This window comes from Anguilla anguilla, chromosome 13, assembly GCF_013347855.1.
Source record: "Anguilla anguilla isolate fAngAng1 chromosome 13, fAngAng1.pri, whole genome shotgun sequence".
Classification (NCBI taxonomy): Eukaryota; Metazoa; Chordata; class Actinopteri; order Anguilliformes; family Anguillidae; genus Anguilla; species Anguilla anguilla.
This window is the reverse complement of record NC_049213.1, coordinates 2,514,414-2,585,623: the sequence shown is the minus strand read 5'-3', so window position 1 is coordinate 2,585,623 and position 71,210 is coordinate 2,514,414. Positions and strand designations below refer to the sequence as shown.

The window sequence follows — 71,210 nt, the reverse complement described above, 5'->3', positions numbered from 1 at the left end:
CATTTATTCAGGCAGCGGGGGTGGAGCTGGGGTGTCCTTTATGTGGAATAACCAGTTGGACATCCCGCTAATGCGCCCCTTCCCTCAGTAACATAATCTGAGTTTAATGTAATCATGAGCCAACTCGGCATTCTGAGCAGCCGTGGGAATATGAGAGAAACCTCACAGCAATCACAAGTCTGTCAAATAAATAACCATCAAAATCCAATTAGATTATTTTGAAAATCACACAATAAATCCCTGTTATTTTCCCATCGGGAAACCCATTGGTTTCCCATTAAAATCTCATGTTTCATGGGTGCCAGTTCACAAAGGAGTGGTGTTCCAATGACAGCATTCCCGCGGGATTCCTATTGAAAAATTATAATGGGAATCCCATGGGAATTTCTCTACAAGGGAAAGCAAAATAATGCGAATGTCTGCAAAAAATCAAATTCAAAGTTTCTGCGTGACACATTCACCGACAGATTCACCATCGTGTTTCATTCGGTGGTTTTACAGGAAGACCAGGATGGACTGAGGTGAACCACTGTTCAATGTTCAAACAACTGCCATTAAGTTTTTTAAAACAGCCAACGCAGGTTTTAAATGATTTTATTTTTGCTGTTTCGGACTGACAGGGAAGATTGCTACATGCTTAATTTCAAATCGGGGCTGAAATTAATTATGAAAGAATTATGAACAAAAGCCTGTCCCACATAAGAACAAGAATAAGAAAATTCCAGAGAACTAAAGCTCATTGGTTTGATGGATACCTGCTACGGTGCAGTGCTGTAGGGGCCATGAAGAGCAGAGATTGTCAGATTGAAGAAGCAAAGATCTGCTCCACAGTATTCCTCCACCCATTGAGCAGACATAGGGGCAATTCAAAGATGAGATTTTAACCCTTTTTATACTGAATCGGTAAATATACAGCAGAATAAATGAATGTATGTAAAATAATCTAAGGTGCGTAAGTCTCTCTGAACTTGCAATTCTTGTAAAATGCATAAAAAGTAAAACAGGTTATACTGTGGGGTAGAGTAAGTGCTGATGGTAGAACATATTGATTTAGGTGATACCTCATTTACTGAAATTAACTGAATGTGTGACTTCCCTACAGGCCAGACTTGCTATGCACAGTCTGGCCTGTAAAGCCACTGATTTATTACAGCTCACATGCTCCTAACACAAATGTGTACAAAATAAATTTTTAAAAAAGTGCTAAGGTGCAAAAATAAACACACAAATATTTTGGTCTCACTCACACCTTCCTCTGTGCTTTTGATGGCTCTTGAACATCGAGTCAAAACAGCTGCATGGGCACTGAGTCTGATTTTCAGATTAACATCAGTCCTTCTCATGACCCTCTAGGAGGTCCTGACCCACCAATAGGAACGGACTGAACTGTTCTGGACGGGGGTTTAGCCACATACACATCGGCTCTGTCCCTAACCGCATACTTCCATGCTCCGAGTAAGCATAGCGAGCACGCCTCCATTTTGGAGTGCGAGTCCAAACCGAAGTTCGGGATTGCGGAGCACGGAAGCTGGCGGCTTGGGACACGCCCTTTGAGTCACAGCAATCGTATTTCACACTACGGTCTGAGTGCAGGAGGGACAATCAAGATGGAGCAGAACAAGAGCGTGTGATTGGTGAGTCTGACAACGGGACTCCACCCTTTATTGTGACATAACAATACTGCCAGAGTACTAAGCAGAGAGATTTAAGGTGCCCCCTGCTGGACAAAGTAAATTCTTACTTAGATGATTTATTTTTCCCCCCCACCTCTCCACAGGCTCACAAAAGATTCTCTTATGATTACCCTCATTGCATTTAACTTTACCACAAAGTTTTCTCCATTTGACTTTGTACAGCGTATAGTCTTTCTACACATTTATCTATTCAATTTAGTTCACTGTTACAGCAGAACACTTTTGTGTTATTTAAACTTCATATACAAAGGTTTTATCCACCATGTAGCTTGTTACACTGAGTTTGTGCCTTTCTACATTGTCAGATAATAAATCAGACCAATCAAATGCAGGAATTACAGGAACTGCAAAACGAGAATGGAGTAAGCAGCTCATTTTAACTCACACTCAGTCTCTATACGTCCATACCTCAAACAGTGATCCACACGACGAAACCACAGCTAAAAATAACATACGCTACATACATAGTCTATATACAAATGCACTTTGGGCTGCAATTTCATTATGCTATACAAAGTATGCTATACAAAATATATACAAATTTTTGTATATATATTTCTATAATATAAATTTATATATCTCATATAATGATCAGCATTAAAAGTGGGTTATGGGGAAATACACACAAAGAGCAAATGGAAGATTTTATTCAAGGGCAAGTTCATAGCCACACAAAATGACACAGGCAGACTTAAGACACTGCATTAGCATCTGAATTCATAAAGCTTAAGTCATACTGAACTGTCTCAGCTGGATTCTGAACAAAATGGCCGCCTTTCTGACAGATGGAGCGATTTTCTGGGCTGATATTGGCTTGGGAGAGAGAGCGGGCGGTGAGGGGGACGTTTCGGGGGGGAACCCCGGGGCGTCGCTCACTGCTCTTCGGGGCCGTTCCCCTCCCCGCACTGGAAGCGGGCGAAGTCCAGGACGCGGGCCCCCTCCTCGGCCAGGAGCTGGGCGACGGTGCGCGTGGGGTCGGCCAGGAAGCTCTGCGGCAGCAGCCGCGTCTCCGCCTCCCCGCACGGCAGGTCGTCGGCGTTGCCCAGGGAGACGGGCGCCTCGCCCACCACGTGCTGGGCCAGCTGCCGGCCCAGGGCCCCCGCGTCGCCCCGCCCCCCCCGGAACACCACCAGGGCGCCGTACCGCCCCATGGCCATGCCCAGCGCCCCCCCCGCCGCCGCCGGCCCGTGGACGTAGGAGCCGATGTGCCAGTCGGCCGGGACCCCCAGCGTCAGCGCCCTCTTCAGGCTGATGTTCTCACCCAGCCGACCTGGGGGGGGGGGGGGGGGCAGATAAACACATGTTCATTAGGGACCGTTTCTCAACTTTAAAGATGTCGTTTGGATACTACAGAACGGTCATTTATTCTCCTGCAAAGGAAAAATGCCATGTGCACACAGGAGAATGTTCAGTGTTAAATCAACTCTCACAGAGTACATATGGTCCCTATTCATATGACACTGAGCCAAAATGAAGCAGCACTACTCTTGGTTGCAAACGACAACACACAGGATCATAAGTGTCCCACCACATCTGCCTATAAAATGGCGGGAAGTTGTTGTGCTGCTGGGTGCAATAACAGAGGAGAAGTCTGAGAAGAAATCCAGATAGGAGGAGAACGTGGTGAGGTCGTCAGTGGCCCTGACAAAATGGCGGTCAACAAAGTACAAACGTCTACACTCAAATCTGCATGAATTATCCTAATTATTCCATTTGTAATCATTCAATGTGCATGTAATCACTGTAATTACTGATATGGTCAATTTTTCATCAGCACCAATGAGACCAACTCCAGTAGGTTGGCTAGCTGAAGCTCTAGCTCATCATACGCTACAGGCTAATTTGCACTTAATTTCATTACAAAATGACAAAAACTGGGGTGACTGGTTCTGAAGAAAAGTTGCATTGTCCACCGTGAAAAAATAAAGTAAATAAGCAAGTACTGAGATAAGGTTGCAGTGTTTGGTAGACCAGGGTTAGCCACATAGCTAGCAAATTTGAGGCAACTCTGACAGTCAATCTGTAGCCGAGTTGTATTGTGCGGTTGTCTTAATTCGTTGTCTTAATGTTCCATTTCAGAGCGACAATGGATATGTCCCACTCTGGAGGGAAATGATGATGCCACATATCTCGCTTTGTAAAAAAATAACGCCATTTTGAACGTGATGAAATCGTGTCCAAAGTAAACAATCTACGAGGGACTTTGCGGTTTCTAAGGACGTGAATAACTCAGCTGGTGCTATATATGGGTCACACACGCCCAAGACGTGCAGTTAGTTTGCATGTCTTTGTTTTGTCTTCTTGCAAAGTGATCAAACTGCTTGTTGACTGTAAAAGATGAAAATGTTACGGGCTTGTGTGGAAGCTCATTAGAGTTTCCAGCGTTGTCGTCCATGCTGGAACGTTGTTTTGCCCGTCACCCCTCCGTAGTAGTCGACTATGAATCGGACTCGTATGTACTCTGTTTGAGTTGAATGAACACTGGACATTTTTTTGAGAGACAGATTTAATTATTCCGTATAGGGGAGCGGTTTGGACAGACTTCATACTGGACCGAAAGTGAAAAATGAAGTGTCAGAAACATGTAGGGGTGCCTGGCGGGGGCGCACACTCACCTATCGTCAGCGCGACCAGGTCCGTGAGACGAGCTCCCTCGCACACGCTCAGTGTGGAGAGGTCTTCTGCAGACAGGGAGTGCTGAGACACACAGGGAGACAGGAAGTCACGCTCACTGTAGACACGCGGATCACACACACCCTGAACCCTGAACTCCGAACCCCAAACCCCAGACCCCAGACCATGGACCCTGAACCCCGAACCCGAGACCCTGGACCCTGAAGCCCAAACCCCAAATCCCAAACCCTGGACCCCGGACCCCGGACACCAGATTCCAAACCCTGGACCCCGTATATGGCCTCTTCAGACACCTCCCACAGTGTGTGCTTTCCATTTATGGGTCTGTTGCCACCTGCCCCGTTTAGAGGAACAGTGAATTTATCAGACACTGAAGCCTGGGGCCACAGCCACACCCAACCCCACCCAGCCCCACTCAGCCACATTAAAAAGTGACAGGCGCGACAGGCGCGACAGGCGGGACAGGCGGGACAGACGCCTGCATTTCGCGGGATTCTCTGAGGCAGTGTGGTGGGCCTCACCTTTGCGTATCCTGATTGGCCCTCGGTCTTTCGGCGGTGGTGAGCCATGGCGGCGAACGCCACATCCCTCACCAGCTCCTGGAACCTCTCATTGCGCGCCACGAAGTCAGTCTCGCAGTTCACCTGCAACATTACACACAGGAACACACACACATGCACACACACACCCGCATGCACGCACACACACACACACACAGGTACACACACACACAGACATATATACGCACGCACACACGCACTGTTATAGTCCTGTTAAACAGCTAAATAATCACGGTCCACCATTATTTTGTACACCAGCATGACACATCTCCAGGTTGTTGCATCGGTTTACCTTGAATTAAGTAATTCCAATTTAATTAGCCATACCTGTTAATTATGCTAAATGTACTGATAAAATGTTCAGCCACGGAGTACGAAATGCCTGTTTTGTATTGTATTAATTAATTATATCGCCAAAATGCCCTTACGAGAATCCTAAAACAGTTAACCAGCTATAAATCACAGTGCAGTCAAAATGACAGCTGAATTGAACAGAAGTTAAAGTTCAGCCTAGTTTAGTAAAGCTTAGCCACTTCTCTTAGTTGGCCTTCTTTTCTAGTCAGCCACCGAAGCCTGGTTAGCTTACTGACATAAACACCTTACCTCCACCATTACTGCTGCCCCATCGCCCACCAGCTGACCAATCAGGCCCTCTCTGGCCCGTCGACCCTCCAATCGGGTCGCTTTACTCCAGCCCTCCTTCTGGGCCTGCTCGTGCAACCAACTCTCTGCCTGCAACACAACACACAAACACACACAACATAAACACCAGCTTTCTGCCTGCAACACAACACAAAAACACACACAACATAAACACCAGCTTTCTGCCTGCAACACAACACAAAAACACACACAACATAAACACCAGCTTTCTGCCTGCAACACAACACAAAAACACACACAACATAAGCACCAGCTCTCTGCCTGCAACACAACACACAAACACACACAACATAAACACCAGCTCTCTGCCTGCAACACAACACACACAACACACAACTCACACACACACACAACATAAACACCAGCTCTCTGCCTGCAACACAACACACAAACACACACACAACATAAACACCAGCTCTCTGCCTGCAACACAACACACAACTCACACACACACACAACATAAACACCAGCTCTCTGCCTGCAACACAACACACACACACACACACAACATAAACACCAGCTCTCTGCCTGCAACACAACACACACACACACACACAACATAAACACCAGCTCTCTGCCTGCAACACAACACACACACACACACACACACACACACACACACACAACATAAACACCAGCTCTCTGCCTGCAACACAACACACAAACACACAACATAAACACCAGCTCTCTGCCTGCAACACAACACACACACACACAACATAAACACCAGCTCTCTGCCTGCAACACAACACACAAACACACAACATAAACACCAGCTCTCTGCCTGCAACACAACACACACACACACAACATAAACACCAGCTCTCTGCCTGCAACACAACACACAAACACACACAACATAAACACCAGCTCTCTGCCTGCAACACAACACACAAACACACACAACATAAAAATGCCAGCAAACAAACACATACAACATAAACACACCAGCAAACACTCACACATACAAAGCAAGCCTATACATTTACACTCACAGGCTTCAATCGACCAGGCCGAGGTATGAGTTGAGCTTTAAATGTGTCCTTTCTGATTGGCTGATGTGTTTTCAGGTGGATATACACTCATGACTATGCTGGCTTAAGTTTATAAACGCTCTTTATGCAGTTGCAGCCCTAAACAGCTGAACTGACTGACTGCCTGACTCTCGACACTGGGTCTTACAGGGTCAGTCATACAGGTTCACTTCATCATTACAAGCGTTTAGGCCTACTGGCTCCAGGGTTGGTTGACACAAGAAAGAAAATGCACTTCAAGGTGCAGCCCTCCAAGCAATTCCATAACACTAGTGCCTTCAATTACCTGTCTCTCATTTTGGATCTTTCAGTAATGAGCTGACCTCAGTAACCTTGAAGGTCATGCAAGTCTTCAGCATCGTCTTAATAATAAGACACCACTGGCTCCACCATCAATTTTTACTACTGCAGGAAAATGACAGTAAAAAGGTGTGTATGTATGCGTGTTAGGCGAGTTTAAATACTGTGCCATCCCACATCTCGCATCAGTCCCACCTGCTTGATGTCATTATCAAACTTTTCCAGCGCTTTCTTGCAGTTGATGAAGGTGTAGCCGGTGCTCTTCCGCAGTTTCACAAGAAGTGCTTTCTCTGCAGCAAGAAGCGGACAGGTTGTATGGACCGACTGGACGCGTTGGGAGAAACAGACCTGAAACACACATAACATGAGATTTACGAATGACATGAAACTCATCATTTAAAAAATGAATTTACTTCTTGGATGTCATAAGACAGCGCCAACCCTTGTAACAAATATCAGCCTGTATTTTAAATACGAACTACCAAGCCAAACTTGCCCCTCTCAAGAGGAGAAAGCTATGTCGTACACGCAACATCTCAATGAAGAGTTAGCAATATCTCAACTGATCCAAATGTACTCGTTCTGTCCAAGTAAAACCAAATAGCTTCTCTTATTCACAGATACAGTCCGGTCGTTAGCAAGCTAGCTAGCTACCTTGACAGACACAAAGATAACCCAAAAACAGAATTACGGTATAATAAAATAGAAAGCGTGCAGTGCAGAGCTCTTCAGACAAAATTCACAACCATCACTACCTTGTTAAGATCTGTTCTTATCGACCTGAGTACAGAGTATAAAGCCATCACGACGTCCACGCTAAATTTCAACAAGCCGGCTTCCCCGTACACGGCCTTACACGCAAGCAAATGTCATTGAACCACGCTGTCTACGGCAAGCCTGTAGACTCAAACTACATCAAGGTCTCGTCTGCTTGGGCTGGCTTCGATAATGTTACCGCAACACTAGCTGTTTAAAAATACCGACAGGAAAATGAGGCATACTTGGTGATATTCTCATCGGAAGATTTACATTTTACTGCGTTAAATGTACGGATTAGCTACAACTTTATTGGCATTGGAGGACCTAACGAACTGTTGTCTTTTATTGACCTTGGCCGAATAGGTTTATTCACAATTCAATTGTGTACATCCGACTGTTAATGATAACTTATTTTGGCTGTATAGTCAACTGCTAAAGTAGCATGTTTACATTCTTGATTCAATAAAAATGATTTAACACACTAGGGTACAGTTCACTCTGGGGCACCCCGCAAACATACAGGAAGTGTTTTAGCTCATTCTCAACCAGTGTTGAAGTAAACAGACATTTGACAGCATTATGCCTCATATGATTATTTCTTTGGGTGAGAGAGAGAGAGAGTGAAAATGTGTGAGAGTGTGTGTTGAGGAAGTGAGGATAAAGAACAATGTTTATTTCTGAATCCAACAGTTCCAACAGTCAGTATCCTTGTACAATGTTCAGCACTCTGAATACTGAACACAAGTGGTATTGCATGTTAAAACCCCTCACTTAACGTGAAGAACACCATGCGTATCCATCCCTCCCGCGCTGAGGCAAACTCAGTGAACACAGCTATGGGTTGCTGATTGGCTTCTCCACTGTCTGGTGAAGCCATTCTTCTCAGCGCAGTGGTGCCCCCTACTGTCAGAAAATAAATACCATTCCAACTTTGGGTTAGCCTGTCATAGGACAAATACCCAACACAGTTCAATATAACAATTTCTGTTTGCATACTAGCACCTTTTACCAAAAGCAGCCCCAAGTGCTTCACACAAACAAAAGGACAAGTGCATAATAATGGTAATAATCATTAATGAAGTCAAAAGAATAATTATGAATTTGGGAGAAGAACTACAAACAATGTTTTAACAGCAAGAGATAATGTAGTGACTAAAATGAATGCAAACAACTGCTTTTATTGGCTAATAAGTGTTCCAGGCATATTTACCATTTTGTTACCCAATTTTTATGATACATTTTTAATTGTAGAAATTAAGTTGTTTTGATTAACCAATTTGTTTATGCCATACATATTGTTTCTTTTAATACAGAGAGAAAAGCTACCACATGTATAGTAAGTGCCTATTCAGTGAAATTAAAATTAAGTTTTTTTTTTTTTTTTTTTTTACCAAAATGAATGGGCATTAGTGCAATTTCTGCTTCTTTTTATTGCAATCAAAGTAAAAAATCATATGTACAAATTACAGTACAAAAACAAAGATGTTCTAGTAAATGGATACCAAAAACAAGGCTTAAAAATAGTGAAATAAAATGAACAAAAATCAGAGTATGCTAAGTAAGTGTAGCAGGGCAGATGGCTAACTGAAAATGGTTTGATGTGAAAGCTGAAATGCTTTTAGAAGTTTTACTTCCTGTTTCCTTTGAGGACCTATGATGATGCATTACATTACAGCATGCACTCTAATCCGGAGCGATTTGCACAACTTTTAACATTTTTACAGCTGGATATGTACTGAAGGACACTGCTGTCTCTCAAGGGGGCAACAGCAGAGTAATCCCCGGGAATGAATATTAAATCCAGTTCCCAAACCATCATACTTCAAACATAAAACGTCATACGTGGGATTCCCAACATCTTTCAACAGATTACAAACAGATGATACCTGTAATAACCTGCATTAATAATTTAAGAAAAAGCCTGATTTTATTTGGTAAAAAACCACTTCTTAATGTACCAAACTGTTTTCAAATGTTTTTTGAAGTATTCTAAAACATAGCAATCAGCAAGCAATTGACAACAATAAAACAGACACCAATAAAAAGAAAATCATCAAAAAATAAAACATAAACAACAGACTCTTACACACACGATATCCTTTGCATTGCAATCATTTTCTTGGCAGGACTTAAACCTGATAGTATAATGAGTTCTTGCTGCTTAGAAACACTGAGCCTTGAAAGTTTGTTTATATTCAATACATGCACTGATGCAGGCATTGTCACGTGAATAAGATCAGGCATTGTCACCTGAATAAGATCAGGTATTTTCACGTGAATAAGATCAGGTATTGTCACGTGAATAAGATCAGGTATTGTCACGTGAATGAAATTATAAAGTTTGGCAGGAACACTCTCCCAGAACTGAGCCACAGGTGGACATTCTCATATTATATGTAGAAAGGGCCAGAGGATCTCTGAGTTTCTGATGGATTTAGTCAGATTGTTCTGTCTCATGATGGCCTGTTTTAATAGCATTGACACTTATTTGATCCTCATGTTGAGAAACCACAGGAACAGACTTGCAAACGCAAATGCCGCACCTTGAGTCAACTGTAGACTTGTGAGCGTTATTTTGCCTGAACTAATGATGCAACACAGCTAGCCAAGAAACAGCTGAGCAGCCAATTGTCCAATTACTTTTGATCCCTTAAATGGGTGTATACGAACAGGGCTGTAATTCCTACAGGGATCACCAAATATGGATTTAAATACCCTCAAATTAAAGCCAACAGTCTGCACTTTACATATTCAGTGTTACAATTCAAATCCAATGTGATTGAGTGCAGAGCCTAAACAAAAATTATGTCACTGTGCAAAAACGGACTGCACTGTACGAAAATGCACAAATCAATAAAATAATTATTTCCATCTTTACCACATTTTCTTCAGATAGTGAGATGGAAAATACAGAACCAGGATACGTTAACTAATTTAGGAAACATTAGGAAACATTGCTTTCGAATAAAGATGAATCTCTGTGAGCTATGATAGCCAAATATTGTTTGCTGTAACTTTACATTACATTACATTTATTTGGCAGACGCTTTTATTCAAAGCAACGTACAATAAGTGCAAGTTCTCATTTTGTCTCATTTTGATATCTATACTTTTTAACGGCAGGCTTAGGTTTAGCAAGTTTTAATTAATGACATATCGATACTGACGTGTTTTTGTGGACATTTGTCTACATGACGCTGCTCGCGTGTAGTGGTACGTCATCAGCTGCAGAAACCAGAGTACAGCTGGTAGAAGACAGCATTGTGACATCACAAGGGTGAACATTCCGCCATTCATTTAAATTGGATTTGTTGGGGGGATTAAAAAAAAATACGATAAAAGCAAGCAAACTAATGATCATGCAAAACCGATAAACAATAGGAATGCTGCTCTAGAGTTCTGGATTTTATGACCTCACAATAGAATAACGTGACATCACAGCGGAGGTCATTCCAGGTGTTTCTCGGTATTATTTAAATTGAGGCAAATTGCAAAGGAACCGACCAGTGGTTTATGAATTGACTTATAATCTTTATCGTTCTTAAACCAACATGGATTAGCATGGATATTGTTTCCAAGACAAACATTGAAACCAAAATCCGTAAGGTAGGCTGTAATCCGTTATTTCTAGTGACCAATTTCCTTGCTTTTTAAATTTAGACGGTAGATATGTTTGCTGAACGATCAGAACAAAGCATAATGATTTTAAATATTTTAGTGATGTCTTAAAACCATTTACAATCGCTTGTCCGAGTGTGCTACTGCAGTTTAGGCTGTTAATGATAAATGGACCTATAAATTGCGACAGACCAGTTGTTATAGATTTATAAGAGACTCTTGAGTTTGAATTGAGGCGGTGAAATTTTAAATGCGTACTATTTATTTTTCTCCACAGGAATACTCCATAAGAGTGACCACTGTGCACTGTGCCTAAATGCATTACCAAACAAGCCCAATTAGCATATCTGGAATTCACTCCCAACTGCCCAACTAATCGCTATTGATATTTCGTGATGTAGTTCCATTATATTTTTCTCAAATTTTGATTATGATCTTCAGTCATAATCGTCAGTTTAATTACTGAATTCCCACATAACTGTTTTAAAGCTATCTATAACTGAATAGCTAATAACTGTTTTAAGCTATCTATAACTACATTGGTGTTTTTGTTATGTTTCTGTGTAAAACTGATGTAGTTGTTCTTTGCATTCGTGAAGTTCTTTTTTGTCCGTGAATCTCTCATGCTGTGTATGTGATGCCTGTCTTTAATTGCAAAAATACACGCTGCTTTGAACAAAAAAAAAAAACTAAAAAAAAACAAGAAAATAAATTAATAAAACTAATATTTTATTTTTCCACTGAAGGATTATGGTGTTTTACATGGCTCTGTGGAGTATGTAGCAACAACAATACTCTGCTGGAGTAGGACCAAATATGAAGAGCAGGTAAGAGAGATTATTCTTTGAGAGAGCAGTATTGCAGCCATTAGTATCATTATTAATGTTCATTAGAGCAATAAATTAAACAAATGGTTTTCTTTATTCTCATTTAAGATTAAATATTAAATACAATTAGTTGTATTTAATTATAATAATAATTAAATAATAATTATTGTAATTAAACAATTAACACAAATAATGAACAATTACAAAATGTTTCAGATGAGTTCAGCAGCACAGTCAGGCATTAACCACTTGCCTATTTCACACACTTTAGACATAAGTTTACACAATATCACATCTCGCATGAATCATGCACATATTTTACACACCATCACAACACAACATTTGTCTACTCACTCACTAGTCCTGGTTTGCTGAACTCACAGATGATAATATTTTGCAGAAAGGGATACTTCAGCACTTCCTGTCCTTCAAAGGAAAGGGCCAAGTCCCCACCTACATCACCTGTGGGGACATTAAAGACTGGATAATCTCGGATGGACAAAACATCCTTAGGGAGAGGTGTGGAAAGCTACCAGGTCCCAGTATTGCTGACAGGTGTAATTGTCAGAGCACCAATGCTTGATATCAGTGTGAATCATGAAGGTCATTAATACAGAAGAGATCTGATGTGTGCGCCTTGTTAAAATAAACACAGCAATAATTATTGACTTAGCTGATTTATGATCACGTCCAGAATTACTCCAGAAGTCAAGCCTTTATTGAAAATCAGTGTATATGCATAATAATGTATAGTGGTGTAAATGTGAAGTAGAGTGACACTGTTGTGTTGCTTGTGGGCAGATTTCAGACGGACAGCTGTGAGCAGCGAGATGGCCTCATTCACCTGGTAGGGACGGCTCAGGGCCACTATACTGCCTTTAGTTACTCATTCAGAATCAGCAGCCCCAGTATCTACTGCTGGCCTCTGGCTCAGACAGTCCTGCTGCACAGAAAACCCCCTAGTGATGTCAGCAGTGTAACATCCAGAGAGGAGAAAGATGCTATGGTTTGACTTTTTGCAACTGTCATGGTCTGACTTATAAAATATTATCACCATTCCATGAACTGTCAATAATGGGTCTGTCAGTGTTGTAATGTGTCTGATAGTAGATGTAATGGGCCTATCAGTAATGGGCAAGTTAGTGGGTAATGTGTCTGTCAGATGTAATGGGTCTGTCAGGACATGTCAGTAGATTTAATGGGCCTGTCAGTAGATGTAATGTGTCTATTAGGAAGCTGTAATGGGGTTTTCAGTGAACATAATGGGTCTTGTCAGTAGATGTTATGTGTGTGTCAGTATATTTAATAGGTCTGTCAGTGTGTAATGGGCCTGTCAGTTGATGTAATGGATCTGCCTGTGTGTAATGTGTAAGTACATACAGTATAACTGTCTGTCAGTAGATGTAATGTGTGTGCCAGTAGATGTAATGGGTCTGTCAGTAGTTGTAATGAGTCTATCAGTAGATGTAATGTGTGTCAGTAGATTTAATGGGTCTGTCAGTTCGTAATGTGCCTGTCAGGAGATGTACCATGTGTTGTCAGTAGATGTAATGTGTCTGTCAGTGATGTTTTCCTTGTGCTGTGCTCAGGTCTGGGAGGTGAACATGAGGCTAAAGCTGCAGGACATGGGCAGAGAACTGGGAATGAGTCCCAGCAGCTCAGAAGCACCTCCGATGAGCGCCCAAGAAACCCAGCGTGCCGCTCTCGCTGACCTGTACGTCTCTCTCTCTCCCTCATCAGAGTGTACCTGTCTCTTTAGAGGCTGGAAGAGCTTCAGACACTAATGAAGCTTTTTCTCTCTGCAGGGAGTCTGCAGCTCTGGAGAAAGCAGCAGCTGCAGAGAGGTACTCCAGGTGGTATTTTGATGCCCGCTTGGTCGCGCGTCGGGCATTGCGAGAGCTGGCAGAGGCTCTGGCACGCCCGCTCGCCTGCACCCCCCACACCCTGTCAGCGGTGGTGGGGGACACCGTCACCGGCCTGCTCGGCGCCGTCATGGAGCCAGCCAATCACAGAGCGTCGAGCAGGGCCTTCAGCGAGGTGGCGGTGGGCGTGGCCATTTGTGTGCACAAAGACCTGCGCGCAGCAGGATGGGCGGAGGAGCGAGCTTTCGGGGCGCAGTGCTGGAGGTGGGCCAGGCCCAGCATGATGGGGATGCTCCACAAGGCCCTGCTGGAGCAGACCGGCTCACCTGGGGCCCTGCAGGCCGCCCTGAGAGGGAACAGCGCCGCGGTCACCTCCGCCATCGCCACCGCCATCGCCAAGGCCCTTCTCACGGCTGCTGATACAGCCCTGAACGCCGGCCCTGCCACGCCCGAGGAAGAGGGGCAGACTCCTGCAGCATCAGATCCTGTGGACACTGCAATGCAAACTGAGACACCAGCAACATCTCTGGTGAAGACAGATGCACACAAGACTACACTGGAGGAAATTGACTCCCAAAAGACTCCACTGGAGGAAATGGACTCCCAAAAATCATCCCTGGAGGACTCACAAAAAACATCCTTGGAGGAAAAGACATCTCGGGAGGAAGTGGACTCCCAAAAGACATCTCAGGAGGAAGTGGACTCCCAAAAGACATCTCGGGAGGAAGTGGACTCCCAAAAAATATCCTGTGAGGAAATGGACTCCGAGAAGATATCCTGTGAGGAAATTGACTCCCAAAAAACTCCACTGGAGGAAAAGACATCTCGGGAGGAAGTGGACTCCCAAAAGACATCTCGGGAGGAAATGGACTCCCAAAAAATATCCTGTGAGGAAATGGACTCCCAGAAGATATCCTGTGAGGAAACTGACTCCCAAAAAACTCCACTGGAGGAAAAGACATCCCCGGAGGAAATGGACTACCAACAGACGTCCAGGGAGGAAATGGACTCCCAAAAGACATCCTGGGCGGAAATTGACACCCAAAAGACTCCACTGGAGGAAAAGACATCACAGGAGGAAAAGACATCTCGGGAGGAAGTGGACTCCCAAAAGACATCTCGGGAGGTAGTGGAATCCCAAAAGACATCCTGTGAGGAAATGGACTCACAGAAAACATTCCTGGAGGAAATGGACTCCCAAACGACATCCTGGGAGGAAATGGACTCCCAAAAGACTCCACTGGAGGAAAAGACATCCTGGGAGGAAATGGACACCCAACAGACGTCCTGGGAGGAAATTCACTCCCAAAAGACATCCCAGGAGGAAATGGACTCCGAAAAGACATCCTGGGAGGAAATGGACTCCCTAAAGTCATCACCGGAGGACTCGCAAAAAACATCCCTGGAGGAAAATACATCCCAGGCGGAAATGGACTCCCAAAAGACATCCTGGGAGGAAATTGACTCCCAAAAGACTTCCCGGGAGGAAATGGACTCCCAAAAGACATTATCCCTGGCTGAAAGTGAGGCGGCTATGACATCACCTCTGCAAACTGAGGTTGAAATGGCAGCGCTGGAGGAGATCACTATGACTGAAGAACCTCTGGCAGAGGAGAGAAAAAAGCGGGATGGAGTAAGTCCTGCATGATAAGCTCCTCCCACTCATTCAGCACCTTACTCAGCAAGTCTGACAATCTGTGATGTCATCAGGACTTGACTGGCAACTTGATTGACTTGATTGGTCATTTCATATTTCATGAAAAGTTGTTTCAATAGAATAATTTGTGTAAACAAGTGTGTTAGCATAGTTGAGATGTTCCAAAAAGGTGCTTAATGAGATGTCTGTGTGATTGCAGTTTGACATGCAGATCCCAGTTCCCCTGGAAACAGCAGCGGGGGATAAACTCCTGGGCCTTCCACACAGTGAGTCACTGATAATGTGCGCTGGGAGGACAATCCTGAAAATGCTCTTTTCCTTTTGCATCCAATAGCTAAATAATCACAATTAAAGAGCATCTCCCAGCACAGAGACACCTACAGAGGCTGTGCTGAACGGAGTCTCTCTCTCTCTCTCTCTCTCTCTCTCTCTCTCTCTCTCTCTCTCTCTCTCTCTCTCTCGTCTTTTATAGAGGCAAAGAAGCAGAAAAAAGGAATCAGGCGCTTCTTCGGTCACTTGTGGAAGGCCCTGAAACACAGCTGCTGCTGCTGCGTTTCTGTGGAGACCACCTGAGATTTTACATGTTTAAATGTCTGTCTGTGTGTCCGTCTGTCTTTTCTGTCTAGATATTGCCTACCTGCCTGTCCTGTGTCTGTCTGTCTTGTTTGTCTGTCTGTTTCTGTCTGTTTTGGATCTTCCCTTCAGCAAGAAGAATCAGCCAGCAAAATTCCTTCAGCGCAAAAAAAAAAATTAAAAAACCACAAAAAAAAAAAAAAAACAGAAAGATGGATTGCTACAAAAGTTTGAAAAAAGTGGGAGAGCTTTCCATTTCATGTTGCAGGTAAAGTTCTGGAAGTTAACATAACAGACATATTCTATCATATTGGGAGTAAAATACAGCCACACAAGCAGGCCTGTGTGCTGCTTTGTTGTACAGGAGACAGTGACGGGAGTGTTGGCATTTATGGCTTTTCCTTGTGTGTTCTCAGAAACCAAACATTTAAAAATATGTCTTTCAGGATTGCAACAGACACCTGTGGAATACTGGATGGATACTGGAAGGATACTGTGAAATAGAAGCCAGGACTCACACTTGGTCCTGGTGAGCATCCCTGCAGCACGACCGTGCCGCTCGCTGTTCATATTTAATAACACATCACTTTAATATCGGCCATTTCATTTCAGTTACCCTGGTGATGGTCATTAGCCTTTAATGCACCGCAGTTAACAGCGCTGGTTGACCAGGCAACGTTTGATAGTACTGCATCCAACCTATTGCGTTTACTGGCTATACATCAAGCGCTTGGGCCCGATACAACTGCATAGATACCAGATTAATGTGCTGATCATGAATTTCCCTCATGAAAGTGTGAGAGGGTTGGATTAGCTTTTGACTCGCTAGTTAGTTGCATAAGTGTCTGAAGAGGATGTCTTAATGGTACACAGATATTTGTCAGGTGAGTCTGTGCAGGTTAGCACCACCTGTCATGTGTGTCTGATTACAGAGAGGCTTCACAGAGGCCAGCAATGAAATTATGACATCACGACTGGCAGAAGATGAAACAGTATCAGTAGATATGAGCAAATCCAGAGTGGCAGACGTCACTTACCAGGATGAGAGGGTAAACAAGCAGCAGACTTTGTCAATAATCAAACTCCCATAACCTGCAGTGTCTCACAGCGGTTCTACATGTCATTTTATTTCTCATCACTGCACAAAGCCTGAAATATCATGAGCGTGTGAGCAATGCACAGGTTAGGCTGGGTCTCTGTGCATATGAAAGTTGGCCCTGCAGGCAGGCTGCTTGTGGCAGATGGGGGTGGTACAGGTCCTATAGTTCAGTGCCCAAACAGGCAGTCCACACCCACGCCACACTTCCCTTTAGCGGCTGATACAGTTTATATCCATGACCGCCAGGGCTCTGCTGGCACAGGTTAGTGTAGCATAAGTACAGAAGTAAATGCCCAGTGCGTAAGGACAAGGCCTTAATAACACCAGTGTTGTTCTGTCGCTCAGTACCTGGCAATCTGAAACATCTGTCACCAAAGCGCCGCTTCAAACCCTGGCTATTCACAGACCGCTATCCCAAGATTCAGTGCAGCTGAGGATGAGGATGCACAGGACAATCATAAAAATGTGAATTCTACATTTTTTCCCATCACAATGTTTCTTTTCCCTATAATGTACACACCCTACAGTTTTCTACACAGTGAAAAGTGAATTCTTATTTTCTGATGAAGTGTATCTGTCTTCTCACACAGCTCCTCAAGCTCTTCCTCTTGTTGGCCAAAATATGAAGTTAAAAGGTTTTCTGGATGGATCTGGAGCAGGTATGAGGAGAATATGAGTGCATGACCAGTAGCTTTGAATAAGAAACACATGAACGGAGAATCACACATCCATGTTGATTTATTGGGCACAGTGTGAGCAGTGTGTGTTGGTGTTGATTTATTAGGCACAGTGTGAGCAGTGTGTGTTGATTTATTGGGCACAGTATGAGCAGTGTGTGTTGATTTATTAGGCACAGTGTGAGCAGTGTGTGTTGATTTATTAGGCACAGTGTGAGCAGTGTGTGTTGATTTATTAGGCACAGTGTGAGCAGTGTGTGTTGGTGTTGATTTATTGGGCACAGTATGAGCAGTGTGTGTTGATTTATTAGGCACAGTGTGAGCAGTCTGTGTTGGTGTTGATTTATTGGGCACAGTGTGAGCAGTGTGTGTTGGTGTTGATTTATTGGGCACAGTGTGAGCAGTGTGTGTTGGTGTTGATTTATTGGGCACAGTATGAGCAGTGTGTGTTGTGCTGTTGTGTGTTGCAGTGATTAAGGATGAGAAGCTGCTGCCGTGGCCCCCAGGCTAGGAGGGACTCTTCCTGGGGGACCCTGGGGCCCCGTGGGCCAGCCTACAGCAGGGATCTACCCCTGCAGAGAGACACAATTTGTTTAAAATAGTTTAAATAAAGCGCTGTATGATTCTTCTTGAAATTTTGCCTTGTTTTTTTTTTTTGCTTATTCTCATTTAACAGAAATAACTGGTACATTTATTAACACAACAAAAATATGTTAAATGTCTAATTACATGAAACACATCCCCACTCTGCACAGAGACACACATCGCCACTCTGCACAGAGACACATCCCCACTCTGCACAGAGACACACATCCCCACTCTGCACAGAGACACACATCCCCACTCTGCACAGAGTCACACATCCCCACTCTGCACAGAGACACACATCCCCACTCTGCACAGAGTCACACATCCCCACTCTGCAGCCACATATCCCCACTCCTCACAGAGTCACACATCCCCACTCTGCAGAGAGACACACATCCCCACTCTGCACAGAGTCACACATCCCCACTCTGCACAGAGTCACATCCCCACTCTGCACAAAGTCACACATCCCCACTCAGCACAGAGACACACATCCCCACTCTGCACAGAGACACACATCCCCACTCTGCACAGAGACACACATCCCCACTCTGCACAGAGTCACATCCCCACTCTGCACAGAGACACACATCCCCACTCTGCACAGAGACACACATCCCCTCTCTGCACAGAGACACACATCCCCACTCTGCACAGAGAGACACATCCCCACTCTGCAGTCACACATCCCCACTCTGCACAGAGTCACACATCCCCACTCTGCAGCCACACATCCCCACTCTGCACAGAGACACACATCCCCACTCTGCACAGAGTCACACATCCCCACTCTGCAGCCACACATCCCCACTCTACACAGAGTCACACATCCCCACTCTGCAGCCACACATCCCCACTCTGCAGAGAGGCACACATCTCCACTCTGCACAGAGTCACATCCCCACTCTGCACAGAGACACACATCCCCACTCTGCAGCCACATATCCCCACTCCTCACAGAGTCACACATCCCCACTCTGCACAGCGACACACATCCCCACTCTGCACAGAGTCACACATCCTTACTCTGCACAGAGTCACATATCCCCACTCTGCACAAAGTCACACATCCCCACTCAGCACAGAGACACACATCCCCACTCTGCACAGAGACACACATCCCCACTCTGCACAGAGTCACATCCCCACTCTGCACAGAGACACACATCCCCACTCTGCACAGAGACACACATCCCCACTCTGCAGTCACACATCCCCACTCTGCACAGAGTCACACATCCCCACTCTGCAGCCACACATCCCCACTCTGCACAGAGTCACATCCCCACTCTGCACAGAGACACACATCCCCACTCTGCAGCCACACATCCCCACTCTGCACAGAGACACACATCCCCACTCTGCACAGAGTCACATCCCCACTCTGCACAGAGACACACATCGCCACTCTGCACAGAGACACATCCCCACTCTGCACAGAGACACACATCCCCACTCTGCACAGAGACACACATCCCCACTCTGCACAGAGTCACACATCCCCACTCTGCACAGAGTCACACATCCCCACTCTGCACAGAGCCACACATCCCCACTCTGCAGCCACATATCCCCACTCTGCACAGAGTCACACATCCCCGCTCTGCACAGAGACACACATCCCCACTCTGCACAGTCACACATCCCCACTCTGCACAGAGTCACACATCCCCACTCTGCACAGAGACACACATCCCCACTCTGCACAGAGACACACATCCCCACTCTGCACAGAGTCACATCCCCACTCTGCACAGAGACACACATCCCCTCTCTGCACAGAGACACACATCCCCACTCTGCACAGAGTCACATCCCCACTCTGCACAGAGACACACATCCCCATTCTGCACAGAGACACACATCCCCACTCTGCACAGAGTCACATCCCCACTCTGCACAGAGACACACATCCCCTCTCTGCACAGAGACACACATCCCCACTCTGCACAGAGACACACATCCCCACTCTGCACAGAGTCACATCCCCACTCTGCACAGAGACACACATCGCCACTCTGCACAGAGACACATCCCCACTCTGCACAGAGACACACATCCCCACTCTGCACAGAGACACACATCCCCACTCTGCACAGAGTCACACATCTCCACTCTGCACAGAGTCACACATCCTCACTCTGCACAGAGACACACATCCCCACTCTGCACAGAGTCACACATCCCCACTCTGCACAGAGTCACACATCCCCACTCTGCACAGAGACACACATCCCCACTCTGCACAGAGTCACACATCCCCACTCAGCACAGAGACACACTTCCCCACTCTGCACAGAGACACACATCCCCACTCTGCACAGAGTCACATCCCCACTCTGCACAGAGACACACGTCCCCACTCTGCACAGAGACACACATCCCCTCTCTGCACAGAGACACACATCCCCACTCTGCACAGAATCACATCCCCACTCTGCACAGAGAGACACATCCCCACTCTGCAGAGAGTCACACATCCCCACTCTGCAGTCACACATCCCCACTCTGCACAGAGTCACACATCCCCACTCTGCAGCCACACATCCCCACTCTGCACAGAGACACACATCCCCACTCTGCACAGAGTCACATCCCCCTCTGCACAGAGACACACATCCCCACTCTGCACAGAGACACACATCCCCACTCTGCACAGAGACACACATCCCCACTCTGCACAGAGACACACATCCCTACTCTGCAGCCACACATCCCCACTCTGCACAGAGACACACATCCCCACTCTGCACAGAGACACACGCACTGAAGCCTCTATTTTGCTTTTTTGAAGGCTCAGTGTGTCAGAAATATGGCCCTCAGGCTTCTGTGCAGAGAGGTGGCCAGATTGGAACGGGCCCTGATGGAAGATGTTGGGACATGAAGAGACTGAACTTGTTTGTGCTGTTTGTACCCTGATAAGGCATCATGTATGGGCATTGGGCGGGGAGAAGGTGGAGCTGTAGATGCCACAGTTACGGTAAAACAATGGTATATTTTTTATTTATATTACAATGATGACTCGTGTTGTGTGGTTTTGCTACGATCCGATGTTGTTACGGCCGGCTTGAAGGGCCGCAACAAACAAAGTCCAAATGTATCAAAAATGATCCAAAAACTGATCTAAAAAGATGTAACCCGTTAAAAATAGCAACGCTTTAAAAGAGTCCTGTAGCTTTAAGAAAGGAGGCTCCCTACCTAACTGTTAGGAGGACTTGTTTTGCAGCTCTAATTAGTTTTATTGGCTGTAACCAGAGACTGTAAAAGATAGGATTGTAGCCCCTACTGTAGCTCAGTCCTCCGCAGTAATCCGGAAGTGACGCAAGCTGTAGCTCATTGGTCCAGAACAAATATTGGCACTGTGCCCAAATTACGCAATAAATCATGAAATCGACCCATGGACAGTCATAAGACGAATAAAATACACCTATTATGACTATTTGTTCTTGTGAGAAAAAATTATGGACTTTGTATTTTGATCGCATTTGTACCGTAGCCTTACATGGAAAACGGATATGAAAACACCTATACTGGAGCCATCCGTAGTGGCGCTAGTGAGCAACCAGGAACTACAACACCAGGAAATGAGCTTCAAAAACGAAGTCTGGTTTTGGCCGCTTGTTCTCAACTCACCGCCTTGTTCTTTTAATAGCCTACACGGACAAAATGAATGGCAATAAACATGTAATCATACACATGACACACAATATTTGTAAACCGTTGTTGTACTGTACTTATAGCTAAGCAGACATGCGTAGACCTGGTATAAATTTGTACGTAAGGCTAAAGAGAATATTTTCTTTAATTTAAGGACAGAATGATTATAATAACCTTTATTTTAGTAGATGTGCTTTACCAGGCTCATTGCGGTTATTCTGATTCTGGGTCTGGGAAAAACACATTTCAATTTCCATTTCGCAATTTAGCATAGCGGAGAGAAAAGCACCCGACGCGCTGAGAAACCCTCGCTTTTAACTGTGGAACAGCGACCCCTGCTGGATACCTGACGGAAATGAGCATCCAGAGGATCCGAGAATGAAACGGGGCACGTCGTACATTACATTCAGCTCTTTTTACTTCAGTTCAGATTTGGGAGAATTTCTGGTTTTACTCATTGCAGTTGTCCTGTCCTAACTCAGTGCTCCCAATCTAAGATCACTCTTTGACTCGTATCACTTATATCCTTCCGCTTGGTTCCTGCAGCGCTTTCATGTTACACATGTACCACTTCCATATTACATGAACCATCCAGCCCTTATATTGTGTCATTATCCTGATGTTGTAGCTTGTTGTGCTCCTAACATTACTCTCTGACATAACCTATGCTTACTGTGTGAGCTGGACTTAACGTATTCATGGTAATGAATAACTGTTATATAATGAGTATTGTACCCTATCAGACCTGTGTTTTGTAGTTGTTCCAATGACCTTCGGTATGCACTTATGGTATGTCACTTTGAATAAAAGTGTCTGCCAAATAAATGTAATGCAATGTAATGCTCCTGCTAGGAACAGGTCCCAGACCTGACAAAATATCTAGAATCAAATAAAGAGGTATGAATGTGCTTGTAACGATGGATGGGGTTGTGGTAGTCTGGATGTAGTAGGAAGACCTGTGTCTTCAGTTTTTATCCATACTAAATGGCCAATTAATTTAATAAAAATTTCTGAATTCAAATTTGAATTGGAAATGGTGATAAATATATTATGTGAATGAAGGAATGAAATGGAACTAGAATGTAATACATTTCCCAATGCCTAATTAATTTTATCACTTCATACAAAGTTTACTTTTATAGCTAAGTTTAATAGCAATTGTTAAAAGTATATTATTAAAATTATTTTTTTATTGTGTGTGTGTGTGTTCACCTTGCTAACCCTACCTGGAAAACTATGCAAAGCAAAACAAGCAAAAATTCATTTGAGTAAAAGGCAAAAAACAAACAATTCCCTGTTATTTCAGAATAGACTGGCAGGGGCTCAGGTTATCCTATATTAAGTAATTGGATTGGCTGGGTGACTGTTGATCAAATTCCCTGTAGATTCAACCCCGCCCCTTGTGGTAGTGTGAGCGATAAGCGGACTATGCCTGCTATTCCATCTCTTCTCTGCATCTGTGTGACTACGACACCTTGTGACGGTACGGGTGCTGGGACCCAGGCGCAGAGTGGAAAAAAACACGAAACTCAAAAGGGAGAAAATTAACAAAGACTTTACTTACAACAGGTGAACAAACAGGGAACAGACAAGGCCACAATGGGCTAAAACACAAACTCAAAAAATAATCTAATGAAACACAAGTCAGGAACAAAATACAGGTAGGTACAAACGGTTTGTAACAAATAGAATTCAGGAACAAACACAATTCGGGGACAAACACAAGTCAGAACAAACGCAGGCAGGTAAATATGGTTTGCAAACAGAGATAGGAAACAAACACAATTCGGGGACAAACACAAGTCAGAACAAACGCAGGCAGGTAAATATGGTTTGCAAACAGAGATAGGAAACAAACACAATTCGGGGACAAACACAAGTCAGAACAAACGCAACTCGGGGACAAACACAAGTGAGAACAAACGCAGGCAGGTAAATATGGTTTGCAAACAGAGATAGGAAACAAACACAATTCGGGGACAAACACAAGTCAGAACAAACGCAACTCGGGGACAAACACAAGTGAGAACAAACGCAGGCAGGTAAATATGGTTTGCAAACAGAGATAGGAAACAAACACAATTCGGGGACAAACACAAGTCAGAACAAACGCAACTCGGGGACAAACACAAGTGAGAACAAACGCAGGCAGGTAAATATGGTTTGCAAACAGAGATAGGAAACAAACACAAGGAACCAGCACCCGAGTCAAGGGAACAGAGAACTTAAATAGACAGGGGTAACAAGACACAGGTGAACTCAAAAAACAATCAAACCAGAAGGAGGGGATAAGACACAGGTGGGAACAATGATGGGATAACGAGACAACCAATAATACAATTAACAGGGGGAGAACAGGACACAAAACAGAAGTGCCGCCATCTGGCGGCCCAACAGGGAAAACGCAGACAGGAACACCGGAACATGACACACCTGCCACCTGCACTGTATTACTTAGTTTCACCAATAATCTATATGCAGTTTGTTAACAACAGAGATTTACAGTACATGTGTGCCTTACTCTGGTAAGTGTGCTTGTCTACTTGAGAAGCACGTGCCATGTTTTTAAAGTGACTAACATCACTTTCATTCACAGGGAGGATACATTAGCTGACTGAATGCTCGTTGCTGCCTTTGTCCATTAGCTATGCTAACTGCTAAGCATCTGCCTGCCCATTTCCCCCATGGGCTTAATTTCAAAGACAAAATGTTGTGTTTGTTGTCACTTCCTGGACCTCTCAGAGTACTGGAGTATTGTCCCAGGCTGTACACCTCATCACAGTAATTTTGTTTTACAGTTAGGGCTGTGTTCCTTAGGGGATGTTAAAGGACAGCTTGGGTGCACGTCCCTGATCCCCTGGCAGCCCATCCCGAAATGAAACGGGGCGATGCGTTACCCACAGGATTCCTGAGAGATAAACAAGCTCTCTGAGGCAATGATCTCCATTCCTGGTCCTGGAGAGCCATGCATTCTGCTAGTTTTTGTTGTTACTCTCAGCACCTAATTGATCCATTAAAAAAGCAGTCGATTACACAGTTAACTCACCTCACCTGGTTTCTTGGGTCTGAACTGGGTGCTGATATTAAAGCAAAAACAAAAACCAGCAGATCCTGTGGCTCTCCAGGACCTGGAATGAAGGTCACCCTTGTAGATAAGACCCAATATAGAAATGAGGCTGAATAGCAGGATTCTTCCGCTTATTGTAGCTCACCCACACTAGCGTAAGGGGCCCAGGCCTACGGCCAATCTGATAGACAGTTGAATAACCAATCCAGTGATTTGACATGGGCTATCCCAACCCTCTTACAGTCCATCCTTCAGCCAGGTTATGTGAGTAACCCGTCTTTCTCCCATAACCCCCGCAGCCCTTAGCCGGGTACGTGTCTGCGGGTGCCCCGGGGGTGAGGTCATCAGCAGGCGCCGTGATGCGGTGCCTGTGCACGCGCTCAGTGCGTCGGCCGGGCGGCGTTGGGCCCGCTCTCCGCGCAGTGGCGGTGTGTTATGAGAGCGGCCGCCGGACAGCGTGAGAAACTCCGCAGGTGGCCCGGACAACTCCACACCGTACTGTGGGGCTGTCTCACAGCACAGGGGCGAACTTTTAATAATAAACCATTTAAAGATTAAATTAGCAAAGGTCGCGCTCGGAGTACTGACCAGAAGAGCTGTCAAAACAAGCAAACCGTTCAGTCCAAGGTTCAAAATAAAGATTTTTGTGCAATCTAAATCAAAGGTTTCAAAGTTCTTAAATCATCCAAAATTTTCCATTTATACAACTTTTAATCTGATTTCTATGCATCTTTTCAAATATCAAATACCTGATGTTGAAATGGTATTTTTAAACAATGCTTCTGTTTTTGTGTTTTCCATTATGAATTAATGACAACTACAGCCTGAAATGTTCAAATAATTCTTTATACTGAGGATTGATTATGTTCAGATATGTTCAATTGTATAATTTCCAGTAAATAATTGCACACTCCCCCTGCCCAGAGAGTGGCCTGACCTCTGTTTTAAGTTCAGTTTTAAAGAAAGAACATTCCCAAAGACTCCCCTTACCAGCGGCCTTATTTAAAACAACAATGCCATCATTACTCATTATTGTATTTTTTTTCCCCCAGCTGGGTTAAATGCACATTTTGAAAGTTAAGACCCTGCACTTCTCAATGTAACACAAGGATGTCTGGTTGATTTATTGTGCTTTCGGAAGCGTTTCTGGCTTTGCTGGGGGAGCTGTCTCTGTGATTAATGCCTTCGCAGCCTGCTGCATGACTCTGTAATCTGCTGTTGTTTCAGATATTTTCAGCAGCCCATTGCTGAGCAGGTGGCCATTTTCCCACTCCCTGCCCGGGCCTTCGTTATCTGTAAGACTGTACTGCTGAATCAGTGTAGTGGTCCCAGGAGTGCTGAGTCCCACCCATCCATGTGTGGAAATTACTCTGGCTCGTACCGTGAGCGTAACACACATTACGTTTCCCCCACTGATTCCAAAGTGCCTACGCAGTTTGCAGTAGGTATCATAACTCATCTGCCAAAAAATAAATAAAACAGTATCAGCAGTACTGTACCCTGTTGGTTTGATTATTTACATCAAACTCCAACAAATGGCATTGGAACCAAAGAACACAGATCAGCTGTTGCAGATCGTTCCAGTACACACTTTGCGTGATTTATGTGATTCAGCCAACAGGAAGTGCAAACCACACACTATGTGCTCACTGCTGTGGCCCCATTTGTTATGACACTGCTCCTATGAATCATTGCCCGTCACCTTATGTTTTAAAATAATGCTACTTCAGAGGTGATTGTTGGGCTTCATGGGCATATTTAGGATGATGTAAGTAGATTACTCTTCAAGATATTTGTTAGACAATCTGTTTGCTTGTTTCATCGTTTCTCTTGCCCCTTTGGTGACGTATATTTAATGCAGCCTGATGTTAGCTGCTTGAGCTGCTCCTGGTAAGAGTGAATTAAATGAGTGAATAATCAGATAATACTACAGGGTGCACGTGTGTAACTAACGCTGTGCATTTCATACCCTGAAGCAGCCAGGTGAGTGGACCCTAAATGAGGTAGGAGGGGCTTTTTTTGTGCTGCGTGGCTTGTGATTTGCCAGATCGGCCGACTATAAAACTGACGCCCTGCTGTGGGGTGCTCCTGTTCGGTACGGCCAGTTCACGATGAAGATTATCCTGCTCCTCTCCCTCGGTGTCACTCTGTTCTCTCTGGGACAGGGCAGTAAGTGCTATAGCTTCAGCTCTCTGTTAGCGTTAGCCCTAAACCCTCTGCAAATGCTACATTCTGGCTCATGTGGTTTGCCATTGCTGTCAGGCTAATGTTTGGTGCTCGTATTTCTAAGACATACATTTTTATTATAAACCATAGATAATTCATGAGGTGTTAAAGTCCTGTGTTACAGAGGAGAGTGTGTTGTTGACTGTGTCAGTTGCGCTGTGTGTAAAGTTTTCAGTGCGGTGTAATCATGAATACCTTGATGAGCTGTCCTGACCACAGCGCTGCTCTGCTCTACTCCCCTCTGTGCTGTGTGCAGACACCCTGGACTCCTGTCAGCGTCGCTGTGGATACGGGACGGATTCCGCGTACACCTGCCAGTGTAACTCCGCCTGCGAGCGCTTTGGAGACTGCTGCTCCGACTACTACACCCTCTGCAAAGGTTCGGTTCCTCTTTGCACGCCACATCTTTCTTTCACATCCCAGAACTACAGCAGCTCTCTCCTCTGTGCCTTCACCGCGTGACGGCAGACCCCTCCCTCTCAAACAGAACGCAGCTGATTGGGCTGTCTATAACCTGTGTGTCTACAGCATACATACCACAACTCTACTCATCCTCCTCCATGGCTTCAGATAAATACAAAACCTTAGTTTAAATATTACGTTACATTACAAGCATTTGGCAGACACTCTTATCCAGAGTGACATACAACACAGTGTATTACCAAGATCAGGGACAAGTGTGTCGAAAACCCTAGAGAGAAGTACCGTTCCAAGTGCAGGGAACAACCGCATAGTTTAACTTGGACCCTGCAGGTTAAACTGATTAACACTAACACAAGCAAGAACAGCAACGCAGTCTATGCAAAAATACAAGCAGTAGTTAAGACACGAGTGCATTAACTATGTCAACTACGAAACAGCTACCTAGTTACAACCCTAAGCTTACAGTCAATTTAGAGATTACAGGGAGGTAGGGAGGGATGGGGAGAGGTGCAGCCTGAAGAGGTGAGTCTTCAGTTGTCGCTTGAAGTGTGTCAGTGTCTCAGCTGTTCTGACCTCCACGGGGAGGTCATTCCACCATCGTGAGGCCAGAACAGACAGGAGGCGTAACCGGGAAGCGCAAGTGCGAAGAGGGGGAGGTGCCAGGCGTCCTGAGGTAGCGGAATGGAGGGGTCTGGCTGGCATTTAGGGTTTGAAGATCTTGTGGAGGTATACTGGAGCTGTTTGTCACTGGCTGTTTATAAATACAAAACCCTGGTCCTAGCCTGTGGGGAAACAAAAGGAACTATACATGTTATCCATGATGGATTGCCAGCCCCTACACTCCCGCCAGACCACTCTGCTCTGTAACCTGTGGTGGCCCTGCCATGTCTTCCTCAAATGGTTTCCTCTTTTTGGGCATGACTCCTCTACTCTGCTCCCTAGTGGTAGAATAAGCTCTCAATCTCCCCACTACTGTCTAACTAACACTAATGTCTCATACCTCAATGTCATAAGTTAATGTGATGATAATGTGATGTCATCACTGGAGAAGAGCAAGAGCTAAATGACAAAACATAAAGGAGACGTCTCTCTTTTTGTCTCTCTCCCTCCCTCCTTCTGTCCCTCCTTCTCTCTCTCTCTCTTTCTCTGCTACAGCCTGCAGTTGTGGCATCTGTTTTCTGTTTGTCACCTACTGCTTATTTCTACTCCTTTCTTTTCATCTCAGTTGAAATTTTACTGCTTTATTGGTATCACTTATTTAGCCAAACCATTGCAAATTGATTGCATATTTGTCATAATTAATTTGTTATATTGCATGTTTATCAATTTCAGATTCAAAATGTTTTATTGGCATGATATATTTTGATATACATATTGCCAAAGCATAATACTTGTAATAATAGCAACAATAAAATTAATGACGACAATAAATATAAAGACTAAAATATAACTGATATAAAATGCAAACTAGTACTAGTAGTAATAACAATAGTAATACTACTACTAATAATAATTATAATACTCTGAATAAATAATACATATATGTTATATAATTAAAAACATATATTTATTTAGCATTTCACCCTCTCATAAACTAGGGCACTGCTTCATGAAGCAGGATTACTGAGTAGCTGGATAACTGCATTGAGTAAAACCTGGAACCCTCCAAAATTTGGAACATGGACTGAAGTAAAAAGGCTTTACTCAGCACAGTTATCCAGCTAACTCCGTAATCCTGCTTCATGAAACACCCCCAGAGCTCCACAGAGACGTTAAAGCAGGTCTGTTGTGGAGGTAATCCGTGGCGTTAACTCTGTTTGGCAGGTTCCACTTCCTGTAAGGGAAGGTGTGGAGAGCGGTATGACTATCAGGACCAGTGCCACTGCAACTCCAAATGCAGCCAGTACAACAACTGCTGCAATGACTACAGCCAGCACTGTGGGGGTGAGCATCGTCTAGGCAACTACAGCCAGCTCCGGTCCAAACCCTAACAAATGACGAGACACGCAAAATTAACACCTAAAAGGCTTTCAGTGTTCTGAGCGAATGACCGAACTTGAGAATGTGTGGTGATGACCACCATATGTCTCTGAGATTTAAATTTTTACTCATTAAATTGTCATAGTGTTAGCTGCCCCCTTGGCTTTGTTTCAGGAATACATAATACTGCCCTCTAGTGGTTGATTTTGGTTATTCCTAACATGTTTCTAACATATTATATAAAGCATAACTAATATATGTTGCACTAAATAACATACTCCAGGTGTAAATCAGGGTCAAGGTCCAGAACTGGGATTTGGCAGGGCATAGAACTCCTGTGTGTGTGTGTCTGTGTGTATCTGTGTGTTTCCATGAGCGCTTGTATTTCAGCACACTCAACTCCAAACCATTGCAATTGCAAAGGGCACTTTCTTGCAAAGAGAATTCTCTTTGGATGTCACTTCCACCAAATGTCCAGCAGAGGTCACTAGAGTACAAGAAATAAATGGGTTTCCCAGAGCTCCTCAAAGCCTGGAGCTCTCAGTATGAGTCCTGGGGAAGGATCAGCTGTTACTCAGCATGAAATTAATTAAGAAAGCAGCTGATTATAAACATCACTCACCTCACCCGGCTTCTTCAGTGGAAGGCTCCTTATCTTTCAGACTTGCGGTATTTGGAATGCTTTTCAGTAAGGCTTTTGAAATAGCAGTGTGGCATCAGCTATGACAATAATCTGTGTTGCGTTCACATCATTTTTTCAGACTCACAATCTAACTAAATGCTTAAGAGAACTGATGGGTTTATTGCCTCTTTCCAGCAGTTTCATCAAGTGATGTGAAAGTATTTCCAGTCTCTGAAACTCCAAATGAGCAGAATACAGAACAGCTAGTTTTAAATGTACTAATACTTCACTCTAAAACTGAATGAATTAATTTCTTTAGACTTTGATTTTAGATGATTTTTGGACATATTCAGTTATATTATTAAGTCTTTTATTATCGCACTGGTTTAATACTTGTGAAGCGTATTATTGTGAAGTAAGTAAATGTAAATGTCTGCATGCCTGCCTGCCTGCTTGTCTGTCTGTCTATCTGTCTGTCTGCATGCCTGCCTGCCCGCCGGTCTGTCTGTCTGCCTGCTTTCCTGCCTGCCTGTCTGCCTGCTTGTCTGTCTGTCTGTCTGTCTGCATGTCTGTCTGCCTGCCTGCCTGCCTATCTGTTTGTCTGTCTGTATACCTGCCTGCCTGTCTGCCTACCTGTCTGTCTGTCTGTCTGTCTGTCTGTCTGTCTGTCTGCCTGTCTGTCTGTCTGTCTGTCTGTCTCTTCACCTCCACCCTGTTTGTTTTCTGGAGGTTCCTCTGGCGGAGCGGCCATCTCAGATTCAGAGCTGAAGACCCTGTCTGAGCTGCTCTACGCGCTGGACTCAAACAAGGCCTCACCCTTTGAGCTGGAGATCGACACTCAGGCCAGAGTGTCCGACTCTCAGACTAGCTCACGGAAGGACCTCTCCCCCCGCCCGTAAGGCTACTACTAACCACACAGCTCTCACCCAACCATAAAGATGCAAAAATCCATACAGCATACCCTCTACCCTTAGGGCTATGACTATACACACAGCCTTCCCTCTACCTGTAAGACTATAACTATCCACACAGCCTACCCTCTACCTATAAGACTACAGCAATCTATACAACCCACACTCTCTCGTAAGGCTGCAACTATTCTTACAGCTGACCCCCCCATGCACAAGGCTATGAATATGAATATAGCTCACCACCTGAACCATAAGGCACAAGGCTATGACTATCCACACAGTCCACCCAGTACCCACAAGGCTCTATCCACACAGTCCACCCAGTACCCACAAGGCTCTATCCACACAGTCCACCCAGTATCCATAAGGCTCTATCCACACAGTCCACCCAGTACCCATAACACTACGACTACCCACACAGTCTACTCCGTACCCATAAGGCTATCACTACACACACAGTCCACCCAGTACCCATAAGGCTCTATACACACAGTCCACCCAGTACCCAAAAGGCTACAACTATCCACATAGTCCACTCAGTACCCATAAAGCTATAACTATCCACACAGTTCACCCAGTACCCATAAGGCTCTATCCACACAGTCTGCCCAGTACCCATAAGGCTCTATCCACACAGTCTGCCCAGTACCCATGAGACTACAACTATCCACACAATCCACCTCATACCCATAAGGCTATGACTATCCACACAGTCCACCTAGTACCCATAAGACTACAACTATCCACACAGGCTGCCTCATGCCCATAAGACTATGATTATCCACACAGTCCACTCAGTACCCATAAGGCTACGACTATCCATACAGTCCACTCAGTACCCACAAAACAATGACTATCCACACAGTCCACCCAGTATCCATAAGGCTATGACTATCCACACAGCCCACCCCCCAACCATAAGGTTGTGGTACTATCCACACAGTTCTCCCTTGACCTGTAAGACTACGACTATCTATATCCACACAATCACGCACAGCAAGACCCCCTGTTCAGTCACTGTGGCAGAGTTTCTGTTGGATCATTTTTGTTTTCACCTTAAAATAACCAAACTGCATAGACTCAAGAATCCTAGTTCAGTGAGTCAATCTGCATCCACTGCTTTATTTGTTCCATTTAGTGCTGAGTGACAATGAAAACCAGCAGACTATGCAGCTCACCAGAGCCAGGGTTCGGGCCCTTGACCTTGTATGGTTTAAAAAAGTCCTTTGGGTTCAGCAGTCACTGGCTCAGGCTTGCTGATGTGGGTCCTTTCTGTCTGTCCAGCTTGTTCAGCTACCTGGATTCTTCCCTCTTCTCCAAACCCACATTTGCTGCATTCCTGGCTCTGCTGGACAACTACCAGAGATACACGGGACAGACGGAGAGGTTCAGCTCAGCCCAGCTGGCCGAGCAGGACACCTTCCTTCGGGAGGCTATATCCAACACCAAAATCGGTCAAGAGCTCTACGCCTTCTTCCACAGCAAAGGTACCTCGCTCCTCCCACTCCCTGCTGAGTCCCTCTCTTCAATATTCAGCCTTTTTTAATGCCCCCTTTTCACCTAACTTGGAATTCCCAGTGGTGTTCATCATCGTTGCTGAAACCTCTGTTGTACTGTATCTTCGGGAGAGCAGACAAGCAAGTGCTGTCTTCGGAAGCATGTGAAGTCAGCCACTGCTTCTTATCCCACCACAGCCTAACGTTAGGCTTGCACAAGTATGAGTCAGAGGAAGACCATTCATGTGCAAACAGGAAGTGTATAGGCACCCAACTGACCAGCAGGGGTCCCTGGTACGTGATGAGGCACTGTCATCCAAGTCAATTGTAACCCTCCCTTTTCTGGGAGATGCCACTTGTGCATTGCCTTGCAAGGCTGCCGCAGTTGACACTGACAAGGTCCGGATTCGGTACCAGACTGTAGGCATATCCATGCACTGTAAAAGTGGCTTAACAGGATAAGCCACCCAGCAGTCCTGAATATTCTCACCTCTAATTCAGTTTTAAAAACAACTATTTTAAAACCTGGTTTTACTATAATTCTCTGTGATTTCTGCTGTTATTTTCCCTAATTATTGTATCTCTGTTGTACTTTGTGTTTATATTGTAGGTTGTTTTAGATTAATTGTGTTCATGCATTTTTACTGTTCTTTTATTTTTCTGCTAGAGTACACTTTGAGCATCCAATTTGAAAAGACCTTGTAAACAAAGCTCATTATTATGAATATTCAGTCTGAATGAAGCTGATAAACCAGTATTCATCTATGTGTACGTATATTCTGGGTATTGTATTAGTAGAATGCAATGAGCGGGTGAGTGTAACATATTGCCCGTCGTGTTGGTGTGTGTCCGCAGGCTTCTACAGTTCAGAAGCAGAGTTCATATATGACCTGAAGATGATGTGGTTCGGCCTGTACTCCCGCAACAACAATGCGAAGGACTCCAGTGGTTTTGAGCATATCTTCGCAGGTCGGTCTTGACTGTCTACGTCTGCCTGCAAATGAATGTGTATGTTATGGTGATTAGCGAGCATCAGCCATACCATCCTGTACCCTTCTCATGTTAAACTGCTGAAGCTAAGCAAACATACCACCCTGTACGCTTCTCATGCCAAACTGCTGAAGCTAAGCAGCCATACCACCATGTACCCTTCTCGTGGCTAACTCTTAAAGCTAAGCAGCCATACCACCCTGAATCCATGTTCTATGTAAACTTGCAGAAGCTACGTTGCCATACCTCCACCCTCTCTCTCTCTCTTTCTCTCTCTTTCTGTAGGAGAGGTGAAGAACGGTAAAGTGTCTGGCTTTCACAGCTGGATTCAGTTTTACCGGTTGGAGAAGAAGGGTCTGATGAACTACTACAGCCACAGCTTTGATGGGCCCGTAAGTTCACACTGACACACACTCCACTGTGCTCCCATCTGTTCCCACATTCTTCTCCTCCTTCCTGATTATGGATACATAAAGACTGCATGGAAAGCACAAGTGTATTTTTTCTCAGTCCGAGTGTACTGATATGAAGTAAAATGCTACTGTCAGGTTGCTATAGAGTTGAATCTTAAGGCATCAAACATTTCATTGGTTACGCAATTTAATCGTAATTTACTTTGAGGATATGTACACAAGACACAGAGATGTCTAGTAAGCTCTGAGATGAATAGTGTTAGTAGAACTAGTTAAGGAGAACCTCTCTCTCTTGCTCCCTTTCTCTCACTGTCTCTCTCTCGCTCGCTCTGTCACTCTGCTGCCCTCTCTCTCTCTCTCTCTCTCTCTCTCTCTCTCTCCCCCCTCTCTCTCGCTTGCTCTCTCACTTTGTCACTCTCTCTCTATGTCTCTTGCATGTTCTCTCTCTCTCTCTCTCTCTCTCTCCCACTCTCTCTCTCTCAGTGGACTACGTTTCCTGATATTCTGGGCATGCAGTTTAACTGGGATGGCTACTTCAAGCAAGTGGGCTCTGCCATCATCGGCAGCAGCCCAGAGTTTGACTTTGCGCTGTACAGCCTCTGCTACATCGCCCGTCCCGGGAAACAGTGAGTGACCCCCTACCCAGCAGCCATATCAACCCAGCCATACCACCCAGCAACCATACCAACCCAGCCATACCACCCAGCAACCATACCAACCCAGCCACACCACCCAGCAACCATACCAACCCAGCCATACCACCCAGCAACCATGCCACCCCAGCCATACCACCCAGCAACCATACCAACCCAGCCATACCACCCAGCAACCATACCAATCCAGCCATACCACCCAGCAACCATACCAACCCAGCCATACCATCCAGTAGCCATACCACCCAGCAGCCATGCCAACCCAGCCATACCACCCAGCAACCATACCAACCCAGCCACACCACCCAGCAATCATACCAACCAGATAGAACCCTGCAGTTCTAAAGTCTTTATCATCTGCAGATAGAACCCTGTAGTTCTAAAGTCTGTACCACCTGCAGATAGAACCCTGTAGTTCTAAAGTCTGTATAACCTGCAGATAGAACCGTGTACTTATAAAGTCTGTACCACCTGCAGATAGAACCCTGTAGTTCTAAAGTCTGTATAACCTGCAGATAGATCCCTGTAGTTCTAAATTCTGTATCACCTGCAGATAGAACCCTGTAGTTCTAAAGTCTGTATCACCTGCAGATAGAACCCTGTAGTTCTAAATTCTGTATCACCTGCAGATAGAACCCTGTAGTTCTAAAGTCTGTATCACCTGCAGATAGAACCCTGTAGTTCTAAATTCTGTATCACCTGCAGATAGAACCCTGTAGTTCTAAAGTCTGTACCACCTGCAGATAGAACCCTGTAGTTCTAAAGTCTGTATAACCTGCAGATAGAACCCTGTAGTTCTAAATTCTGTATCACCTGCAGATAGAACCCTGTAGTTCTAAAGTCTGTATCACCTGCAGATAGAACCCTGTAGTTCTAAAGTCTGTATAACCTGCAGATAGAACCCTGTAGTTCTAAATTCTGTATAACCTGCAGATAGAACCCTGTAGTTCTAAATTCTGTATCACCTGCAGATAGAACCCTGTAGTTCTAAAGTCGGTACCACCCGTAGATAGAACCCTGTAGTTCTAAATTCTGTACCACCTGCAGATAGAACCCTGTAGTTCTAAAGTCTGTATCACCTGCAGATAGAACCCTGTAGTTCTAAAGTCGGTACCACCTGCAGATAGAACCCTGTAGTTCTAAATTCTGTATCACCTGCAGATAGAACCCTGTAGTTCTAAAGTCTGTATCACCTGCAGATAGAACCCTGTAGTTCTAAAGTCGGTACCACCTGCAGATAGAACCCTGTAGTTCTAAATTCTGTACCACCTGCAGATAGAACCCTGTAGTTCTAAATTCTGTATCACCTATAGACAGAACGCTGTCGTTCTAAAGTCGGTACCACCCGTAGATAGAACCCTGTAGTTCTGAAGCCTTTTTTTGTCTCTGTGCTTTCAGGTGCCACCTGAGCTTGGGGGGGAAGACTCTGGTCATCCAGACGTACACCTGGGATAACTCATATTACGGCGACGGAAAGAAATTCATCGCCTCCGGTTTCCCTGCCACTCCTCGAGCTCTGCTTTTACACCCTTCAATCCTCAGCTCCGAGGACAAGTAACTGTTCATCCCCAAAACTCACGCATCGCCGATTACCATGGCAACGCTTATTAAATGGTGCTGAACACTCGCCCAGCCAGTCGTCTTTTCTGTTCCGGAACGTTCCGTCAGCCCTCCTGCAAGGGCCCTCCTACACTACCCACAGTGCACAGCTGCTCCAGTTCAGCCATCCCTGTCACAACCGTACTCCTGTCAGAATAATGCTTGCTTTTGAAGCCATCTTTGCTTCTGATTCATCTGTCTTTGTCCAGAACAATATCTTAAAATTCACAGACATACTGCAACAAATACTCCCTTAAAACCAATGAATATCTAAAGGCATTTGAAAAACTTACGACATTTCTTTAACGTAATAAAATCGAGTTGTCATAAGAATATTCTACCTGCCTAGTTGGTGATGTACTTTGCTTAATTTAACTCACAAATTGACCAGGGTTTCATCATTTAAGAGGAACTTTAAATTCCAGTTGTGTTCAACAGATGCCAATTATTAACGGGTACATGTTAAACAAATACTAAAAGTCAGACTAACCACAAAAAATAAAAGCTCCATGTAAAACATAAATAACATACATTTTATTCCTGTCCATAGTCCATTGTTATGATATAGCTTTCATCATTGGTAATCGAGAATTAGATTTTCCTCTATTAATAAAGTTGACAAAACTGAAAGAAAATGTCATCACTATTTTCACAATATATTATACACAACAGCCAAATATTAAACCTCTTTGAATAACTGCTCAGCCCCAAACACACAGATTTTTATGCACAATCCATCATGTGCTCAGTGGACCTTAAAATCGGCACTAACATGTCTCCAGTTTCGGAACGATGGCGACACGCCCCCCCCCACAGAGAGGCCTGCCACACTCCCCCCGTCTGCGAGAAAGGGTTTAACTGTTCTGTGTTCAGCGTGGGTTTGCACTTGACAACGTTTCACAACATTTCACAACATTTCTTTGATTTGGACCCTGCTGTGTCCTTGCTATGGCTCACACCCCCGTGGAACCGTGCCCCCCCCCCCCCCCCCGAACCCACTCACCACCCCACCCTCACACCCCCCACCCACTCACCACCCCACCCTCACACCCTCCACCTGCACAACCCCCCCCCCCCACCACCACCACCCCCACACCCACAAACAAGCAACAAGAAACAAACCAGAAAAAAGGCCAAAACAAAGCCAAAACAGACAACCTATAAAAGACCAGATTTGTTCGGGGTGTGATTTGCCCATGTGAGTGGGCAAGTTATCATCGTCTGGGTTTATCTCTGGGTTTATAATTTATTCTCTCAGTCCCGAGGGGTAACAAAGTAGACACTTTATTCTTCTGAGCTGACAGAACCTGTTTCCTCTTCATGTGAATCACCTGAAGAAAATGTATTTTCTTGGATTTTTTTTCTTTGCATTACTCATTGTTACTCAAAAGTATTATTCATCAGCTAATTTACAGTATTACTAAAAAACTTGCATTGACTTGCGATGCACACGTATGTCCGAGTGAGCACACAGGCTTTAGAGGAGCTGTATTCTTAGCCTATTGTCATAAAGCGTCAAGGATGCACTTTTTTGTTTTGCCATTTTTTAAGAAAAATAATATCATATTTTTGTTCAAATAGAATTAATATAATTGATCAGGGGGGCGAGGGTGGTTTCTATTGTCCCTCAGGGTTTCTCACAGACTGATTAATCATATTATTGCTGCTCCCCCCAGCAACCTCCTCCAAATCGCCTTACCCCACCAAATCTTCACGCCACCTGATTTCTGTTTAATTATATTATATTTCTCCCTTCGCTGTGTCATGGTAATAAGCAGAGTCCTCACCACCTGCTCCAACATTAGCAAAGTCTAATATGGGCCCACGTGAGACTATAATTCTATTGGGCTGCATGCCCAGGGGCAGTCAGCCAATCAGCAGGCACCCCAGGAGGCTGAGAGAGGGGGCGGGGCTAAAACATGCACTGAAGTTCTATTGCCCCCCCCAGAATAGAGGGCTCCATCAAAAGGGCCAGTGCTGGTCTGATTGCTAGCTTCCTCCTGTGCTGTGGACTCAAGCCGCGCATTGAAATCCCAAAAAACCTGATGAAGAACTGAGAAACTCACTAGAAACACTAGAGCTCTCTCAGTTAGCTCTCTCAGTTAGCGTCTCAGTTAGCCGTCTCATTTAGCCGTCTCATTTAGCTGTCTGAGTAAGTAGTCTCAGTTAGCTATCTCAGTTAGCCATCTCAGTTAGCATCTCAGTTAGCTCTCTCAGTTAGCCGTCTCATTTAGCCGTCTCATTTAGCTGTCTGAGTAAGTAGTCTCAGTTAGCTATCTCAGTTAGCCATCTCAGTTAGCATCTCAGTTAGCTGTCTCAGTTAGCCATCTCAGTTAGCATCTCAGTTAGCTGTCTCAGTTAGCTGTGTCAGTTAGCTGTCTCAGTTAGCTGTGTCAGTTAGCGTCTCAGTTAGCTCTCTCAGTTAGCTCTCTCAGTTAGCCGTCTCAGTTAGCATCTCAGTTAGCCGTCTCAGTTAGCTGTGTCAGTTAGCTGTCTCAGTTAGCGTCTCAGTTAGCCATCTCAGTTAGCATCTCAGTTAGCCGTCTCAGTTAGCTGTGTCAGTTAGCGTCTCAGTTAGCTCTCTCAGTTAGCTGTCTCAGTTAGCCGTCTCAGTTAGCTCTCTCAGTTAGCGTCTCAGTTAGCCGTCTCAGTTAGCTGTCTCAGTTAGCCGTCTCAGTTAGCTGTGTCAGTTAGCTGTCTCAGTTAGCGTCTCAGTTAGCTCTCTCAGTTAGCTGTCTCAGTTAGCCGTCTCAGTTAGCTGTCTCAGTTAGCCGTCTCAGTTAGCGTCTCAGTTAGCTGTCTCAGTTAGCCGTCTCAGTTAGCTCTCTCAGTTAGCTGTCTCAGTTAGCCGTCTCAGTTAGCGTCTCAGTTAGCCGTCTCAGTTAGCTCTCTCAGTTAGCATCTCAGTTAGCTCTCTTAGTTAGCGTCTCAGTTAGCCGTCTCAGTTAGCGTCTCAGTTAGCCGTGTCAGTTAGCTGTGTCAGCTAGCTCTCTCAGTTAGCGTCTCAGTTAGCCGTCTGCTAACGTGTGTCTCGTGCTGCAGCAGCTCAGGGTCGTTTTTACACAAAAGATTTCATGCCTTAGAGTGTGGGTTGAGCCAAGCTTGAACATGCGATGAAATGAGGGGGTTCAGTGAAAGGCAGATGTAGCTGACATCCAAGCGCAGTTCAGTCATTATCACAAATCATTATCACGAAGCTCCTCCTCTTCATCAGCTGTCTTCCAAACAGGTAAACGCAGTCTACACAGCTGACATGCATGCCTAGGCCTCGGTCCTCAGCATGGCTAAGTAGTCTATGGAGGCCCCGGTTAGAATGTAGGTTCCACAGAAATATGGATCGCTTGGTTGGGCATTGAATTGGGACCATGCCAGTGGTCAATGTGAACTGTTGCCCTGCCGGGTGACACACAGCTCGCTCTAGTGTTGCTCAGGGATGGAAAGGTTTCAGTTGGTCTGGGTGGCAGCACCTCATTGTGCACCAGCAACCCCCGCTGGTCACTCGAGTACCTGCAAGTCAGCTTTTGGAGACACCCATGAAGTGTGTTCCTCTAACTCGTGCCTGTTTGAGCCTGAGTGCGGACTGTGGTGTGGTAAGAAGTGGTGGCTGATATCACGTGATCATGTGCTTCAGAGGAGAGCGCAAGCTTGTCTGCGCTCACCAGGACTGAGAACAGAGAGGTGATGCGACAACAAGCACCGATAAAAACACAGCTGGGAATTTCAAACTGGGGAGAAAAAACTTTAAAATATGAATGAGTGAGTGAATGATTGAATGAGTGATTGAGTGAAAATACGGATTGCTGTGGAGAAATGTTACCCAACCTTTCTCCTTCCACTCCACACTTTTGCAAATTTGCAGAATGTCATGTCACACCTCTTCCAAAACCCAGCGACGTACCGACACTGATCTGACATGTCAACAGTCAGCTGAAAAATTCTGCCAGGGTTTTAATTAAGCAATGTGCATTATGGGGACGTTTATTTTCGCGTTTGTGAATGGGATCTGCTTATGAAGTTTTTTTCCTTGTTCATTTAAAAATGAACAAAATATCTTAATTGAAAAATTAATTGAAGGATTTTTCACACGGCATCTCCCCCAAATGCATGCTGGGATAGGCTCCAGAACCCCCCATGACCCTGACCAGGATAAGCGGGTACAGATAAATGACCTTGCCTGACGAGGCACCAGAGAGCTGCAGCACACTGGTTGGGAAACGCTGCTGTAAAGAAGATAACCAAAACTAACCAAAACTCGGAGATATAAGTGACATTCCTGTTGGGTCATCCATTCTGGTCACTCTGGCCTTTCTCTGATAGCTGGCTAAAACAGCAGCATAAAGCTACATGCTCTCAGGTAATTTCATGTCCCTCATAACGTCTCACTGTGCCACTGACACTGGCAGTTCTTCAGGCTAAAATAAGCGGCATTTCGCTGGCATAGCAGGGGTGGTGCTAACAGACCTGCGTTTATACAGATCACCTGCCAACGTGCTAATTTAGCCTATTTTCACCCAGTGCAAACACCTTCACACCTATAAAAACATCCTCTTAACACCTCTTCTTTGCTATTTTGAACACGTGCACATGCTTCATGCTATGTGTGTTCATTTTATTTTATGTTGATGTATTCATATTAAGTTCAAAATTAATATTAATACTTATTTGTGAGTATTAATAGTATTTGACATGATAATATACAATGGCACAGGTGTATCAGTTTTCCTATCTTTACTATGACGAGCAGTTTGCTGTAAATCAGGACAGGGGTTCTGTGCAGTCCGTGCTCCATGCACAATCCGGCCCGTGTCTTTCCTCCAACCCCACTGGGCCTTCAGTCCCTCCGAGGATGGCCTGCTTGACAGATGGAATGCAGTTACCTATGTCCCTACCGCAACACGAAAGAGAAACGCCAGGGATTTGGGGATAGGCTGAGGCGTGTGTGTGTGTGTGGTGTGTGCATGTGTGTGTGTGGGTTTCTGTGTGTGTGTGTGTGTTTCTGTGTGTGTGAGTGTGTGTGTGTGTGTGAGTGTGTGTATTGTGTGTGTGTGTGTGGGTGAGTGTGTGGTGTGTGTGGGTGAGTTTGTGGTGTGTGTGTGTGTGGTGTGTGTGTGTGTGGGTTTCTGTATGTGTGTGTATTGTGTGTGTGTGTGTGTGTGTGGGTTTCTGTATGTGTGTGTAGTGTGTGCATGTGTGTGTGTGTGTGGTGTGTGTGTGTGTGTGTGGGTTTCTGTATGTGTGTGTATGTGTGTGTATTGTGTGTGTGTGTGTGTAGTGTGTGCATGTGTGTGTGTGTGTGGTGTGTGTGTAGGTTTCTGTGTGTGTGTTAGTGTGTGTATGGTGTGTGTGTGTGTGTGTGTGTGTGTGTGAGTGTGTGGTGTGTGTGTGTGTGGGTTTCTGTATGTGTGTGTATTGTGTGTGTGTGTGGGTGAGTGTGTGGTGTGTGGGTGAGTGTGTGGTGTGTGTGGGTGAGTTTGTGGTGTGTGTGTGAGTGTGTGGTGTGGGTGAGTGTGTGGTGTGTGTGTGTGAGTGTGTGGTGTGTGTGGGTGAGTTTGTGCTGTGTGTGTGTATTGTGTGTGTGTGTGTGTGTGTGTGTGTGGGTGAGTGTGTGTGTGTGTGGGTGAGTTTGTGGTGTGTGTGTGTGAGTGTGTGGTGTGGGTGTGGGTTTCTGTGTGTGTGTGAGTGTGTGTATGGTGTGTGTGTGTGTGTAGTGTGTGCATGTGTGTGTGTGTGTGTGTGTGTGTGTGGGTGAGTGTGTGGTGTGTGTGGGTGAGTTTGTGGTGTGTGTGTGTGTGGTGTGTGTGTGTGTGTGGGTTTCTGTATGTGTGTGTATTGTGTGTGTGTGTGTGTGTGTGGGTTTCTGTATGTGTGTGCATGTGTGTGTGTGTGTGGTGTGTGTGTGTGTGTGTGTGGGTTTCTGTATGTGTGTGTATGTGTGTGTATTGTGTGTGTGTGTGTGTGTGTGTGTGTGGGTGAGTGTGTGGTGTGTGTGGGTGAGTTTGTGGTGTGTGTGTGAGTGTGTGGTGTGGGTGAAGAGGGTGACCCTGTGGTGCCATGCAGGGTGGGGGAGGGTGAAACAGAGTAGGACTCGGCTGGGAAGCAGAGCATCTCACCAAGCCTGAGATGTCCTGCGAAATTTTGAGGGGAGAAATCTCACGATTTTAAAGCACTTTCCTTTAACTGGGATGACAACAGGGAGCTACATCAGGGGTGCCCAAACCTTTATAAATACATTTTAAACAACCCACCCCTTATTAAAAGGAAGCCTGATTTAAACATTCAGTATTCAGAAATATTTCAAAGCAACTGCCCCTTCAATGTAAATAGAGCAGCACCTATAACAGGTGCAGTTTAATTGTTTGATTTCACAGGTTTAAATGTTGATGTGCATGTATGAATGTGTAATAGACTTTGAAAGCGTGTAAAATGTTTTCTTCACATATCCCATATCCTGTTCCTATCCCGTTCCAAGCCCAGTTTGGGAAGCAGTGAACTGTGCATTACCTACAGAAAGACAGCCTAACACACAGAAATGATTATCCAAGCGTCACAGCGATCTGAGCAAAAGTTCTCATCATTGTGTATCCTTATCTTCTTATGTGCAAACACAGTGGGCCTTCCCTCTTAATGTAGACAAAGCACCTTCTAACATGTATGGGACCTTTGGGAGAAAAAGCTTATTAAAAATCTGGAAACAAAAGGCTTTGTGGTTTCATGGTGAATAGTTAATGGATTAGTTTAACTCTCGAGTCGGGATTCAATCAACATTTGTCCTTAATTTGACTAACTTTTTAACAGAGCTGATGTATAGGCCTGTTCAATCAGCACCGTCCTTTCCAAAGTGGTGGCGGTTGCGAGTGCCCTGTGAATTCAATTTAAATAACGGCTTGATTGTGATTAAACGCGGGTCCCGTGTGTGCTCAGCGTATTGAGAGACACATTAATAGATTAAACTTCCCTGCGCACCACGGAGGAAGTGACCCAGAAGCGCTCCTGCCGGGGACCCCCAGAGGAGCCCAGTGAAAGGGACGCTCGTGTTTCCCCTCCCGAGCATGAATGGAGACAGTGTGAGGTCAAAAGTCCACCCCGCCCTCCTCAGTCCCTCTGTGTGCCCTGCGCTACCCCCCCCCCCCACCCCCCTCAGCCCCCCTCAGTCCCCCTGTGTGCCCTGCGCCCCCCCCCCCCGCCCCCCTCAGCCCCCCTCAGCCCCCCTGTGTGCCCTGCTCTGCGCCCCCCCCCACCCCCCTCAGTCCCCCTGTGTGCCCTGCGCCCCCCCCCCCCCCCCCCGCCCCCCTCAGCCCCCTTCAGTCCCTGTGTGGCCTGCTCTGCGCCCCCCTGCACCCCCAGCCCCCCCCCCCCCCCAGATCTCAGCCTGCGTCTCTCCCACAGGGCCATGCAATCTCTCATCTGCAGCTCCACTCAACTGCACACTTAAAACCTGCGTCACCCCAAACCTACAGGGACACGCCCCACTGCCTTATACAACAAGCCCCCTGAGTCTCTGTCTGACACAGAGACACACACTCACACTCACACACTCACACACACACACACACACACTCACTCTCACACTCACACACACACACACACACTCACATGCACAGACACACACTCACTCTCACTCTCACACTCACACACACACACACACGCACATGCACAGACACACACTCACTCTCACTCTCACACTCACACACACACACACTCACACACACACGAACACACACACACACACGCACACACACACGCACACATACACACACACGCACACACACACACACACACACACACACAAAAACACACACACACACACACACACTCACACTCACACTCACACACACACACACACGAACACACACACACACGCACATGCACAGACACACGCACACATACACACACACACGCACACACACACGCACACATACACACACATACACTCACATGCACGCACACGCACACACACACGCACACACTCACACACACACACACAAAAACACACACGCACACATGCACAAACACACACACGTTGAATATTTATTGCTAACAGCCATTGACTATCCAAAGCTCATTTTTTCCTGCTATTCACATCCCTACATATAGACCACTGTCATCTTAGATCAGGGTAGGCTGTCAATAGCCCCTGCATACAGGATTCATACTTACAGGCCCTGCATACAGGATTCGAACTACAAAAGGAAATAAATTGCCCAAAGCAACAAGTGTAGCAAGGAAACCATGGATAAGCAAGGCAAAACTGGATTTTCTTAAAGGGACAGAGATACATTAGTAACTGTAGACCTGTGGCAGTTTCTTGTAGGTCAGTGTGTTTCACAAACATTGTTAAGCAAAGGGACAAGAAGGGCTATACAGAGAGAACATGGGAAAAACAAACAGTCATAAACAATAGGAAGTAATAAAATGATGGTACATCAAATATTGAACAAAAATACTAATTTTTACTAATTAAAATTTTTTTTTTTTTAATATTAGCTAGGTAACATGAGTAACGGCGAATCTTGCATAAAGCTAGCTTTCATTCTAAATCAGTTTCAGATGTCTACACTGCCTGACCATACCATTTTAAAAGCAAGACAAAGCTAGGGACAAACATTTGATTAAGTTACGGTTCAAAATGACAAAAATAACCAAAATTGGTGCAAAAATGGTATAAAAATGAGAAGGAACAATTTTTTCCTAATAGAATCAATCAATTTCAGCTGATTAAGTCAATAAAAATCAATAAATACAAAAGGAACTAATATATAGTCATTGTTGGTAACCGTAGTAGAACGTTGTAGAGAGGGGTCCCGTGGAAGGCCCGGAGGAGTGCCCTGCTCCAGGCAGCAGGTGTGATGTTGGGACCCTGGCCCCAGGGGCAGGCAGGGGCAGGCAGGGGCTGGGGAGCTTCAGGTGAGCGAAAAATAAATCCGTTAACCCTCCCACCCCCCCCCCCCCCCCCCCACCCCACACCCCCCAAGAGAGGAGGTGCACAGCGTTCCTTACCACATGGGGTCATATCGCGCCTCCCCCAATTCACAGCTCACTGTCTGGGTGTTCAGCTATAAAACTGAGCAATATGTACATATGATTCCTGATTATAGTTGAGTGAATTACTGGGTTATATGTCCAAGCTCCCACAGACTGGTCAGGGAGTCCTGTTTATGCAGATGGCCCAGGCTATTGCTAAGTTTCAATTTATCAGGTTTGCTTTTTCATTTTTTTACATTTTTTCATAACTTTAAGACAACATTTTTTTGGAATGTCATTACTCTTTCATACAGCACTATGTGAAAAAACTCTGTGAATGGTTTCTGGAAGGAGGATGAGAGATGTCTGAGGATATTCAGATATGATAAGACTGTAAACACCTGGAGACATCTGAATATTCTGGCAACACTACCCTGTCCTTTATACAACATGTCATTCTTTTTTTTATTTTATTTTTACCCCACAGATAAAAATAAAACAATGTGTCAGTGTCACTGCAATGTTGAAGCAGAATTACAAGACTATTTTTTCATCACATCATAGTTTGTATAATCATCAATAAGTAAAATGATTCTACATCTTCTGAATATTTTGACTTGTACAGAACATTTGGCAATAAGTTTAAGTGCTATTCTATTTTTTAATTTTGTGGGCCATGCAAACCATTGCTGAAATGAAAAAAAAACCGTATAAATTTTTAAAAAGTGCTTACCAGTAAGCAAGTAAACCAGTTTTACTAGTATTGGTTCCTTTAACTCTAACCAGTGAATTAAGGTAGACCGCAATGCTACAGTACAAAACAGATGCACCATTTCTGCAGAATCTTAATGAAGTGTATTTTTTTGGAGAAAATTGGAGAAAAACTGGAGAAAATTGAGCTTAAACATTTATTTTTCACTTAAATATTGAATTTGGGGATATTACACATTGCAATATCATCAAAGCAAGTCACAATAAGTTTGGTTAATGTTTGATAAAATAATTGTAAAATGTATGTAAATAAACGACAGAAGTTCAAACAATTCCCACCTTATTCAGATTAGATTATTTCAGTAATATGGTCTGAAACCAGAATGATCAGTCTTGTAATGGAATTATACTGACCAACTTACATGGATGTCAGAGGCATACACAAGCACAGCTGTTGCACTAAAGTTGTACCAACAATATTATACAAAAACGCTGAGTCAGCATCTGAGTCATCCATTTATCATGACTGAGAGAATAGAGGCACCCCAGTTTTATGTATTTATCGTTTAAATATATAAATATTTAAATATATGTTTAAATATATACATTGTTTAAACTTTACACCTCGGAATGCAAAGTCTTACCTCCGTGAGCAGTGATTCCAAAACCACAGGTGTAATTTCCCATGAAGTACACTTTTCATGTTATGTCATAAAATATATTTATATTTGGTTTTACTACTATTTTTTACTATTTGAAACTACTATAATTTGTTATTATGTTATGCATTTTCCATATAAAACACTTTTCATGTTAACATTTTTTCTAGTAGGATTTCACGCATATTCTTGCATGTTTTTTATTTTTAACTTTCGCTCCCTCATAATTTTTATTTTCAGAGACAAGAGTACAACCTTATGTATTTTTGATGATTTATGCACAAAATGCGATATTCATGTTATAAATTTCTAAAGTATTTTCCACAGTGTATATGTTTTTACCCCATATTTACTCAATTTAGATGATTAATGATCGATATGACTAAAACTAAATACATTTGTGCTGACTTGGTGGCAGACATGTGTGACTTAGTGAGCACGCCTTCCTTAGATCACGTGCATCTATAACGCATTGTCAATCTTCAGAGGTGCTGGTCACAAATTAGACACAAACACTCCTCCCGATTTTATTTTATTTTTTGCTTTGCTGTTATGTGCGCAAATAGGATTCGTTTAAACTGACTGGGGGAGAAGTCTCTATTGTCCCTCAGGGTTTCTTACAGACTGATTAATCAAATTATTGCTGCTCCCCCCAGCAACCTCCTCCAAATCGCCTTACCCCACCAAATCTTCACGCCACCTGATTTCTGTTTAATTATATTATATTTCTCCCTTCGCTGTGTCATGGTAATAAGCAGAGTCCTCACCACCTGCTCCAACATTAGCAAAGTCTAATATGGGCCCATGTGAGACTATAATTCTATTGGGCTGCATGCCCAGGGGCAGTCAGCCAATCAGCAGGCACCCCAGGAGGCTGAGAGAGGGGGCGGGGCTAAAACATGCACTGAAGTTCTATTGCCCCCCCCAGAAGAGAGTTCTCCATTGACAGGGCCAGGGCTGGTCTGGTTGTCAGTTTCCCCCTGTGCTGTGGACTCAAGCCGCACATTGAAACCCCAAAAAACCGAACGGACGAGGAACTGTGAAACTCACGCAACTACAGCTCTCTGAATTAGCTATTTGCCTTTTGTTCTGACCCTCCACAGATGACTGCCTCTTTTAGTGTGTCTATACAAGAAAGTTATGTCTCATTGATTTTGTCACAGATCATGCAAACTTTATGGAGTGAAGGGAACCAATAACAGTCAGTGAAAACAATGAGACCCATGTGATTATTATAATGATTCTCTCTGCTGCCTAGCAGTTTTCTAAACTAAAGTTAATACAAACTCATTAGCTGACATGTACAACTCGACTTTGGTCTTCATCATGCACACGTAGCCAATAGAGTACCACCAGGCAAGGAGTTCAGTTGCACATCGCACAAAAATACTGACGGAAAAATATATGAGAGAAAGGTGTGTGAACGCAAAGAACCATCTGAAGAATGAAAGGAGAACTAAGGAAGGAATTGAGGAGGAAAAGAAGGAAATCAGTAGTAACCAAGTAAGTAAGGAAATTGTGAAGTAAAAAGTAATGAAAGAAATTTATAAAGAAGGACGGTCAGAAAGCCAGAGAGGATGAAATGAAGTAGTAAGTGCATATGTGAAGAAGTAAGAAAATAAAGGGCGAAAGTTTTGACACAGCTGATCACATGCTCCTCATCCCTATCCTAACCACACTGGGGATCATAAGAGCAGTCCTTACCCCTCTATAAGCTTTTTTATACAGTTTTGTGGAATAGTGGTTTGTCTAGACCCCACTGTGTTCCTATAGGTGTCCCTCAAGGCCCCCTACTTGGCCCTCTCCTCTCTTCTCTTTGCATGTAGGCTCCCGGTTCCATCACCCCACAGTTTCTCAGACCACATCTATGTTGTCAGTACATTTCCTCTACTGTCCTGACACCTCACTCTCAGGTTTCACTATGCCTCAGCCAGCCTGAAGGACAGCTGGCAGTCATCCAAAGCTGAACTGGAGGCTGAACCTGAAGCTGAACCTACAGCTGAATCTAAAATGGCTAGTGTGCCTTTAGTTTCCTTCCTATTCCAATACCAATCTTCTTTTCTTATGTACTTACTGATTGCATTCTTTTCCATTTTATATGCATGTTAGCTGAATGAATCCATCATTCTAGGTAGGCGTAAATTTAAGTTAATTTACATTTAGTGTATTAATGATATTACACATATGCTTGTCAGTCTGGGAATGAACTGTTGTTCACATAACTCTAGTTTTCTTACATTACAGGTCACTAGATAATGTAGAGACAGCATTGATATCCAAAAAAAATGTTTTTGTCATTTATTAGAAATGAAGATCACAGCTTACAGAGCAGACAAGCATAATTTAAAATTTGGCTGAAGAATTTACCAAGGATAATATGTCTGTGACACAACAAAAAAAACTTTCTGTTGTCCTTTTAATAACTATTGGATTAACTTTAAGATTTAACTTTAATTGCAGCCTCTAAATTGTAGATGTATGTTTCCATAACTAGAAAAAGACAGACATCCATCACCATCCAAATGTGAATGTTGTACTATTCTGTTTCCATGGTACTCATGGGTTCAGAATGTCAACAACCATAACTCAAAACTGAGGAAATACATGCACAGTTAAATAGTGTCCCAAAATAATATTTATAGTATCTTCACTTGTAATATGAAGCCCTTTTGGGGTTAAAATACATTAATCATAGAGAAGTGTCTTCCTATATAGTTAATTTTTTTCTTACTGTGTAGAGGCAGTGGAAGAAGTTATATTTTCAATTTACATAGAATGAATTAACTCACATTTTATTATATTTTTTAAAAAAATCAATAAAATGCTGTTAAATATTGACAGGGTAATACTGTAAAAGCTTTCCCGAAAAACTTTCTGAAAAACTCCAGTTAAAGGTAAGCCTATAAAATACAATTTTCTCAGTCAGTCCATGCATTTTTTTAGAGCTGGAAGAATTGCCTAACCAAAGAAAGCATGAAATATTTCTGCTTTCAATTTCAGTCTGTCAACTTGAATGCCCCTACTGTTGATCAATGTTAAATAAGTTATTAAAGTCAAAAACAGATCATTTTCTGTGTATTATCAACCACTCATTTGAAATCTGCTGAGGCAAAGCTCTTATGTATTTAAAGTTGAAAGACCTGGCAATTCTGTCTCCAGCAGTGGACAGCAGTCTCTGGTCTTAATCTCACAAACCATATATTCTTCTGTGCTGAAACCCACATTCACTAAATGAGATTTTATTCCATGTGCATTCAATAAACCAAAATGAATAATAAATAAAAATAAATAAAACATTTTCACTGCAATGAATGTTTTTGCCATGTCCAAAAAAAAACAAACACAAAACCAAAACAAATTCTGACATGATACAAATGATTAATTTAAAAAATAAAAGATGTTTCATGTTTTCAGAAGAAAAAACTATAACAAAGTAAATGAGAAATGATGCTGCTTGATAGTCAAAGGCTCTTTTACAGTAAATCTTTTAAAAACAGGCCTATAAGGCCAGCCTATCCCGTTTCCTACTGCCAATCACTGTAAAACACACTATGGTGATGTTTCTCGGTCACAGCAAAATTATTTAAATTGGGGAAACAGTAAAGGTAAATTTACAGTAAACATCAAATCCCAGCAATTTACTGCAATATATTTATAAATACATATTTTTTGCTGTTTTTGTGTAATTGCAGCAAGGTTGTATGACTCTGCAATACAGTAAATTGCTAATATTGAGTTTAATGACCAGTAATGGAATTGGCTTTTGGAAGGACGTGCATGTTGAAAAGGCCAATCATTTGGAAAGGACACTGTATACACTACAGATTGCACACATCACATATCACCCCAATGCTAGCATCGCTTTGCTGGCTAGCTGTTAGGTACAGGGCTATTTTTAAGCTTCTGTTTCTAACATTCAAAGTGCTATGGATTAGTTCCAGTGAATAAATAAGAAATGTAAATAAATCTTAAATCTTAATATAGGTTTCCACATTGATATTTATGTCTCCTCACATATTTCTATGTTAATTGGTTGTTATTCTGCCACTCTGGCTTCTCAATAATTGTGTGATTGGAGACAGGAAAATTAAGGAGAGAAACAAGAATAGAAATAGGTCCGGGAATGGGACGTGGGTGTGTGTGAAAAAAAGTGCCAAACTCTGTCCCATCAAGATGTAATTTGCCGATGGCATACCTGCCATCCCAATATTTAACAGAAAACAAGTTCATAAGGAAAGGATTTACAGTGGGCTCAAGACAACTGCTGGACCACAGCAAAGCATTTATTTACTTTTTTTTTTTTCATCACGCCATATTCTGCCAAAACCTTTTCATAAATCATATGCCATCCCCTAAAATATTTACTTATTAAAAGTATTATCTAGAATATATTAAGGAAACGGTGAAGCTTTTTATTTAATACTAATCATTATCACTTTTACTTTGCTAAATTGATTGTCTATGATCAATTTGCCCCATCTGCAACTTGACACGAAACAAATCTCTCTCTTTCTGTATGTGTGTGTTCGAGCGTGCGCGTGGACAGATGTGAGCCTTGCGCAAACAATGGGATCATTGCAGGGCCACGTGTGGCCCACAAGCCTAGACTGGCAGCATTACACAATCACAAAAGAGTTCCCTTGGCCATGCAACCAACAGTGAATGGACATATGTTGCGTTTGTTATGCCTCGGCATTCGTTCATAAACGGAAACAGGTGGGGCGAGCGGATGCCTGGGAAAATTATAATGTGGAAGATTAACTGTCAAAACTGCATAGTTCGGTGCCGAGATAAGAACAGTTTAAGTCGCTTTATAGTTCATAGTCCAGATTTAATTAACGTTTGAATATAAAATACTTCATGTCCTTAGTATATAGCGTAAGACATGTCATTTAATTTAAATGTAAGGATTAAATTATGTTTACACGCCCCGCCTCCGCAAATACAGACGACGTGCAAATATATTCGATTAAATAAAAACCTTGGGCAAAAAACATTCCATAGCGGTGGACTATGTTGGGTTTACAATGGCTAAACGGCTCGTTCGAAAAGAATAACAAATCACTGTAGGTCTATTAATCGAAGTCATTCCATTAGAAACTAGTTCAACCCAATCGTAGAGATGTCTTGGCACAATGTGTACACTGTTCGTATTAAAATGACGGTGATGTATCGAATGTATATTTAAACTTTCTCAAAAGACGTCCTTTATTGGCGGGCTTGACTTTTTCTGTGACAAAAGCCTTGAAACACCGGGACGGGACCTCGTAGTTTCTTTAAGTTTTTTTCTTCTTCTTTTGGAGAGCTCAACAGAGGGTTGAACTGGAGACAAGCCAATTTTAACACGTGGCTTCATCCGTCTGATTAACAGGTTCAGTGGTTCAGTAATGTTGTCTTGTATTGAGTTTGTTTTTTTGGTGCAATTTTTTACGTATAATTATCATCCCGTTGTCTGTTTCCATTGCTATACTGTACATCATTTGTCATTTTTGTTTAAAAAGTACAGTATAAAACAAAACAAAAATAGATGAAATCAAATTGGACAGCAGAATTTCCAACGCCCATTTTTTACTGATACACGTGCCAACAGTTATCCTAACAACTAGAAAAAAATAAAATTTACGATGCTTCATAATATTTTGTCAATAGCCACAGTTTACACTATAAGGGAAAAGAAGTGCACGCCAAATTTGCCTGATTTGTACACATTTGTTACCCGTTGGTTAGCTAGCTTGTAGTATTAAGTGAAATAGTAAGAACAGTCTTTTGTGTTATTGACGATATTTTTCAAGTGTATTTTACAAATTTGTTACTACCGTTTTCTGGCAACAGTTCTTTGTGGGTTACTTGAAGGCCTACATTATAGTTTTAGGCTATTGATAAGCATCTCTTTTTTGATCGAATGCAGCCAAATTTTTTGATTTGCCAATTCCTGGTTAATTGCTTAAAAATAAACTTTAAAAATGTATGTAGGCATAATGTTTCTAAATAGTAGCCTAGACTGTCACGTGAAAATTACTAATAGATAATGTTTTTTTGAACGATTCCGTTATTACGAGTCTAATTCTGGGCGTTAATACAGGCTGATATTCTTTTTTTAGGAATGCCAACCCGATAATGATATATTCCTGTCTATGAATTAGTCAATCTTGTAGAACAACCGTTTCAACCATATTTATTCGCACTTTCTGTTCTTCGTTTATCCACTTGGCAGAAACGTGCCGCTTATATTTAATAATTTCTCTACATAAATATCCTCAGTCAAGTGCAGTCTTTAAATGTAAAAGCACTAATAGCTTACGCTCTTTGTTTTTGCAAATGTCTTCTCAATTCAATAAATTCTACTTTGGTATTGCATTACGCATGCGCGCGCACAACCGTCAACCGTAATTTTGCCAACAGTCACTTTTGGCCACGGGTCTGCCACGCGCGCTTTCGGCACCAGCTGAAAGTGGAGGCGAGGAGGGAGGGGCCTGTCCACTACTCCAGAAAGGCAACATCCAGAGCCCCAGTCTGCCAGTCTGCAAAGTTTATCGCGCTCGGGTGGATAACTCAGGAAAAGCACTGGTTTGGAGAAGAGCAAGGCGCGCGGAGGAAGACAGACAAACGGGAGAGTTGGGAAGTATAGATCCAGCTCGTGCGCTTTTGATAACGTTGCAGCCTGGAAGTCACTTTAGACCTATCGGAATTTTGCACAAATCCGGGAAAAAACGAGAAGAGTGTGCTTTACGTGAAACAGGTATGCATCACTCCCAATCTCGCGTTTTATCTATCGCAGCCAGTCCTGTCGCCTGAAATATGGGATATAGTGTACTGCTCAATCTTGTCCACGAGCAATATTGTGAGCAAACATATGCTTTTCCTAATGTGCTTTTACCATTTCATTATATTTAATTTATAGCACATTTCATCATTTCATAGCACATTTACATGCACCACCAGAGACAATACAACTATATTAACAGACAAAAAAGAACACAGGAGATATTAATTTTATTAATCTTGAGTCAAAGCAGTGACCCAGACTGATTTTTGCATACATTTTAAAGTCGCAGTGTTGTCTTTTATTTAATAGGTTTTAATTTATCGGCATAAAATATGCTACCGAAATTACACAACGATTTTTAAATGGGTTGAAGAGGGCATTAATATTATTCTTATTGATCTTGTACTTATTCAATCATCTTAATATAATAAAAGAAAAAATCGATATAGAAAAGGAAAGTACTACCCTATTACAGTTACAGTCGTTAAACAAATTGTATTAAATGTCATGCATGTGAAGTATAGACCTTATTACTGCATGTAGCTCTGTAGGCTACACTAATTTCAATTAATATTTAACTAAGCTTTTTAAAATGGATTAAATTAACCATTTGTTTCGCAATATAAATGGTTTGCTAGAATTATTCCAAATTAATGGCGGCACATCGGCCCATATTTTGCACTGTCAACTAGTTCAAATGGAAGGACACGCCGACATAATTCTTTCCTCTCACAACATTTAACGGACAGGACAAACTCGATATTTCTACAAACTATTATTTCGTTCAGGACAAACCCAAATTCTGTTTACTATAGACTGCATGTTTCAGAATTTAATTAAGTGGAATTAACCCTTATCTTTTGTAATCAGTATGTAGAAATAGCATATTTCCTCGTCTAGCCAAAATGATTTGACAGTGGCCACAGCCCGCGCTTTCGATTTGTCTGTAGTGCACGTGCCTTTAAAAAAAAAAAAAGAGGTAAAATGTAGGCCAATGACTCACGAAGTAGCGCACCAAATGTACACGACACACCGAATAACTTAATCTGCAAAATTTGACTGCTGATTTTGCATTAGTAAACCATGGCACAGTGCTTGTTGATTTGGCTATATGGGCTAATCTTGATCTAAATCCGCGGCCGGAGCTTTATTTCCTGGGCAAATCCCGCAGCGTCCCAGATGTAGGCTCCGTCTCCCGTCCTGCATCGCTCGCTAGAGAACCTTTGCTCTCAGAACACTGCATGAGCCCGTCCGTCTTTAGACCAATCAGCAAAGCTCCAGTGGCCGTTTTGGCGTAGTGTACTAAAAATACACTACAGTACAATGCAATGATAGACGTTAATTTGATTAAATGAAATCAGTAACACTGTGATATATTTCATATTTTATTATATACTCTTGTTTAAATGTATTTTACATTTAAATTTAGTTATTGATTTCACGATATTCATTGGGATTACGGTGATTTAAATCTGTCCCATTTATAGGACATAGCCGGAACAGCGATTAGCAAAAGTAGGCCTATTTGTAATTACACCATTAGTGAAAAGTACTCTGTACTGCATATTATTACATTCAGATACCATGAAATAGAAATAAAACATGGTAATATTAGGCGCGAGCACCAGATTCCACAGTCCCAGTTTATCGGGAGCTGTCCACAAAACGGTGCTGAATTCAGACCTCGCATTTACTAACCTTTGGCCAAAGCCGTAAATGCGGAAAGGAGATGCAAGAACATTTGAAGGAGGATTCGCTACATTTGTAGTAGTAAAGGTCAAGGGTCAGACGGCGCTCTGAGGCTAAGAACCTGTGTGTTGTAAATCCTTACAACTGACGAATTAGTCAAGGGGGCGTGGCCCAATTTTGAGAAGGTCAGCTGTACAAGGTCAGTCGGGCTCATTAACGGACGAGACTGTCATAAATGAACTTATTTTGGCGGGTCACCTTTGACCTTAACTGAATGGTATTAGATTTGACTGGGCATGGTCCAAAGCATTGTGCACCTCTACTCACATTGGAGCCTTTTCCCGTCTTACATTTTTAATGGTCTTCTCATTTACACTGTTATGCCTTTACCAGAATAGTTCAGCTGAATTAATTTCCCCAGCTTTTTCCTCTAACAATGGTTAATGGGAAAGCCACAAGCACACCATCTGGGATGTAAACCCACCAAGGCCTGTGATCACTGGTACACACTGGAATGAATAAATAAAAACTATTACAATTATTAGAATTATTTTAATTGGCTTGTTTCTAGAGTCCTTTTAACATAGAGGGGATATTGTTTGAGAATTTGAGATGCGATCTATCTGAATGCTGTTAGTGACGTGTGTTTGCTAAACCATGGATTTAAGCCTGGGGATTTATAGATGAGGATGAATGGGAAGGCACGCATTGTGAAGACACTGTGGGGCAAAGGTGAAGGTTTGTTCAGCATATACTGGGTCAACAGCGCTAACCTTGGAACAGCAGTATTAAATACACCGAGCCTGAATATGGGGATGCAATTTTCTAAAAAGTAATATGAAATAACTTGACCTTGGTGTGAATTTTGATATTCATTTCCATTCATTTGAGCACATTTGCCATTTGGGTCCACACATGGCTTATTAATGCCACAACAAACTCTCTTCTAGCCATTAGAAAAATGTAGGTGTTGCTGCAGAACCATTTTGTTTTTATTAATTATTAATTATTAATTTGGAACATGTATCTTTATTGCACTAATTACCCAGACCTTCTTAAACAGTTTGTGAGCATTACTAGAATTATTAGGCACATAGGGAATTTTATATTTAAAAAAAGACCTCCTGCATTGTTATATGTTCATACTGAACCTGATACACAACACTGATGTTTGTTTAAAACCTTTAGTTTATCGTGCGTGTTCATGAAAAACACAGAAGTTTCGTTATGATGACTCAGGGAATCCTGAATACAAAGAAGAATACACACTCCAAGCTTGGCATGCATTGACCTTGATTAAATCAAAATTTGTTGTTGACACAGATTGCTGATTTAATTTAGGTTAGTCCGAACCCGCCAAACTTTGTATTTGATGAAAAATACAAAAATGTGCATTTAATTGTAAATCAAAGTTAAGGACAAATGCTGATTGAATCTAGGCCAAAGTTCACTATAAAATTCATAAACATTGTTATGTGTTACTTGATGTGTTAATTGTTTCTGAGATTACCGTTAGATAATCCCCATAGGACAGTGGGCTAACAAGTCATTTTCTGTCATAGTTATCTGGACGTAGTTATGAACCAGATGCCCAAATAGCGTTTACAACTTTCATAGACATCCTCACACATGAGAACATGGTCCCTTGCTGTGTTAGATAGCTCCATGTTAAATGTGCTAACAGGCTGTTTCCTGTGCAGGCTTTCTGTGTTAGATAGCTCCATGTTTAATGCGCTAACAGGCTGTTTCCTGTGCAGGCTTGCTGTGTTAGATAGCTCCCTGTGCGGTGGGGCTAACAGGCTGTTTCCTGTGCAGGCTTGCTGTGTTAGATAGCTCCCTGTGCGGTGGGGCTAATGGGCTGTTTCCTGTGCAGGCTTGCTGTGTTAGATAGCTCCCTGTGCGGTGGGGCTAACAGGCTGTTTCCTGTGCAGGCTTGCTGTGTTAGATAGCTCCCTGTGCGGTGGGGCTAATGGGCTGTTTCCTGTGCAGGCTTGCTGTGTTAGATAGCTCCCTGTGCGGTGGGGCTAATGGGCTGTTTCCTGTGCAGGCTTGCTGTGTTAGATAGCTCCATGTTTAATGTGCTAACAGGCTGTTTCCTGTGCAGGCTTGCTGTGTTAGATAGCTCCATGTTTAATGTGCTAACAGGCTGTTTCCTGTGCAGGCTTGCTGTGTTAGATAGCTCCCTGTGCGGAGTGCTAACAGGCTGTTTCCTGTGCAGGCTTGCTGTGTTAGATAGCTCCCTGTGCGGAGTGCTAACGGGCTGTTTCCTGTGCAGGCTTGCTGTGTTAGATAGCTCCATGTGCGGAGTGCTAACGGGCTGTTTCCTGTGCAGGCTTGCTGTGTTAGATAGCTCCCTGTGCGGAGTGCTAACGGGCTGTGTCCTGTGCAGGCTTGCTGTGTTAGATAGCTCCCTGTGCGGTGGGGCTAACAGGCTGTTTCCTGTGCAGGCTTGCTGTGTTAGATAGCTCCCTGTGCGGTGGGGCTAACAGGCTGTTTCCTGTGCAGGCTTGCTGTGTTAGATAGCTCCATGTGCAGTGTGCTAAAGGGCTGTTTCCTGTGCAGGCTTGCTGTGTTAGATAGCTCCATGTGCGGAGTGCTAACGGGCTGTGTCCTGTGCAGGCTTGCTGTGTTAGATAGCTCCATGTGCCCAGTGCTAACGGGCTAACGGGCTGTTTCCTGTGCAGGCTTGCTGTGTTAGATAGCTCCATGTGCGGAGTGCTAACAGGCTGTTTCCTGTGTAGGCTTGCTGTGTTAGATAGCTCCATGTGCGGAGTGCTAACAGGCTGTTTCCTGTGTAGGCTTGCTGTGTTAGATAGCTCCATGTGCAGTGTGCTAACAGGCTGTTTCCTGTGCAGGCTTGCTGTGTTAGATAACTCCATGTGCGGAGTGCTAACAGGCTGTTTCCTGTGCAGGCTTGCTGTGTTAGATAGCTCCGTGTGCGGAGTGCTAACAGGCTGTTTCCTGTGCTCCATGTTAAATGCGCTAACGGGCTGCTCCATGTGCGGAGTGCTAACGGGCTAACGGGCTGTTTTCTGTGCAGGACAGAATGATGACCAAGCCGTATGGAAGCTGCCGGGACGTGGCTGAGCTGGCCAGTTCCCTGGGCTGGATGGATGAGGACCTGAGCTCCCAGGACGGCGAAGGCGGCCCCGAGGGGGTGCGGTTCGGGACGGACAGGTGCGACCGGGAGCTGGGGAGCGAGGACATGGAGGAGGAAGAGGAGGAGGAGGAGGAAGAGGACGGGGTAGGGCCGGACGACGGGGAGAGGGCGCCCAAACGGCGGGGTCCCAAGAAGAAGAAGATGACGAAGGCTCGGCTGGAGAGGTTCCGCGCCCGGCGCGTGAAGGCGAACGCCCGCGAGCGCTCGCGCATGCACGGGCTGAACGACGCCCTGGAGAACCTGCGCAGCGTCATGCCCTGCTACTCCAAGACCCAGAAGCTCTCCAAGATCGAGACCCTGCGCCTCGCCCGCAACTACATCTGGGCCCTGTCGGAGGCGCTGGAGGGCGGCCAGTCCACCGAGAGCCGCGGCTTCCTGGAGATGCTGTGCAAGGGGCTGTCGCAGCCAACCAGCAACCTGGTGGCCGGCTGCCTTCAGCTGGGGCCCGCCCCCGCCCTGCTCGACCAGCTGGAGGACAAGGGCCAGGGCCCCCCCCTCGGCCCGCGGGGGCCCCCCCTCAGCTACCCCTCCCCTGGCCTGCCCAGCCCCCCCTACGGCTCGGTGGAGGCCGCCCGCCTGCTGCACTCCAAGCGCTATAATGGCGGGAGCTACGAGAACCCCTCCCCCGTGGAGGGCAGCACGGGCACGCCCCCCTACGACGGGCCCCTGACCCCGCCCCTCAGCGTCAGCGGCAGCTTCGCCCTCAAGCAGGAGCCGTCGCCCGGCGAGGCGGAGCGGAGCTTTCCCGCCATCCACGGCGTCCGCTACCACCCCGCCCCCCACCCGTACGGGGGCCCCCCGCCGGGGCCCCACGCGCTCCCCGCCTACCCGCCCGCCCGCTACCCCCTGGCCCTGGACGGCCCCTTCGATTCCCCGTTTGGCCCCGCCCACACCGCCGGCCCACTGGCGGGCACCGTTTACAGCGAGTGACGGGCGAGGGCCCCGATGGACCGGGGGAGGGGATAAAGCGAGACTTCCTGTGTTTTTGACACGCCCCTTCCTGTCAAGGTGCATTTAGGCTTCTTTCTGGCTCTGTTCCTGTACCCCACGGTGGACGGATTCTGGGAAGATATGAAGAAAAGGCCCACGTCACCCAAACATGCCCATTTGCACTCTAGCACGTACAATGCAACAGGTGCTACTCCGATAGCACAAAACATTACTGTGTTTTTATAACGGTACTGCTGTCAGAGTGGTGGTGTGTTTTGTGATGTTGGTTTGTGTCAATAACTGCTCTTAGTAGCAATGTTTCTACAGCATCTCTTTTTGTACCACTGTCCATCAAATGCAACTTTCCATTTTGATCTAGATCGCCATTTTTCTTCTTTTTCTCTAAATATGTTCACGAAACATCCTACAAATGTTATTTGGCTATTCAGATTATTTTTATATAAGGTATCGTTATATTTATACTTCAAGACATTACTCAGGGCAGACTGTGGGATTAATTGAAATTCCAGACAGTCTCACAGGCATCAAAGGGGAGTTATGCTGTGGACATTTTGAACTCTACCCACAATCCTTCAGTGCATTTCACAAATGAGAATGTTTGTGATGATGATTGGAGGACTGATCTAAATCAGTGGAGGAAACCAGCACTTCTGACCAACCCAACGTGGTCACCAGAAAACTATGGTGTCCATGGTTACAGCATATGAACTATGACTGTGACAAATAGCTGTCACTGATTTTCAAAGACTATGATATGTATTTATTGATACTTTTATTTACTATTTATTTGGATTACTGTTGTGATATGTTGTTTTGCTGTTGTATTTAGGAGTTTTTGAACTGTGTCTCTGATTTGAATCTACAATGTCAGCTGCTAGCAACATATTTAAATTATTTATTTTAATTGTTACCTTGTTGTTTTTCTGTTTTTCCTAATGAAATGATCATTTGGGTCAATTTTTATTCCTTCTTGGCACTTAAGAAAATGTTAAAATGCTGAATTATTTATACTTAAAACACTGTTGATTAGGTGTAGACTGGGTATCTACTGGGTATTATATATTGCATGTTTATATAAAAATGTATATATATCATACCCAAAATGAGGGTTTCCCATGAAAATATAGTCTTTCACATGTAAGAGTAGAAAAGACTAAGCAAATAAAATGGTTTGAAATCCATGAAGTGAAATCAATTCCAGATTTCACCATCTAGTTTATTACAGGATTATGAATAAAGTCAAGCACTTGCATCATATTCGATATTCACAGTATGATTTCATTTAGGTTGAAAAGTATTACTATTGGATAGGCTTACATTCATGGAGAAAACAGCATAGAAATCAGGATGTCTCTATTGCCTGGAGTGCTGTATTTACTGTATTTATTGTTGATTGATCAGACTGAAAATCTAACTTGGAGTTAGCATTCCCGGTTATGGATCTTTTGCAGCTTGTATCGTCTTTTAAAATGTGAAAATAAGCAACACTTTGTTTTGACTGTGTTAGGACCAAACAGTTCTCACCCCCTGCCACCCCCCCCCCATGCCCTGACCCCCCCATCCTGAGAAAGAATGAAAATGATTTCGGTGTTAAGCCTCTTTTTGTCCAGTCCCTGCGCTTACATACTTAAGCGGCTTAAACGTCACACAGAGGGACGATGTGGAGAGATGAGCGAGAGGGAGAGAAAACATGCACAGATCTGTCAAACGGACAGTTTAATGATGAAAGCCGCCCCACAGTCGAGCCGTCCTGCAGCACATGGACGAAAAACAGGCTCGTAGCTACACTCCTAAAACAGGCTCGTAGCTACACTCCTAAAAACAGGCTCATAGCTTGACTCCTAAAAACAGGCTCATAGCTTGACTCCTAAAACAGGCTCGTAGCTACACTCCTAAAAACAGGCTCGTAGCTACACTCCTAAAAACAGGCTGGTAGCTACACTCCTAAAAACAGGCTCGTAGCTACACTCCTAAAACAGGCTCGTAGCTACACTCCTAAAAACAGGCTCGTAGCTACACTCCTAAAAACAGGCTGGTAGCTACACTCCTAAAAACAGGCTCGTAGCTACACTCCTAAAACAGGCTCGTAGCTACACTCCTAAAAACAGGCTCGTAGCTACACTCCTAAAACAGGCTCGTAGCTACACTCCTAAAAACAGGCTCGTAGCTACACTCCTAAAAACAGGCTCGTAGCTACACTCCTAAAAACAGGCTCCTAGGTTGACTCCTAAAAACAGGCTCGTAGCTACACTCCTAAAAACAGGCTCGTAGCTACACTCCTAAAAACAGGCTCATAGCTACACTCCTAAAAACAGGCTAGTAGCTTGACTCCTAAAAACAGGCTTGTAGCTACACTCCTAAAACAGGCTCGTAGCTACACTCCTAAAAACAGGCTCATAGCTTGACTCCTAAAAACAGGCTCGTAGCTTGACTCCTAAAAACAGGCTCGTAGCTACACTCCTAAAAACAGGCTCGTAGCTACACTCCTAAAAACAGGCTGGTAGCTACACTCCTAAAAACAGGCTCGTAGCTACACTCCTAAAACAGGCTCGTAGCTACACTCCTAAAAACAGGCTCGTAGCTACACTCCTAAAAACAGGCTGGTAGCTACACTCCTAAAAACAGGCTCGTAGCTACACTCCTAAAACAGGCTCGTAGCTACACTCCTAAAAACAGGCTCGTAGCTACACTCCTAAAACAGGCTCGTAGCTACACTCCTAAAAACAGGCTCGTAGCTACACTCCTAAAAACAGGCTCGTAGCTACACTCCTAAAAACAGGCTCCTAGGTTGACTCCTAAAAACAGGCTCGTAGCTACACTCCTAAAAACAGGCTCGTAGCTACACTCCTAAAAACAGGCTCATAGCTACACTCCTAAAAACAGGCTAGTAGCTTGACTCCTAAAAACAGGCTTGTAGCTACACTCCTAAAACAGGCTCGTAGCTTAACTCCTAAAAACAGGCTTGTAGCTTGACTCCGAAAAACAGGCTAGTAGCTACACTCCTAAAAACAGGCTCGTAGCTTGACTCATAAAAACAGGCTCGTAGCTACACTCCTAAAAACAGGCTCGTAGCTTGACTCCTAAAAACAGGCTAGTAGCTACACTCCTAAAAACAGGCTAGTAGCTTGACTCCTAAAAACAGGCTTGTAGCTACACTCCTAAAACAGGCTCGTAGCTTAACTCCTAAAAACAGGCTTGTAGCTTGACTCCTAAAAACAGGCTAGTAGCTAGACTCCTAAAAACAGGCTCGTAGCTTGACTCATAAAAACAGGCTCGTAGCTACACTCCTAAAAACAGGTTCGTAGCTACACTCCTAAAAACAGGCTCGTAGCTCGACTCATAAAAACAGGCTCGTAGCTACACTCCTAAAAACAGGCTTGTAGCTTGACTCCTAAAAACAGGCTCGTAGCTTGACTCCTAAAAACAGGCTCGTAGCTTGACTCCTAAAAACAGGCTAGTAGCTTGACTCCTAAAAACAGGCTCGTGGCTACACTCCTAAAACAGGCTCATAGCTACACTCCTAAAAACAGGCTCGTAGCTACACTCCTAAAACAGGCTCGTAGCTACACTCCTAAAACAGGCTCGTAGCTTAACTCCTAAAAACAAGGTTGATAGCTACACTCCTAAAACAGGCTCGTAGCCTCACTCCTAAAACAGGCTCGTAGCTACACTCCTAAAACAGGCTCGTAGCTTAACTCCTAAAAACAAGGTTGATAGCTACACTCCTAAAACAGGCTCGTAGCTACACTCCTAAAACAGGCTAGTAGCTACACTCCTAAAAACAGGCTCGTAGCTACACTCCAAAAAACAGGCTCGTAGCTACACTCCTAAAAACAGGCTCGTAGCTTGACTCCTAAAAACAGGCTCGTAGCTACACTCCTAAAAACAGGCTCGTAACTTGACTTATAAGAACAAGGTTGATAGCTACACTCCTAAAAACAGGCTCGTAACTTGACTTATAAAAACAAGGTTGATAGCTACACTCTTAAAACAGGCTCGTAGCCTCACTCCTAAAACAGGCTCGTAGCTTAACTCCTAAAAACAAGGTTGATAGCTACACTCCTAAAACAGGCTCGTAGCTACACTCCTAAAACAGGCTCGTAGCTACACTCCTAAAAACAGGCTAGTAGCTACACTCCTAAAAACAGGCTCGTAGCTACACTCCTAAAAACAGGCTCGTAGCTTGACTCCTAAAAACAGGCTAGTAGCTACACTCCTAAAAACAGGCTAGTAGCTTGACTCCTAAAAACAGGCTTGTAGCTACACTCCTAAAACAGGCTCGTAGCTTAACTCCTAAAAACAGGCTCGTAGCTTGACTCTTAAAAACAGGCTAGTAGCTACACTCCTAAAAACAGGCTCGTAGCTACACTCCTAAAAACAGGCTCGTAGCTTGACTCCTAAAAACAGGCTCGTAGCTACACTCCTAAAAACAGGCTCGTAGCTACACTCCTAAAAACAGGCTAGTAGCTTGACTCCTAAAAACAGGCTCGTAGCTACACTCCTAAAAACAGGCTCGTAGCTTAACTCCTAAAAACAAGGTTGATAGCTACACTCCTAAAACAGGCTCGTAGCCTCACTCCTAAAACAGGCTCGTAGCTTAACTCCTAAAAACAAGGTTGATAGCTACACTCCTAAAACAGGCTCGTAGCTACACTCCTAAAACAGGCTAGTAGCTACACTCCTAAAAACAGGCTCGTAGCTACACTCCTAAAAACAGGCTCGTAGCTACACTCCTAAAAACAGGCTCGTAGCTTGACTCCTAAAAACAGGCTCGTAGCTACACTCCTAAAAACAGGCTCGTAACTTGACTTATAAAAACAAGGTTGATAGCTACACTCCTAAAAACAGGCTCGTAACTTGACTTATAAAAACAAGGTTGATAGCTACACTCTTAAAACAGGCTCGTAGCCTCACTCCTAAAACAGGCTCGTAGCTACACTCCTAAAAACAGGCTAGTAGCTACACTCCTAAAAACAGGCTCGTAGCTACACTCCTAAAAACAGGCTCGTAGCTTGACTCCTAAAAACAGGCTAGTAGCTACACTCCTAAAAACAGGCTAGTAGCTTGACTCCTAAAAACAGGCTTGTAGCTACACTCCTAAAAACAGGCTCGTAGCTACACTCCTAAAACAGGCTAGTAGCTACACTCCTAAAAACAGGCTCGTAGCTACACTCCTAAAAACAGGCTCGTAGCTACACTCCTAAAAACAGGCTCGTAGCTACACTCCTAAAAACAGGCTCCTAGGTTGACTCCTAAAAACAGGCTCGTAGCTACACTCCTAAAACAGGCTCGTAGCTTAACTCCTAAAAACAGGCTCGTAGCTTGACTCTTAAAAACAGGCTAGTAGCTACACTCCTAAAAACAGGCTCGTAGCTACACTCCTAAAAACAGGCTCGTAGCTTGACTCCTAAAAACAGGCTCGTAGCTACACTCCTAAAAACAGGCTCGTAGCTTGACTCCTAAAAACAGGCTCGTAGCTACACTCCTAAAAACAGGCTCGTAGCTACACTCCTAAAACAGGCTAGTAGCTACACTCCTAAAAACAGGCTCGTAGCTACACTCCTAAAAACAGGCTCGTAGCTACACTCCTAAAAACAGGCTCGTAGCTTGACTCCTAAAAACAGGCTCGTAGCTACACTCCTAAAAACAGGCTCGTAACTTGACTTATAAAAACAAGGTTGATAGCTACACTCCTAAAAACAGGCTCGTAACTTGACTTATAAAAACAAGGTTGATAGCTACACTCTTAAAACAGGCTCGTAGCCTCACTCCTAAAACAGGCTCGTAGCTTAACTCCTAAAAACAAGGTTGATAGCTACACTCCTAAAACAGGCTCGTAGCTACACTCCTAAAACAGGCTCGTAGCTACACTCCTAAAAACAGGCTAGTAGCTACACTCCTAAAAACAGGCTCGTAGCTACACTCCTAAAAACAGGCTCGTAGCTTGACTCCTAAAAACAGGCTAGTAGCTACACTCCTAAAAACAGGCTAGTAGCTTGACTCCTAAAAACAGGCTTGTAGCTACACTCCTAAAACAGGCTCGTAGCTTAACTCCTAAAAACAGGCTCGTAGCTTGACTCTTAAAAACAGGCTAGTAGCTACACTCCTAAAAACAGGCTCGTAGCTACACTCCTAAAAACAGGCTCGTAGCTTGACTCCTAAAAACAGGCTCGTAGCTACACTCCTAAAAACAGGCTCGTAGCTACACTCCTAAAAACAGGCTAGTAGCTTGACTCCTAAAAACAGGCTCGTAGCTACACTCCTAAAAACAGGCTCGTAGCTTAACTCCTAAAAACAAGGTTGATAGCTACACTCCTAAAACAGGCTCGTAGCCTCACTCCTAAAACAGGCTCGTAGCTACACTCCTAAAACAGGCTCGTAGCTACACTCCTAAAACAGGCTAGTAGCTACACTCCTAAAAACAGGCTCGTAGCTACACTCCTAAAAACAGGCTCGTAGCTACACTCCTAAAAACAGGCTCGTAGCTTGACTCCTAAAAACAGGCTCGTAGCTACACTCCTAAAAACAGGCTCGTAACTTGACTTATAAAAACAAGGTTGATAGCTACACTCCTAAAAACAGGCTCGTAGCTTGACTCCTAAAAACAGGCTTGACTCCTTGACTTTCCTGTATTCTCAAACAAAGTTTTGTCAAATTTGTCAAAATGAGTTTCAGATTTAAGTTGGGATTCTGCTGCCTGGATGAGCAGTCGAGAGGCGTTGGGGTGGAGCTGCTGGGTTGTATCTGAGAGGAGCCCGAGCGTGAGCAGACTTTTGTTTCGGTCCAGATGTAAAACACCTGACCCAACATACCAGCATCCAGGCCTGTTCTTCAGCCCATAGCTTGGCTTCTCGAATCAGGTGGTCTACCAGTGGTCTAAAACAAAGCCCAGTCTTCTCCCAGTCCTTCTCTGATAATCTTACTTTGCAAAGAGTGCTCGTATTCTTCCCATTGTGAAGCACTGTTAACTATCTATGCTATGAAATATGCTCTATAAATAAAATGTGTCATTACTGATATGGAACACGCCTGTGTTACGTAGGCTTTGACCTTCTCCTTTAATTGTACAAGCACTGTTGATAGTGCACAAGGCAATAATTCAACCAACTATGCAATCTCAATTTTTACATGAAACACACTTATTTTAATTGTAACAAAATGAAAATGTTTTTAAAAAATCTGAAGCTGCTTCTATTGTTGTCACTGTCTGTCTGTAGGATGATGCATATTAGAAAACAGAGAGAAATGATGTCACACCCGCTGTACGATGATGACCCATTGTACGATGACCCGTTGTACCCATTGTATTTTTGTACCAATCAAACTGTCACCCACTTTTTTAAGGGAAATATGCTAATAAGATTTAAAATGTTTTTGAATTAAAAATGCATTTTTGAAACAAAAGGTTTCACTGTGTATTATATGATTATTATATTTGGAGAGTACTATGTTCTTCTGTGTATTCCATTCTTAAATGTGTTCTTATTTTACATAGTTATTTCCATACGTCTGATGTTTGTTTGAAATTACACTGTTAATTTCCACATTACATTGAATTTCAATGCAACCAAATGCTTATATGCAAATGGCTGTGGCAACATTAACTGTGAACCAAATATAATTTCCAAAAGATCAGGCCATTAAAAGAAAATAATTTTCATTTTGAGTGGAAAAGGACATTAGGCTAATGTAAATTAATTGGCAAAATTTGGCATGCCAAGGCCCTGTAAGAAACCCCAGATACACCAAACGGTGCGTCAAGTTCACCAACCGCAAGAAACCAAAACTCACCCCATCGAGGTCACCAACTGTAAGAAACCCATCCGCAAACCAAACAGCAGAAGTATCTGAGTGGTGAAGGAGCGCGTGTAGTCTTACCCGGTGCTACTGGAACGGGATTAATTTAATGCTATCTCAGTTATCAGACTCCCAAAAATAGTGTGTTAACCTTTCCTCTGTGCTAACAGTTATGTATAGACAGAAGAGACTGATATCTGGCAGTAATGTGGCTTCATACGAATCGCTATCTAACTTGGTAGATGCAGGCATGTCTTTGGCTTGTGTTGCCTGCATAAATACATAAATTCCTGCTACGACACTAGCGTATAGACGACTGACTACGGGGTGTAGATATGCTAAGTTTTTTGTGTATGTAGAACTTAAAACTGCTGGGTGTGCAGAGGCAAGAGTCAAGAGGAATGGAAGGATAAAAATGAATGCAGTTTATTGTTCAGTGTGTCTAGTAATAATGACAATATACAATGGTGCAAAGTGTGAGTGGTGAAATGGCTATATGCATAAATGACTTATATGTGCAGGAGACCGCAGTGACCAGACTCCTCGAATCACTACACATTTCCCCTTATATACAAAACGATGAAAGCAAAACACCAAGTCATCAAATAAAGACACAATCATGGCAAAACAGTATGGATTAATGATTCTGCTTGCACTACCTCTGTAAGCATATCACACCGGGTTAATCTTTGTATCTGGCTGGGTGCTGACCCATTGGTATTAAGATCTTTAGTCAGCACCCCACCACCAAAGGCACCAACTTGTTCCGCATGACATCAGTTTTCTAACAATACAAAACATGATTACACTGTATTATGGAGAACCTAAACTTCACATAATGCTGATCCAATCAGATACTTTGTAACTGAACACTGTCTCATTATCACACCTGCTGACTCCCTGTCAGCACAGTAAACAGTAAACAGTAAACAGTCTGTTTTCCTTTGAGGGTCTGATAAGAGGCAGACTTCTGCAAACTGCCCAAAAGCCCTTTATCTGAATACAACTTCTCCCTGTTCTCAGTCTCATGGCAAGGCCATGAGCAGCAGCATCATCAGTGTAGCAGTGTTACAGGTGGGGGCACACAGGCCAAATACGACAGCTCCTCCAGGTAGCCAGGCATCTCACTGCATTTTAATAATGTGTTCCGAACTTAAAGTGGGGAAGGGGCTGGAGCCTATCCCAGCATGCATTTGGCGAGAGGCAGGAATGCACCCCTGGACAGGTTGCCAGTCCATCGCAGGGCACACACACCAGTCACTCAATAACTTATACCTAGGGGCAATTTAGAGTCTCCAATTAACCTAACCTAACCTAATGTCTTTGGGCTGTGGGAGGAAACTGGAGTACCCAGAGGAAATCCACACAGACACACGCAACATGCAAACTCCACGCAGAAGGGCCCCAGTCCGGAATCGAACCCAGGACCTTCTCAGTGCAGACCATGTAAATGCTTTTCATTTCTCTTCCTTTTCACATGTCCCTGTCATTACGGACTCACTCCATCACTGAACTAGAGTTAGAATAATATTCCTCAGCAACTAGGCTGAAAAAATAACATTTCTAACCCTGCCAAATATATCATTCATTACTGATTTACTTGAACCTAAAATAAGACAAATAAAAAAACTTTGCATTAATAAAACTTTACATGAATTAAACTTCACGTTTGTAGTAATTAAACTTTATTATATAGTCAGTTTTTTTTGTGGCTAAACCAAGTAACGATGTTGACAGTACTGGTTTGTGTCTCTAAAGTGTAAGAGTAAGATTTGGCAGGAGACAGGGATACACGTTACCCCCAGTGTTTTCTCTCGAATGAATTGCTAGACCAGCTGGTGTGCTTGTGGGACTCGCTGCGAGACTTGGAGGTGCAGCAGCGTGTCTCTCCCGCAGCTGAGCACAGCCCTGCGTCTGCTCTCTCCAGCGATGGCGGCCGCGGGCCGTCCCGTGGCGTTTCAGGGGCGCGGGGCGCTTTTTAACCTCTCCTTTGTTTGCCGGCTCGCTTTGGGTCTGAGCAGCAGCCATCAGTCACAGGCCGCTGGCAGGGCGCACAGCCAGGCACGTGGGAACTGGGGTCTGGGGAACAGGTGAACCCCACACGAGGGCTGCGTTCTTCTCTGCGGGGTCCCCCAATTTACGTCCCCTCTTCCCCTCTGGCCCTCCGGCCCTCCGGCCCCCCGTCTTTCACCCAAAGCGCCCCCCAGTCCCATTAGGACCGTTTACGCTGCTGTGGATTTTATTACGCATGCAGGTTAAAAAATGGAATGGAATGGGGTGGTGAGTTTCAGGGTGTCTTGGGCGGCTAGGCTTACGTTTCTGCATCAGGCTTTGGTGATATAAACAAATAAAAATCCCCGTATGGTTTAAAAGTGTTCTGAACCTGGGCGAATGTCAATCAGAGTATTCGTTTCAGCTACAAAGGCAGCACAGCCGACAAGTTTCCCTTCTCAGAACATTCCCATCGCACGCAGTTAATGGTCTGCGTGTATGCCCTTTGAGTTTTATCTTTCAAAGTCTCAAAGTACATTGCAGGGATGGAATGTCAGAATATCATGCCAGTTTAGCCCTGTGAGGTGTGAGATAGCAAAAATGTGATCAGAATGTTCTCAGCTGAACATTCTAATGCTGATGTAACAATCACTCCTGGTAATTGAAAGCGACGCAGTTCTAGAACACTGACTTTTGAAATTAGAAAAAGAAACGTTCCAAAAAACCGACTCTTCGGTGGGTTAATAGGGTTCCGCTCACAACCATTGTTATTTGAATGCTGCTTGCTAAGTGGGGAGTTACGTTAGTTTGGGAATAAAACAGCAACAGGCTTTTGTAAGAGGCTCCCATCTGCCCCCTGTCCTGTGGCCTAACTTGCATTTTTGTTTGTTTTTTTTGTCCTGAAAGAGGCAGCGAAGTGATTGAGTCCTTGACACCAGCCTTAGCGATTAACTTGCTATCTGAGAATATGTAAGGTTTTCGGAGAGAACGAGGCGGGGAGTGGGGGGTGAAGGTGGAGTGGAGGGTGTGAGAGCACGTCTGCTGTGCAGGCCCTCTTTGGCTGTGAAAAAAGGTGCTGCTTAGGGCAGAAACACACTTGTGAGGCCATTGTTTTAAAGCGACCCCCCCCCCCCCCCAAAAAAAAAACTGCCGGCGCCTTGAGTTTTGTCTTTCCCTGTGCCTGGAGAGAAAGAAAAGCAGTGGGTCTTGGTGTGGAGAGGGGGGGGCGGTGTGGCAGTGGATGGGGGGTGGTTGTGTTTGTGGCGCCACAGGACCCATTGTGAGAGCAGCCTGTTCCTTCTCTTGACCTTTGACCTGCATTGTCGCGGGGCTTCTTGTTCAGAGCGAGAGACAGCTGGGAGAGCAGTGGGTGGGAGGGTAGGTGGCGGGGGGGCGGGGGGGGGGGGGGGTTCTCTGACTTACAGCTGAGGCCAAATTGGAGTGTCGGGACCAGGGCGAATGAGGACCTCGGTTTTTTTTTTACCGTTACCCCTGCACCCCCGCCCTGCTCTGCAAGGATCGGCCCCCAGCTTTGGGGTGAGGGGATGCTCGGCTCGACGTGGGACAGGTGAGGGGAAAGGGCGAACTGAACTTCCTGCAAAAAAGGAAATGCAATTGACGAAATGCAGCTCCCGCCACAGGCACTAGTACACTTACCCCCGTTCCTCTCATATGTACACAACCCAGAACATGCAGGGCCTCACTTATCAAATGATTTCTCCTATGCAATTGCTGGTCAGAAATCACCACGTGGCTAAAAAGCAAGGAGGTAAAGGTCTGTAAACGTGTGCATTTCTTTAATTCAGCAGAGAGAGACTCTACACTATACTAACTCAGAGAGACTCTACACTATACTAACTCAGAGAGACTCTACACTATACTAACTCACTGAGAGACCCTAAAGCAGTGGTGTCAAACTCGTGCCATGGAGGGCCGTGTGTAT

At 44.1% G+C, this 71,210-nt stretch overlaps 5 protein-coding genes and 2 long non-coding RNA genes across 9 annotated transcripts in view; 5 read left to right on the top strand and 2 right to left on the bottom strand.

Annotated features, from left to right (window-relative positions):
• Positions 1 to 18, bottom strand: part of si:dkey-222f2.1 (keratin, type II cytoskeletal 8) — a 6,163-nt gene extending 6,145 nt beyond the window's left edge. For both annotated transcript variants that reach the window (XM_035386820.1, XM_035386819.1), the window contains exon 1: positions 1 to 18. This exon is cut by the window's left edge and continues 381 nt beyond it. In XM_035386820.1, the coding sequence (XP_035242711.1) occupies positions 1 to 3 (3 nt within the window). In that variant the 5' untranslated portion in view covers positions 4 to 18.
• Positions 19 to 1,626: 1,608 nt separating this feature from the next.
• On the bottom strand, positions 1,627 to 7,795 carry tsfm (Ts translation elongation factor, mitochondrial). Its single transcript, XM_035386821.1, has 6 exons — positions 7,641 to 7,795; positions 7,081 to 7,233; positions 5,492 to 5,620; positions 4,850 to 4,972; positions 4,310 to 4,391; positions 1,627 to 2,964 (listed from the first exon to the last, which is right to left on the bottom strand). Exons 1-6 carry the CDS (start codon positions 7,686 to 7,688, stop codon positions 2,567 to 2,569), a joined length of 933 nt encoding a protein of 310 aa, XP_035242712.1. The 5' UTR covers positions 7,689 to 7,795; the 3' UTR covers positions 1,627 to 2,566.
• A 4,199-nt stretch (positions 7,796 to 11,994) lies between these two features.
• LOC118211343 lies at positions 11,995 to 15,106 on the top strand. The gene is made up of 6 exons (XM_035388495.1): positions 11,995 to 12,089; positions 12,490 to 12,608; positions 12,891 to 12,936; positions 13,679 to 13,803; positions 13,895 to 14,868; positions 15,000 to 15,106. Exons 4-6 carry the CDS (start codon positions 13,694 to 13,696, stop codon positions 15,104 to 15,106), a joined length of 1,191 nt encoding a protein of 396 aa, XP_035244386.1. The 5' UTR covers positions 11,995 to 12,089; positions 12,490 to 12,608; positions 12,891 to 12,936; positions 13,679 to 13,693.
• Positions 15,107 to 15,386: 280 nt separating this feature from the next.
• Positions 15,387 to 16,140, top strand: LOC118211753. The gene is made up of 3 exons (XR_004762082.1): positions 15,387 to 15,584; positions 15,808 to 15,874; positions 16,081 to 16,140. It is a non-coding gene; the product is annotated as an uncharacterized LOC118211753 (long non-coding RNA).
• A 15-nt stretch (positions 16,141 to 16,155) lies between these two features.
• On the top strand, positions 16,156 to 18,509 carry LOC118211752. Of its 2 annotated transcripts, XR_004762080.1 has the most exons (6): positions 16,156 to 16,449; positions 16,628 to 16,710; positions 17,114 to 17,230; positions 17,626 to 17,745; positions 17,871 to 17,939; positions 18,428 to 18,509. It is a non-coding gene; the product is annotated as an uncharacterized LOC118211752 (long non-coding RNA). The 2 variants fall into 2 exon arrangements; XR_004762081.1 differs by lacking the exon at positions 17,626 to 17,745.
• An 8,845-nt stretch (positions 18,510 to 27,354) lies between these two features.
• endou (endonuclease, polyU-specific) lies at positions 27,355 to 36,915 on the top strand. Its single transcript, XM_035387326.1, has 9 exons — positions 27,355 to 27,438; positions 27,752 to 27,874; positions 29,743 to 29,862; positions 31,250 to 31,415; positions 32,716 to 32,918; positions 33,783 to 33,896; positions 34,203 to 34,309; positions 34,814 to 34,956; positions 36,382 to 36,915. Exons 1-9 carry the CDS (start codon positions 27,381 to 27,383, stop codon positions 36,539 to 36,541), a joined length of 1,194 nt encoding a protein of 397 aa, XP_035243217.1. The 5' UTR covers positions 27,355 to 27,380; the 3' UTR covers positions 36,542 to 36,915.
• Positions 36,916 to 53,442: 16,527 nt separating this feature from the next.
• LOC118211342 (neurogenic differentiation factor 4-like) lies at positions 53,443 to 59,458 on the top strand. The gene is made up of 2 exons (XM_035388494.1): positions 53,443 to 53,652; positions 58,414 to 59,458. Exon 2 carries the CDS (start codon positions 58,415 to 58,417, stop codon positions 59,456 to 59,458), a length of 1,044 nt encoding a protein of 347 aa, XP_035244385.1. The 5' UTR covers positions 53,443 to 53,652; position 58,414.
• Positions 59,459 to 71,210: the final 11,752 nt, after the last annotated feature.

Excerpts from the sequence above, each read along its gene's own strand:
- tsfm (XM_035386821.1), bottom strand. The coding sequence starts at position 7,688 with ATGGCTTTATACTCTGTACTCAGGTCGATAAGAACAGATCTTAACAAG. Across the intron at positions 4,973-5,491 it reads GGGCAGCAGTAATGGTGGAG|GTGAACTGCGAGACTGACTT; the intron begins GTAAGGTGTTTA and ends GTAATGTTGCAG. Across the intron at positions 4,392-4,849 it reads GCCAATCAGGATACGCAAAG|CACTCCCTGTCTGCAGAAGA; the intron begins GTGAGGCCCACC and ends TGTGTGTCTCAG.
- LOC118211343 (XM_035388495.1), top strand. The coding sequence starts at position 13,694 with ATGAGGCTAAAGCTGCAGGACATGGGCAGAGAACTGGGAATGAGTCCC. Across the intron at positions 13,804-13,894 it reads CGTGCCGCTCTCGCTGACCT|GGAGTCTGCAGCTCTGGAGA; the intron begins GTACGTCTCTCT and ends TTCTCTCTGCAG. Across the intron at positions 14,869-14,999 it reads GGACTCCCAGAAGATATCCT|ACTCCACTGGAGGAAAAGAC; the intron begins GTGAGGAAACTG and ends GACACCCAAAAG.
- endou (XM_035387326.1), top strand. The coding sequence starts at position 27,381 with ATGAAGATTATCCTGCTCCTCTCCCTCGGTGTCACTCTGTTCTCTCTG. Across the intron at positions 27,439-27,751 it reads GTTCTCTCTGGGACAGGGCA|ACACCCTGGACTCCTGTCAG; the intron begins GTAAGTGCTATA and ends TGCTGTGTGCAG. Across the intron at positions 29,863-31,249 it reads CTACAGCCAGCACTGTGGGG|GTTCCTCTGGCGGAGCGGCC; the intron begins GTGAGCATCGTC and ends TGTTTTCTGGAG.
- LOC118211342 (XM_035388494.1), top strand. The coding sequence starts at position 58,415 with ATGATGACCAAGCCGTATGGAAGCTGCCGGGACGTGGCTGAGCTGGCC.